Source organism: Silurus aristotelis, assembly GCF_946808225.1.
Source record: "Silurus aristotelis genome assembly, chromosome: 2".
NCBI classification, from domain to species: Eukaryota; Metazoa; Chordata; class Actinopteri; order Siluriformes; family Siluridae; genus Silurus; species Silurus aristotelis.
Genome location: NC_139575.1, coordinates 19586143 through 19658231, shown reverse-complemented (window position 1 = coordinate 19658231; position 72089 = coordinate 19586143). Strand labels below are relative to the sequence as shown.

Genomic DNA, 72089 nt, shown 5'->3' with positions numbered 1-72089 from the left:
AAAGGGCCAACAAGTGCCAAGCATCTCTCGGGGAACTCCTTCAAGACTGTTGGAAGACCATTTCAGGTGACTACCTCTTGAAGCTCATCAAGAGAATGCCAAGAGTGTGCAAAGCAGTAATCAAAACAAAAGGTGGCTACTTTGAAGAACCTAGAATATGACATTTTTCAGTTGTTTCACACTTTTTTGTTATGTATATAATTCCATATATAATTCCACATGTGTTCATTCATAGTTTTGATGCCTTCAGTGTGAATCTACAATTTTCATAGTCATGAAAATAAAGAAAACTCTTTGAATGAGAAGGTGTGTCCAAACTTTTAGTCTGTATATATATATATATATATATATATATATATATATATATATATATATATATATATATATATATATATATATACAGTGAGGAAAATAAGTATTTGAACACTCTGCTATTTTGCAAGTTCTCCCACTTAGAAATCATAAAGGGGTCTGAAATTGTCATCGTAGGTGCATGTCCACTGTGAGAGACATAATCTAAAAAATAAAATCCAGAAATCACAATATATGATTTTTAAACTATTTATTTGTATGATACAGCTGCAAATAAGTATTTGAACACCTGTCTATCAGCTAGAATTCTGACCCTCAAAGACTTGTTAGTCTGCCTTTAAAATGTCCACCTCCACTACAATTATTATCCTAAATTAGATGCACCTGTTTGAGGTCGTTAACTGCATAAAGACACCTGTCCACCCCATACAATCAGTAAGAATCCAACTACTAACATGGCCAAGACCAAAGAGCTGTCCAAAGACACTAGAGACAAAATTGTACCTCCACAAGGCTGGAAAGGGCTACGGGGAAATTGCCAAGCAGCTTGGTGAAAAAAGGTCCACTGTTGGAGCAATCATTAGAAAATGGAAGAAGCTAAACATGACTGTCAATCTCCCTCGGACTGGGGCTCAATGCAAGATCTCACCTCGTGGGGTCTCAATGATCCTAAGGAAGGTGAGAAATCAGCCCAGAACTACATGGGAGGAGCTGGTCAATGACCTGAAAAGAGCTGGGACCACTGTTTCCAAGGTTACTGTTGGTAATACACTAAGACGTCATGGTTTGAAATCATGCATGGCACAGAAGGTTCCCCTGCTTAAACCAGCACATGTCCAGGCACGTCTTAAGTTTGCCAATGACCATTTGGATGATCCAGAGGAGTCATGGGAGAAAGTCATGTGGTCAGATGAGACCAAAATAGAACTTTTGGGTCATAATTCCACTAAACGTGTTTGGAGGAAAAAGAATGATGAGTACCATCCCAAGAACACCATCCCTACTGTGAAGCATGGGGGTGGTAGCATCATGCTTTGGGGGTGTTTTTCTGCACATGGGACAGGGCGACTGCACTGTATTAAGGAGAGGATGACCGGGGCCATATATTCCGAGATTTTGGGGAAAAACCTCCTTCCCTCAGTTAGAGCATTGAAGATGGGTCGAGGCTGGGTCTTCCAACATGACAATGACCCGAAGCACACAGCCAGGATAACTAAGGAGTGGCTCTGTAAGAAGCATATCAAGGTTCTGGCGTGGCCTAGCCAGTCTCCAGACCTAAACCCAATAGAGAATCTTTGGAGGGAACTCAAACTCCGTGTTTCTCAGTGACAGGCTAGAAACCTGACTGATCTAGAGAAGATCTGTGTGGAGGAGTGGGCCAAAATCCCTCCTGCAGTGTGTGCAAACCTGGTGAAAAACTACAGAAAATACTACCTCTGTAATTGCAAACAAAGGCTCCTGTACCAAATATTAACACTGACTTTCTCAGGTGTTCAAATACTTATTTGCAGCTGTATCATACAAATAAATAGTTTAAAAATCATACATTGTGATTTCTGGATTTTTTTTTTAGATTATGTCTCTCACAGTGGACATGCACCTACGATGACAATTTCAGACCCCTCCATGATTTCTAAGTGGGAGAACTTGCAAAATAGCAGGGTGTTCAAATACTTATTTTCCTCACTGTATATATAATGTGTTTGTGTGTCAAAACTATGTCCAAAGTGTCAGTATTGTGTGTGAGCACCATTGTTATCTAGAACTGCCTTAATCCTACTCGGTATGGAATATCATACCCGTTTTCCAGAATTCACCATTTTGAAAAAATGAATCCTGAAAAAAGTTTTTAAAAAGAGGGCATCATGTTCTGCTTCAGAATGTCACAGTACATGTTGGAATTCATGTTTCCCTCAATGAACTGCAGCTCCCCTGTACCAGCAGCACTTATTCAGCCCCAGAAACACCTGTAGACTGACTGTAGACGAGACATAATATTCTTGGTTCTCCTCACCAGTGCATCGCCACACATACTGGACACCATCTAAACCAAACAGGTTTATCTTAGTCTCATCAGACCACAGGACATGGTTCCAGTAATTCATGCTCTTGGACAGGTTGTCTTCAGCAAACAGTTTGCGGACTTTCACGTGAGCCAGTTTCAGATGCTTCGTTCTGGGATGATGGTCATGCAAAATGACTTGTTGCAGTGTGTGGCATATGTTCTGAGCACTGACAAGTGAATCTTTTGCTTCTGCAACCTCTAAAGCAATGCTGGCAGCACTCATGGGTCTGTTTTTCAAAACCAGCTTCTGCACCTGAAACACAGCACGAGGACTCAACTTTTTTTGATTGACCCTTGCGAGCTCTTTTACTGAGTGAAACCAGTCTTGGAAAACCTCTGTATGACTCTGACCACTGTACTGTAACTGTTTCAGGGTAAAACCGATCTTCTTATAGCCTTGGCATCTTTGTGAAGAGCAACTGATCAAATCCTCAGAGTTCTTTGCCATGAGGTGCCATGTTGAACTTCCAGTGGTCAGTATGAGAGAATTGTACTCAAAGCACCAAATTTTCACTGCTCTCATACAAGATGCACACATTTGTAAGGTCCTGTCAAGCAAACCAAAACATGAACATGATGAATAGGACTGTGAATAGAATGTGGCTTTGCATTGTTACACGACATACGGCTGTTATCACTTAGCGTGTACTCACTTTTGTTGCCAGTTATGTAGACAATAATGGTTGTATGTTAAGTTATTTTTAGAGGACAGTAAATCTATACTGCTGTACAAGCTGCACATTGACTACTCTAAAATATATCAGAGTTTTATTTCTATAGTATTGTCCCTTGAGAAGATCTACTACAATGGTTGTTGAAATGTGAGGGGTGAACTCACTCAATAAATGGGTTAATAAGATTTGCAAATAATTGCATTCTGTTTTTATTTACATTTTACACAGCGTCTCAACTATTTTGGAATCGGGGGTTGCATGATTAACAGAATGATCAGAACAATAAGTCTATTAAAACAACACACTGGCTGTCGAAACATCAGCTTTAGCTTTTTTTATAACAAGATTATTTTTTTTCTTCATTTTTTTTAATTAAAAAGCCATAATAAATAAGGCTGTCACAATAAGGCTGTAATATTGTCCACATCTTATATTTAGAAGCTCCACTCACTCTCCACATTCAAATCATTTTTGAAAAAGATGACAGACATAAGTCTTAATAACCCTAATTTCTTTTACACAACGTTCGTATTATATATATCGTATATCTATCGTATAATAGATGTTTATTGTATGACTTCTGAAACACTAGATAAAAAAAAAAAGACATTTCAGATTTTCTCTTTAAATGAAATTCTAGAGGAAATTAGACAGGCACGTCATTAAAAAGCAGTATATTATGTAATACACCACTTTTCAGACAGGAAGGTGCACACAGGTGGATTATGTTCTGTGTAGGAGATGCAACCTGAAGGAGATTGTAGACTGTAAGGTGTTGGCGGGGGACAGTGTAGCTAGACAGCATCGGATGGTGGTCTGTAGGATGGTTTTGGAGGCGAAGAAGAAGAGGAGGAAAGTAAGGATTGAAAGAAGAATAAGATGGTGGAAACTGAAGGATGAAGAGTGTGGTGTGAGGTTCAGGGAAGAGGTCAGACAGGGGCTTGGTGGTGGTGAAGAGGTGCCGGATGATTGGGCAACTACTGCAGGAGTGATGAGGAAGGCAGCTAGAAAAGTACTTGGTGTGACATCTGGAAATAGAAAGCAAGACAAGGAGACGTGGTGGTGGAATGAGGAAGTGCAGGAGAGCATTAGGGGAAAGAGGTTGGCAAAACAGAAGTGGGATCGACAGAGTGATGAGAAAAGTAGGCAGGAGTACAAGGAGATGCGGCAGCAGGTAAAAAGGGATGTGGCGAAAGCCAAGGAAAAGGCATATGAGGAGCTGTATAAGAGGTTGGACACTAAGGAAGGAGAAAAGGATTTATACCGATTGGCCAGGCAGAGGGACCGAGCTGGGAAGGATGTACTGCAAGTTAGAGCAATAAAGGATGGAGAGGGAAATGTGTTGACTAGTGAGGAGAGTGTGTTGAGAAGATGGAGGGAGTATTTTGAGCAGCTGATGAATGAGGAAAATCAGAGAGAGAGAAGATTGGAGGATGTGGAGTTGGTGAAGCAGGATGTAGATAGGATTAGTAAGGAGGAAGTGAGAGCAGCGATTAAGAGGATGAAGAATGGAAAGTCGGTTGGACCAGATGACATACCGGTAGAAGCGTGGAGATGTTTAGGAGAGATGGCAGTGGAGTTTTTAACCAGATTGTTTAACAGAATTCTGGAAGGGGAGAGGATGCCTGAGGAATGGAGAAGGAGTGTGCTGGTACCGATCTTTAAGCATAAGGGAGATGTGCAGACCTGCAGTAACTACAGGGGAATTAAGTTGATCAGTCACACCATGAAGTTATGGGAAAGAGTAGTGGAAGCCAGGCTGAGAGAAGAGGTGAACATCTGTGAGCAACAGTATGGTTTCATGCCGAGGAAGAGCACCACAGATGCCTTATTTGCTTTGAGGATGTTGATGGAGAAGTATAGAGAAGGACAGAAGGAGCTGCATTGTGTATTTGTGGATTTAGAGAAAGCGTACGACAGGGTACCGAGAGAGGAGTTGTGGTATTGTATGAGGAAGTCAGGTGTGTCAGAGAAGTATGTGAGGGTGGTGCAGGACATGTATGAGGACAGTGTGACGGCAGTGAAGTGTGCAGTAGGTACGACAGACTGGTTCAGGGTGAAGGTTGGACTGCATCAAGGATCGGCCCTGAGCCCTTTCCTGTTTGCAGTGGTGATGGACAGGTTGACAGACGAGGTCAGACAGGAGTCTCCCTGGACTATGATGTTTGCAGATGATATTGTGATTTGTGGTGAGAGTAGAGAGCAGGTTGAGAAGAGCCTGGAGAGGTGGAGATATGCGCTTGAGAGAAGGGGAATGAAAGTCAGTAGGAGTAAGACAGAGTACATGTGTGTGAATGAGAGGGAGGGCAGTGGAGTGATGCGGTTGCAGGGAGAAGAGGTGGAGAAGGTGGAGGAGTTCAGGTACCTGGGGTCAACAGTGCAAAGTAATGGAGAGTGTGTTAGAGAAGTAAAGAAAAGAGTGCAGGCAGGGTGGAGTGGGTGGAGAAGAGTGACAGGAGTGATTTGTGATAGAAGAGTATCTGCAAGAATGAAAGGGAAAGTTTATAGGACTGTGGTGAGACCTGCGATGTTGTATGGATTAGAGACAGTGGCATTGAGTAAAAGACAGGAGGTGGAGCTGGAGGTAGCAGAGCTGAAAATGTTAAGGTTTTCGTTGGGAGTGACGAGGATGGACAAGATTAGAAATGAGTTTATTAGAGGGACAGCACATGTAGGATGTTTTGGTGACAAGGTGAGGGAGGCGAGATTGAGATGGTTTGGACATGTGCAGAGAAGGGACATGAATTATATTGGTAGAAAAATGCTGAAGATGAAGCCACCAGGTAGGAGGAAAAGAGGAAGGCCAAGGAGGAGGTACATGGATGTGGTGAGGGAAGACATGCAGGTAGTTGGTGTGAAAGAGGCAGATGTAGAGGACAGGGTGGTATGGAGACGGATGATCCGCTGTGGCGACCCCTAATGGGAGCAGCCGAAAGAAGAAGAAGAAGAAGAAAAACAATGGTGTGCATCAAAAAAAAAAAAAAAAAAACCTGAAAAAATTAAAGTCTCCAGATGAATTGCAGCAAAAATATTCAGTAAAAGCTAAATGTTATAAAATCTGCAGAAGGTTCGGGACACAAAATATTGACATACACTATACAGCCAAAAGTTTGTGGTCACCTGATCATAAGATTTATATGTGCTTTTTAAACATCTTATTCCACATTTATTGTTATAATAACCTCCACTCTTCTGGAAGATGTTCCATCAGATTTTGGATTGTGTTTATTGAGATTTGTGCTCGTTCAGCCACAAGGGTGTTCGTAAACTCAGGTACTGATGTAAGACTGCTGGGGTGCAGTCAGTGTTCCAATTCGACCTCCAAGGTTGAGAGGGGTTGAGGTCAGAACTCTATAGCAGACGACTTGAGATCTTCCCTCCAACCCATGTGCACCATATTTCCACGGAGTTGGCTTTTTGCACAGGGGCATTATTTGTGCACAAATTTATACATAAGAGATTTGTGTCGCCGATATCAAGTGAAGGGAAAATTACATTTTACCACACATCCAAAAACATCCTATACAATTGTGCGCCTCCAACTTTGTGCTAACAATAACAATCTTTTTTTCCCCCCTGTATTTAGAACCAAACCTTTGGTTTCTATATGATCAGTATTTTGGTATTTTCACAAGTACAAGTGAAACAAAGGATACAAAGGAACGTCTCTAGATATTATTAACTGTTAGACCGATGTTAGATTTTATTCTTGCGTATTCTTGTTTAAACAATAAACTGACAATTTTACAACTAATTATTGTGAAAAAAACTCACAAGATTTTTGGTTTGATTAAATATGGAAATGCCTAATTTCCAGGTCTGTTCTCTTCTAATGCATGTCAGCCACCAATCCAAAATGGTGAAAGCTGAGAAGTGGAACATCACAGCATTTCAGACTGTTGCTCATTCAATGTCATACGGCAGACATGCGTGATCAACTAGTGTCATTCCAATTGCTAGCCGACAGAGTGATACCATCCTTCCCAATAAGAAAGCAGAGCTAAATTATGATTGTCTGGACTCAAATAGCTATGACATTTTTGAGCTTAATGATTTCAACACAAATCGGGAACTCAGGATTTGTAGTCAAAAATGTTAATGAAAATGTATATGAAACAACCGTACTCTCATACTTTTCACATCAACATGAAATATCTGCAATCAAAAACTGCTGTCAAGGTGTTGTTTTTTTTGTTTGTTTTATCATGACATGATTAATCCCTATATCCAGGGATTCTTTTTTTTTTATATATATATATATATATATAGTGAGGAAAATAAGTATTTAAGCACACGGCTATTTTGCAAGTTCTCCCACTTAGAAATCATGGAGGGGTCTGAAATTGTCATCGTAGGTGCATGTCCACTGTGAGAGACATAATCTAAAAAAATAAATCCAGAAATCACAATATATGATTTTTAAACTATTTATTTGTATGATACAGCTGCAAATAAGTTTTTGAACACCTGTCTATCAGCTAGAATTCTGACCCTCAAAGACCTGTTAGTCTGCCTTTAAAATGTCCACCTCCACTACATTTATTATCCTAAATTAGATGCACCTGTTTGAGGTCGTTAGCTGCATAAAGACACCTGTCCACCCCATACAATCAGTAAGAATCCAACTACTAACATGGCCAAGACCAAAGAGCTGTCCAAAGACACTAGAGACAAAATTGTACACCTCCACAAGGCTGGAAAGGGCTACGGGGAAATTGCCAAGCAGCTTGGTGAAAAAAGGTCCACTGTTGGAGCAATCATTAGAAAATGGAAGAAGCTAAACATGACTGTCAGTCTCCCTCGGACTGGGGCTCAATGCAAGATCTCACCTCGTGGGGTCTTAATGATCCTAAGGAAGGTGAGAAATCAGCCCAGAACTACATGGGAGGAGCTGGTCAATGACATGAAAAGAGCTGGGACCACCGTTTCCAAGGTTACTGTTGGTAATACACTAAGACGTCATGGTTTGAAATCATGCATGGCACGGAAGGTTCCCCTGCTTAAACCAGCACATGTCCAGGCACGTCTTAAGTTTGCCAATGACCATTTGGATGATCCAAAAGAAAGAGAAAGTCATGTGGTCAGATGAGACCAAAATAGAACTTTTGGGTCATAATTCCACTAAACGTGTTTGGAGGAAGAAGAATGATGAGTACCATCCCAAGAACACCATCCCTACTGTGAAGCATGGGGGTGGTAGCATCATGCTTTGGGGGTGTTTTTCTGCACATGGGACAGCGCGACTGCACTGTATTAAGGAGAGGATGACCGGGGTCATGTATTGCGAGATTTTGGGTAACAACCTCCTTCCCTCAGTTAGAGCATTGAAGATGGGTCGAGGCTGGGTCTTCCAACATGACAATGACCCGAAGCACACAGCCAAGATAACCAAGGAGTGGCTCTGTAAGAAGCATATCAAGGTTCTGGCGTGGCCTAGCCAGTCTCCAGACCTAAACCCAATAGAGAATCTTTGGAGGGAGCTCAAACTCCATGTTTCTCAGCGACAGGCCAGAAACCTGACTGATCTAGAGAAGATCTGTGTGGAGGAGTGGGCCAAAATCTCTCCTGCAGTGTGTGCAAACCTGGTGAAAAACTACAGGAAACCTGTAATTGCGAACAAAGGCTACTGTACCAAAAATTAACATTGACTTTCTCAGGTGTTCAAATACTTATTTGCAGCTGTATCATACAAATAAATAGTTTAAAAATCATATATTGTAATTTCTGGATTTTTTTTTAGATTATGTCTCTCACAGTGGACATGCACCTACGATGACAATTTCAGACCCCTCCATGATTTCTAAGTGGGAGAACTTGCAAAATAGAAGGGTGTTCAAATACTTATTTTCCTCACTGTATATATATATATATATATATATATATATATATATATATATAAATACGTTTTTTAATACCTTCAAACAGGCTTCAAAACAAACTGCAGCATCCAGTTTAGTTCTCTCAGATAGCTAATAAAAAGAAGGGGTTTTAATCTCAGGCCTACTGTTTTCACAGGACCGGTGATCAATCTGAGCATTCTCTATGATTTGTTCTCTCTTTGGCATTAAATTGCTTCAGGGTGAACCCTCTGTATCCATGAAGGTCAGCATTTCTGCTTAGTTCAAGCTTTTTATCCTCCTCGGGATTCAGCATAGAGGACCATTATGGTTTTAATAATAGTCAAACAGAATCAAAGAGTCCTTCTGATCTGCTAGAAGGTGCAAAGATACCCAGTCGCTTAATGTCTCAGTAAAAGCAAAGAATACTAAGCAATAACAGTGTGACACTTTTAGCTTCGCACCCTCTCTCCCTTTTTCTCCCTCTTTGTAAAGCCTCTCCTTTCTCGGATTTTTATAGTTTTCACTATAACCTTGATAACAGCTTCTTTTGAGATCTTGCCTTTTTCTACAGCAGCATTAGTGGAGAGTGGAGAGTGCATTACTTCTTCACCTATATATATACACACAAATAGGTGACTCTTCCTGTTTATTTAATTGCATGGTCGTGTCAGGGTTCTAGATAGAGCTTAAAAAATGTTTAGTGCTTTTACATATTCTTCACCCGCCCCAATGTTGTGGTTCTCTTTTGGTGTAACCCTTTATAATGCAGTGCGGGCTCTGTTTTTATATCATATGGCAGTGCAGGTCTAGAGTGACTTTCAATGTCACAAATAGCCTGAGCCCCGTCAAGTGGCACTTAGAAAACAAGATGTGTAGCTGAAATGTTTATACAACCCCTGCGCGCGCACGCACGCACGCACGCACGCACGCACGCACGCACGCACGCACGCACGCACGCGCACACACACACACACACACACACACACACACACACACACACACACACACACACTCCTACACAGTGATTGGCATATAGTCACCCTGCCTGTGGGCACATGCCTTAAAGCAGTAAGCCATGAGCTTGGTGCACTCATTACTGCCATTCCCACACGCCTGCTTGTTCCACGGGATTTGCACATGCACATGTGGCAATATTTGCTATCTGCAGACAATACAGATTAAATTGAAGCTGGTTAGTAGAAGTTAAATAGGTGTGTTACTTGAGACACAACAGTATACCAATTCTGCATTGCTAAATGTAGAAAAACACCCACACTCACCTGTAGCTATACTTGAGTATTTACCACTACCTTCGTACTCGCTCGTTTCTATTTTCGCTCACTGCTTTCTCGTTTTCACTCTTTCTTTCACACTCTCGCTGCGTCCCCTCTCTCTAGGCTTATCTGATAGAGGGATGTAACGATAAGTCCTCCACTTCAGAGCTTTGCTCTCCCTCAGGCAGAAAGCGTTATCTGTAGTCTGCATGGTGAGAGAACGTGTGTAAGAGAGAAAGAGAGAGTGTGAGTGAGGGAGACAGAATTGTCCTTTTCATCAAGGGCCAATTCCACTGGCAGTAGTTCCCCAGCTATAGCCATGTGGCCACTCTAGTCCTTTTCCTTCATGTCCAAATTCATGGAACAAGCAGGTGTAGATTTCAGGAGGTTCCTTTCACAAGATCTTGTACTACATCTGTGCTAATCTCTGATGAGCTACACCTTCGTACCTTGATTAGCGTGGGCGGTGTTATATAGAAGTTGTGACCTCACTACACACCTCTGCTTCCCATACTGATCAAGTACCAGCATGAAGGTGCCATCACTGGCGCATACAGACCAGCTGTTTCCAGGAAACCGTTTTCTACATTCCCTGTTGGAATCCTTTGATGCTGTCAAGGGTTGGGTTTATTAAGATAAGAAATGAACGGTCATGACTGTAAAACCAACAAAAGACAGGAAGCGAGAGAAAAAGACAGGCTGAGAAGCTCAAGGCATCAGCATGCGGCACATGCATTTCCCGAGCACTTTCGAATCACTGTTCAACACTCTCCCACAATCACGCGCACGTGCAGCTGCTGTAATTTTCTGCAGTGGGAGATCAATAAAGCACATTGAGGGAAAAACGAGATCCCATTTTTTGACCCGTTACCTTCCAGCTGTCTTCGGCAATCAGACGCGCCACCGTTGCCATGACGACGCCTCGCGAAGGCCACCCTCTCGGAGCTGCATGAAAGACCTGCGCATTTACATTTATTTATTTGATTAATTTTTTTTCCCTCCAGCGTCTGAGATCTTCGTAAATCAGTCGAAAACATTAACTAAGCATCATTAACCGGCATGTGTTAATGTAGCTTAATTAGTTACACTGCAGTCCGTAAAGTAATTGGCCACACAGATCTTGTTGAATTTGGCTCCGTCCAGCAGACTGGATATGAAATCCGACTTGAAACGACGATCTCTTAAAAGTAAAGACTGTCAGAATCCTGGATGAAGCATATTAATTATGTCACCGTGCACTTACTCCGAGACGGTGCTGTGTAGATAAAATGATTTCCTAGCCAGCCTTCCGCTCATGCTGAGTTTAAGGGATATAATGAACGTGTTTGAGCTACTGTGAAAATGCCAAGATCATGCAGACAAATGGGGAAGAAGTCGTTGCAGAGGTGTAAATGTTCATTACAGAAGTCTAGTTTTGTATTATCAAAATCAATAGCAGCTCCCTGGAGGAAACTGAATAGAGTGCTGAAGGAAGTGAGAAAAAATATAATAGTAATTAAAAAATCAAATCAAATCTAAAATAAAATTGCCTTTTCAGTCAGAATATAATATACAGCCTGAGCTTTTCCATACAATTGTATGTTAATACCACTAACGTACAGCACCTTGTTTTGCCTCATTTTATTGAGCAGTATTCATGGTCAGGTCTGTGAAGGTGCCACGGCTTCCTCTCTACGGCACTTGGGAGAAGATGGAGGTACCGAGTAAGGGGTCTGAAAAGGCCAATTCCTCCCATTTATGACGGGGAGAGATTCAATCCTCCGTAGCAAAGCACAGCTTATTGGGGTCAAAAAACGGATCGGAGAAACTCTCACTGGCGGAAACACGGAACACAAAGAGAGATGTGTGCTTTAGAGAGAGAGAGAGCGAGAGAGAGAGAGAGAGAGAGAGAGAGAGAGAGAGGGGGGAGAAAGCAGCATTTAATAATAATGATAAAAAAAGAATGGGTGACTGTGAGAGCTGCACTTTCGAGGCTAAAGGTTATCGTACTTCCTCTGAACCCCACTCCTGACAATGCGCACACTCCGCTGTTACCATGGCAACATCCGGTGCACAATGACGAGAGGTGTCGAGGATTGTAGGAGCTACCTGAACATTCGTACACAAGAGAACATTTCTTAGACAGAGGAGAGACACAGAACTCAGAAATAGAATAGGAGAGTGAAAGAGGGGGAGAGAGATAGAGATAGAGAGAGCAACCAAGTGAGACGAAGAGAGTGTGTTTGAGAGGGAGAGAATGACAGAGCGAGAGACAGTGTAAGATGATAGTGTGTTCAAGGTTACTGCGGAACAGACCTTTGCGTGTTCATTAAGGATTCCAGAAGATAATTGGTTTTGGAGATGAGCTGTATAGAGAGAGAGAGGCAAGAAAAGTGCACAGCATGATCACACAAAACACTGTATGTGTGTGCAAATGCGTGTTATCGCTCTTCTTAGAATAAACGTAACAGTAATTGTCACATATATTAAATATATAGCAACATAAACATTAGGTATCTGACAAAATCTGCAGTCTGAATGTTTATTGAGAAACAAGATAGAGTCACTAAAATAGCAGAGGCTGAACGCTCAGACTGGAGTGATTGGTGGGGCAGATGTTTTATTGTGTGAGATATATGCCACTGTCAAGACAACTATATCAAATATAGCAAAATCAAAATCTCTGCAAACACGTGTACACACACACACACACACGCGCGTTTCACAACGAGAGAGGGAATTCTGTCACACGCGCACACATTTCTTTTAACATATATTGATATACAAAGGAATTGTTTGAAGGAATGCACACTCTTACTCTCATACGTGCACGTTAAAAACTATACTGTTGGATTCGAGTGGCGAGTTATGCAAGTTATCCCTTTTTTTTTTCCCCCCGCTCTCCTCTTCTTCCTCTTCCACTTCCTCTTCCTCATGCACGCCGTCTTTATAGCGTTCCTCTTCACGATCCGTGGTTGACCATTATGTTCTGTATGGGGAAGAGAGACAGAAAGTGTGAGAAAGAGAGACCGCGAATAAGAGAAAAAGAAGCCAGCTGTTTACATGCATCACTCGCTCTCGATGCATTCTTTTCTATAGCCTTTCGCTCAGAGACCTCATCTCTTTAAATAGCTATTGGATTCTACGCGAGGGGATTCACACCCACGCGCGCAATTTCTACGCTTGTAAACGTATTAAACTGCGCCGGTCTTAAATTCTTGATTCTGACTGGTCAGAAGGTGCTCATTTTCTATAATAGCACGGCTCCGTTGTGACGGCCGCAGGGCAAATCACAGGTTTGTAAGAATGTGCTCGCTATCGTTTCTATAGTAACAGCTAGTTCAGAGGGACTTGTATGGTGGACACTCCGCATGGAGCCTAATAATAAGTGGCTCTGAAAATGTGTTGTTTTTTTAACAACAAAAAAAAACAACAACATATAATTGTTTATATAGTGCAGTATTTTATTTATTTATTTTTTACAAGGAGACATTTATTTAACATTTTGGAAAAGACTTTCTAGTGGCAGAACATTGTAACCAGGGTACGGCTGTTTGTTTTTTGCTTGAAGTTTTTCAATATGTAAACATAAAATATAAAAAAAGACTGGTGTAGGCCATTTGCTATTCTTGATGAAACGAAAAATGTATCAATAAATGAATGAAATTCCCAATAAGCCCCTCCCCCTTTTGCACATTGTTCATTAATTTCTGATAACCGAATGCCTCTATATTTTATTACTTATTAAAGAAACACTGTCCTTGTATAATATAGTATGCGTGATGTATGAACTAGAATGGTGAAGTATGTTTTTCTATGAAAAGAATGTATCCAGCACTATAGGACATGGAGAGACAACATGATGCTGCAGTGAGCTGAGAGTTGCAGTTAAAGCCCTGGGGTAGCCAGTTTGATCTTGACTTTGTGTTAAAGTCTGTGCTAAGTTTGGCAAGTTCTCCCCGTTTACTATCCTCCGGGTTCTCCAGTTTGCAAAGATGCCAGTAGGTGATCTGGCTACACTACTGAGTGTGTGAGTGTGTGGCTAAAACTATTCAAACACCTGACCATCCGATCACATCCCTATCCCATTTTAACAATACTGGCTATAAGCATATAGAAAGCTATACCCATTCAACTACAGGAGCAGTCATGAGGTGGTGTTTAGTGAGGTGATGGTGTGGTGTCCAAATACTTTTGGACGCAATGTATTACCAGTAAGTTTAAAAGAACAAAAAAAGGTGAATAGGTTGGTTTATTGTTGTCAATAATAACTACAGGGTGAAAACCTAAAGCTACATCCAGAATGAATGTCTCCAAATAACAGAAGCCACAAGGTAATTTGTTTCAGAATCAAATTTGTTCTCAACTAAATGCTACATAATTGATTGATTAAATATACATTTTTGCTCCTTTTTATAAAACTAACAATAACAAAAAAAAGGTCCCTGTTTTCTCTCCAATTTGGTCACCTGCCAGCTCTCCATTATAAAATGACAGCTACCAACTGAGGAGGGTGAAGGCTGACACGTGCTTCCTCTGAGACGCGTCAAATCAGCCAACCGCATCTTTTTGAAGTGCTCTTCATGTTGCGTCACAGGGTAGCGTAATAGACTCGGATGAAAGCGCTATCCAGCCTCTTCGGCATATGTGATTGGCTAGTGTCACTTTGATTGGCAGGGAAAAGAGAGAGAATGGTATATCTCTCCTACCCAGAGAGCACAAACAATGTCTTGGCTGCTGGCTTTAAATAGCTGATTTACACCCAGTATAGTCCCATCCATATAGTCCACTTACATGCATGTTTTTTGGAGATGGAAGGAAATTGTAAAATCTGTGGGGGAAAAAACAACAGAAATCTCCACATGGAGAGAATTTTACATTTTCCCTTCACTTGAACTAGGAGACTCAAACCTGTACCTGCATGACAATGCCCCTTTTGCAGAAATCCAACTCCATGAAGAAATGGTTTAAATGGGTTGGACTGGAAGATCTTGAGTGACCTGAGATTAAGCTCTGACCTCAACACCTTTGTGATGAATTGGAACTCTGACTGCACCCCAAGACTTTTCAAATCTCCACAAGCACACTCCAAAATCTAGTGGAACATCTTCCCAGAAGGGTGGAGGTTATCCTAACTGCAAATGGGGACAAAACGGGGAATTGGGTTTTCAGAAAGCAGATACGAATAGGACAGGCGTCCACAAACCTGCATGAAGTGGCGATGCCACGGTGATTCTAAGCAGCAGGTTTGTTCCATATAAACTTTATTGATTACATTCTTTACACACGCTAATCCAGCAGGAATCGCGTGCCATCTTTTCTCAGCGTCATCTATTTTCATGACAACTATTTTTTTGTAATGGAGCACTGAGAAATGGTTCCAGACTAAGGTACCTTGTCAGAGAAAATAGCTAGAAGTGAAAGGGAAGGGAAGATACACTCTTGATTAAACGTATACTAATGGGAATTGGTGCTTTATCACATTTAGTGTGATAACCAAAATGTGATTTCTTTGAAGAGAAACCCCCCCCCCAAAAAAAACAGTAACACATCTAATCCTGCTGCCTGAGAGCAGTGTATGTGTATGTGTGTGTATGTGTGTGTGTGTGTGTGTGTGTGTGTGTGTGTGTGTGTGTGTGTGTGTGTGTTACTTATTGCCTGTCTAGAGGCTCTCTGCAGTAGCTACGGAGATGTCGAAGGCACGTTATCAGTAAGCAGCGCTGTGCTCGCATGTCATCCGTTCAGTGGGAGGGGTAATAATGCTGTGTTATAACGACACTGATCAAGCACTCCAATGGAGCGAGTGTGTGTGTGTGTGTGTGTGTGTGTGTGTGTGAGAGTGTGTGTTTGTCAGGAGGAGACAAAAAGTGAAAGACTGCAGGCACACTGTGAAAAAGACAGAAAATGCAAGCAGGTGTGTGTATTTTATTGTCTTCCTCATATCAGTGCCACTTTACCAGCCACCACCTCATCAGATTATTCTAAAAAAAATTTTTTTTTCCCCACCTTTCTCCTGCTGCAAGAAACCCTTCCCTCCTTCTGCATTGCTCAGTGGTGTGGTCCAGGTATTGGGATATTAAGGGCCAAAACCACAAGTGTCTATAGGACAAATCTGCATTTGCAGAACATCCGATACGTTCCTTAATGCAAATTTAATGACCACGTAATGACTATGCATCAGCTTCATAGTTGCCCTTTAGTTCCTAACACTTCAGAGATTTATTTCAAACACCTACAGCGCTAAAACGATTATTTCAGTCAAAATGAGTTCCGTGTAATTCATTATATCTGAAGGAATTGAAGGGAATACAAGACCTCTGTGAATAACCACATGACAGATTGGCTTCACAGTAGAACCCAGAAACGGTCATACCGAGGAAATTATCATATATTGTGCCTTAACAGGGTTTAAATTGCATCTAAACCTTTTTTGAATATAGCCGGACCATTCGCAAGGAAAGGTGCATCAACTTAATGCTTTTAAAGCTGCAATAATCATGTGGCTGAAAAGCTATAATCCTGCAATCAAACAGCCATTAAAAACGAGTTTAATGATTAAAGCGTCATCTACGGAAATAAAACACGAGAGGACAAATGAAACATTTAAAATGTTTGCTATAATATACAAAACAGACCGCCCAAAAAATTCCCATTACATTTACAATTGTTCAGTAATGTAGATTTTCTTTGCGTATGCCCACAGATGCCAATCTCACATAAACGTCCAAGCGCTGCTGGTTTACATTTATGGAAAACCGATGACAAAACAACTACATGGTGAAAGAGCAGCTGCTAAGCATAAAAAGAGATACATTTACCAGCAATGCAGCTGAACATTGCAGAGCATCAAATAGCACAAACACATACTAACTCCAACTCCTCGTCCTGTTAGATGGAATTTTTTTGCCCTAACAAGCAAACAGAATTACGATTTCAGACAGAAAAACAGCTTCTTTTGAATGACTTTCTTCCGAAACATTGATAAATAACCGGGTTGATATCATACGATATAATGATATAATACAAAGCCGAACAATAGAGGTAGTGATACCTTTCTTTGTACGTACATTTACACAAGGTCAGGAGAAGCTTGTTGAATACGAGCGTTTCAAATCTTTTCTGAAAGGTTACTTATCAGTAGTTAAGCATCAATATTGTATATCATATCCCCTAGCCCTAGACTCAACCATAGAGTCACAGCTGTTCATTCTGCTGTTTTTTTTTCCCTTAAAATATGTCCAAGTTCCTCTCTCTCTTGCTCCTTTTCTCCTCTCTAAAGTTCAGGCTCCTGTCTTTCGGATTCATGTGCGGTCTTTAACTGGTGTCATTGCGGTATAATGTCACTGGAACCGAATGAAGACGTCTACCTGACAGACAACTAGTCAACCGATTTGCTCCACATGTGCCTATGTGTCCCAACAAGCCTGCTCATTTTTAAAGGCCATTCCCACAATGCAAAGCAAACGGAGAATGCAAAAAAAAAAAAAAGAAGAACCCTGCAGTCAGAGAAGCAGAGAGGGCAAGAGTGAATGAGAGGGAGATCAAAAGACAGACAGCGGCAGACTGATAAAAGAAAGATGAACAAGTGAACAAAAATAAGGGACACTTTATTCGATTGACATTTCTTTTTGGTCCCGGGTTTTAAAATTAAACCGAGCACAACGGCAGCATCCTGGTATAAAACTGCACTATAGCAGCTCAGAGTGGAAAAGGCACAATGAAATACCCTTAAGACAAGGCAGGCACGGGGACGGGTGACAGCCCAGAAGAGATAATACAGTGAGATAATGTCACAGACTGTGTGCCTCATATGGACAGACTTAACATTTCCACAGCTTATAAAGAGGATGGCTTAAACAATGCCTGTCAGCCTCGCTAAATATATGAGTAAAATCACTAGGCAGGCACCCACACATATGCATGAAATATATGCCCAATATGCCAAGGGAAATGTCACGCACACATTACATTTCAATGTTTATGCTTCTGCTTGTCTTTTTTAGCACTGCTTCTCTTTTTATTGTGCTCACTCACTTAATGACACCTCTTCCTCTGTTTCCAAAAGGGGGGGTGGGGGGGGGGGGTATCTCAATAACAATAATGCCTGTGTGTCCGTAACTAGTCTCTTTTTGGCACCATTATTAGACCAGACTGAGTTGCAGAAGGGCAGCCAGTCTCTCTTTACTAATATCCAATGCTTCTTTAGTTGTTTAAGGGCTACTACTTTGGATGAAACCGCTAATGTCCTCTGACTCAATATAAAGGAGCATAGATTCTGCTTCACAGAGTCAGGATGTACAAAGATACTAAGAGTACAAACATAGTCTTAAATGACAAAATAAGAATAATGTACATATGTTTAAGCCTCTAAAGTACTCCTTAATGAACAAGTAGTTAGGAGTGCTCCAGAGGTGGCTCAGACTATTATTGGTAATAAGAGGACCTTCTGAGCTCGGTACTACAATTGATTGATAATGTAAAACTTAAAGACTTTCCTGGTTATGACAAATTGCTCATTTTTAATTACAGATTTAATTAGTAATGAAAAATCTCAGGCTATAAAAAAACATTAATACCGGCTGATTGAGGCAGAACTCTATTGGACGCTACATGTGGTCATCTAGCTGTTCTGTTCATTTTCTCTAATGAACAAGAAGAGCAAAAGCTCACCCCAAAATGGGTTTCCTGCTAACATTCAGAAGTCACTTCAATAGCAACACACGTGCTCCTGTTCAACAACGCAATTTTCTCAATGGCCAATCAGGTGGCAGAAGGGTATTTGAATTAAATCATGCAAGAGGTGGTATCAAAAATTCGAGACAAGTTTTGTAACACGGCAACAGATAGCAGCACACGGCTGCAAACACAGTCACAAGGAGCACCAACCTTCATAAATCAGTGTGCCAAAAGTCCTGTGTAAATCGTGAGCTGTGCAGCTGGTGCTATTCTGATCACGTGCATTACCGCATCTGCGAATTCATCATGGACAGCAAGTTAGAACAAAGCAAATGTGAAATTTTGCATGAAAATGGGCAAATCTTCCACAGAGACGTTTGGCATGTTTTGGAAAGTTTACAGCGATGCTGCAATGAGGTGTTTTGAATGGCACTCGCGCTTCAAGTGGGGAAGAACCTCACTGAAAGTCAACGAGAGATCAGGAAGACCTTTAACGAGCTCAACCCCCGTATAGATAGATACAGGTCAAGAGCTTCAAATCTAACAACAGAATAGGGGGAAATGTGACCCCAGTGACTGACCTCAGTAACACTGTTTGTGCCAAATGAGATGATTAGATTTTTGTTCCCTAGAGCTTATACAGGCTGGTGTGAAAAAAATACATTTAGGATATGCCTTGCTAATGAGGGCGGTTAGTGCAGAATGGACAGAATGGTTCGACCTGACAGGAAATCTACACCAATTTAAATCAAACTACTTTTTGCAAGTGTGCTAAGCAGAAAAGCATCCCAGGATTTGAGGTTCTATTTCTTCCAGCCAAAAACATGAATCCGAGACTACAATGTGCACAGAATCAGTGAAACGTTCCCACTGCTCAGGTACGAAGCAGAGAAACAGAAGGGTCATGGTTGTGCTGTAGCATTTCACCCTTTTGGCCCACGTTGCAAGAATAGTCTTTTAGATTTTGTACCACAATTTTCTTTTCATTTCTTTCAGCATAGGTTTGCATCCCCAACAGGGTTACATTCCATTAAATAAAAAATTAGGTGTCCTGCATCTGCATGCTAATCTGCAAGCAAATGTCTAAGGATGCCTGGATTACTTAAAAATCATGTCCGTTACTGGAGTTTCAGCGTTCTTCTGGGATTTGATGGGGGTTTCGACTGGTGTATGCAACTTGGCAGGAACTGACTTCAGTAATCGATTCCTTCCAAGGATGTATTTAATGCTGTATATAACAGTAATGGAGTGAGGTACATCAATTTGCAGCAATACCTTGGTGTTCTGGTCTCCCTTTAGTATTACATTCTGCTGTTTTATTCTCGTTTTAGCACTACACTCCAGTGTTGTGGCCTTTTCTTTTGACTACAAATCTAGTTTCCAGACTCTCAGCACTACAAACAGGGGTATTGGTCTCTCTATTATACAACATTTAAAAATCTTTGGTAGCTCTTTAGTATTACACTCTGGCATTTTGGTCCATCTTTAGCACTGTACTCTGGAAATTTGGTCTCTCTTCAGCATTACATTCTTATATTCTGGTTCTTCTTCTACGGTTTAATTTGTCTTCTGCATTACATTCCGATATTCTGGACCATTGTTGGCGCTATGCTACTTTTGGTCTTTCTGTACCACTGAATGATGGTTTTCTGTTTTTCTTAGATTCAATACTACACTAATGTTCTTGTCACTCTAACAGAATATGCAGCACATTCCTCTTTTTAACACTACATTCTGATGTTCTAGTCTGTCTTCAGCCCTTTACTCTAGTGTGTATTGAGCATTATCAATGGTGTTGGTTTCTCTTAAACCTCACAGTATGATATTCCAGTTTCTTTTTTAGAACTGAGCTCATTTGCAGTTTGGGAGCTGCTAAGTCTCTAAAGAGCAGGCTCTGGTAATTTGGGCCTTTATGTAAGATGGTCTGAGGACTTTATACAGCAGTGACTGTTTTCACGTCTGTTGAACGCTGGGACTGGACTGGACTGTGGTGATGTCTAGCTGACAGATGAGTGGTCAACTGATTTGTTCCAGATTAGCTGATGTTGTGGTTTCTGTCTAGGACTAGGATTTGATGTTCTGGTTTCTTTATACCATTGGGCTTTTTTTGCAGTATGGAAGGCTGCTGGCAGCCTACGCTGTCTAGTTGGCATCATGCCACACCACACGCCAGCATTAGAGCTCAAGGGCTCGACCGCTCACCCGCACACTCTTTGAGATGTGTGTAATAAGCGCGCAGACACGCACGCACACAGACACACATACATGCGTGCACACAGACGCACACACACACTCTGCCTTTAATGAAAGCTGTTGTTCCCTTTCGTTCTGCAAAATGCATGAGTGAGTCTGTATTAAAAGAAGCTTTGTGTTGTACACACAGATAAAAGGCTTTATGCATTGAACACACAGACACACGATAATACAAGCCACTGCATTTTAATATCCTGAGTGAAAATTAGCAAAACATGTTTCATGATGCTCAAATATCCTCTCACACAAAAATTATTTTTGCTTTAGCAGGATCACGCCACAGAGATAGAGGCACATTTCTTTCCTTTTGGAAAGAAACCAGTACAAACGTGTATTGGAATATTCCTCCTAACACGCATACATGTTCTGATTACTGCACCTACCTCCTTAACTGCAGAAACCAAACAAGAAATTTAGGGCTGTAATTTTATTATTTATTTTAATAAAAGCTTTTTTTTTTTATGTGTATAAATGAATAAATAAACAAACAAATAAATAAAACCTCCTAATGGGTTAGCTTTATAAAGTCCCCACAATAGAACTGTCAGATACAACTAAACTTTAGGGGACACACACACACACACACACACACACACACACACACACACACACACACACACACACACACACACACACACACACACACACACTCACCTTCTTGGCAGAGTTAATGCAGTTCATATATTCCTTTGCCAGGCTGGAGCAGTGCAGTGACTGATGTCTGTTCTCCTTAAAGCAGTTCAGCACCTGAGATTGCATCTCTGAACAAATGGGAATTGTATTCTTCGGTCTGAGAGAAAAAGCAAAAAAAAAAAAAAAAAAGAAAACCAATCAGGAAAATCTGCATATATGTTTTAGACTATGCCTACAAAGATAAATAACATTCTGTTCGACCCACCCAACAGAGAGTAGCGATGCAGTACTTGAGCCCCCAACATGGGCATAAACATAGTCATAGACTTAAGGCTTGTATCTATACTTGGACATGCTCATCCATGATTCAAATCTTGACTTGATTTAGACTTTATTTATTTTACAAAAACTTCAAACTACAGCCTGTTGCAACTCTCTAGCGCAGCCATAGTTGCTCTGCCTGTGTGGAAGGCTGGGGTTCTGAAAAACACAGAAACACATTAAGCATGCCCATATTAAATTCCTTTATTATGACAATGTACTTTTGTTTAAAGTTAGCAGTTTTGTGCCACTTTGACGCCCGTAGGGACATTCAGACACAATGGCTTTTAATAAGAGAAGAGCTTTCGACAATCTCAGAAATAAGTGATGATCATCCATTGTTTTTCACTTCCAGTTTTTTGCTTCCTGCACTTGAAAACAATAGAGACCGAGCGTATAGTGGAGATACAAGCTGGACTGCTTGTTCCAGAACACAGTGCAGTTCTTCTATATTCAACAGCATCCAAAATGTATCAAACAGTTTCTTGAGTGAAACGGATGTCACTGTGACCCACCTGATCCCACCTCTTGACTGGACTTATTTAAAATGGTTTAACTAAAATACTACCAGGTTTAGTGTGTCTATTCATCCTGCATATCAAAACTAAATGCACCCCAATACATCAAGAATTCGGAACACTGCTGCATTAAAAATTGAATTAACATTAAATATACACAGTCTTCCTCCTAGTGCCGACCCAAACACGCAGCATACACTGCCTTTAAGGCAGCACGTGTGCCTTTCCAGCATTTTCTGTGTCATACACAGCTTTTAGAATATTTCACAGAAACTGCATCCAGGTTTTAGAGCAGCTCAAAAGTCATATCACATCCAGTTCTTATAGCAGCTCAGGTGCATCATGTAGAACAGAATGGGGTCTCAATGATCCTAAGGAAGGTGAGAAATCAGCCCAGAACTACACAGGAGGGGCTGGTCAATGACCTTAAAAAGAGCTGGGACCACCGTTTCCAAGGTTACTGTTGGTGATACACTAAGACGTCATGGTTTGAAATCATGCATGGCACGGAAGGTTCCCCTGCTTAAACCAGCACATGTCCAGGCACGTCTTAAGTTTGCCAATGACCATTTGGATGATCCAGAGGAGTCATGTGAGAAAGTCATGTGGTCAGATGAGACCAAAATAGAACTTTTGGGTCATAATTCCAATAAACATGTTTGGAGGAAGAAGAATGATGTGGACCATGCCAAGAACACCATCCCTACTGTGAAGCATGGGGGTGGTAGCATCATTCTTTGGGGGTGTTTTTCTGCACATGGGACAGGGCGACTGCACTGTATTAAGGAGAGGATGACCGGGGCGGCCATGTATTGCGAGATTTTGGGGAACAACCTCCTTCCCTCAGTTAGAGCATTGAAGATGGGTCGAGGCTGGGTCTTCCAACATGACAATGACCCGAAGCACACAGCCAGGATAACCAAGGAGTGGCTCTGTAAGAAGCATATCAAGGTTCTGGCGTGGCCTAGCCAGTCTCCAGACCTAAACCCAATAGAGAATCTTTGGAGGGAGCTCAAACTCCGTGTTTCTCAGCGACAGGCTAGAAACCTGACTGATCTAAAGAAGATCTGTGTGGAGGAGTGGGCCAAAATCCCTCCTGCAGTGTGTGCAAACCTGGTGAAAAACTACAGGAAACGTTTGACCTCTGTAATTACAAACAAAATCTTTTTTTAGATTATGTCTCTCACAGTGGACATGCACCTACGATGACAATTTCAGACCCCTCCATGATTTCTAAGTGGGAGAACTTGCAAAATAGCAGGGTGTTCAAATACTTATTTTCCTCACTGTATCTATCTATCTCATACTCTGCTATACCACTACACATTTTTTCGATATTTTCGCTGTCCAAGTGCTGAAAGTGAGACAGCAGACGCCTGCTCGATTTGATAAATACGCCACTCATTCGCTACTGGCATCGAGCGACTTGATTAGAGTCTGAGCCAATACTACAGTCTTCCCATGACCAGCTGTGCCTTGACACAAGATAAGCAATGCCACACCCTGATGACGGGTGTCCTTCGTTATTCTTTCCCTCGAACCGAGTGGCTGGACGGTGGATGGAGAGATCAGCGTTGAAAGGGACAGAGTCTGACCAAAAAAAAAAAAACTGCAAAGAGAAAAGCAGGAAAGACAAAAGCTTGGACAAAGATGGAGAGACAGAGAGTAAAAATGATGGCCAGTGTGGAGGCTGAGTGGGGGAAAAACAAGAAAAGGGCGAAAAGCACTTTCATATCTGTGTGTGCATGTGCGAAATGGACAGCCCTGTCTGCTGTAATGAAGGTGCTGGTGCAAAGAGGGAGCAGAGTATGTGCAGCCTAATTGGCTTCAGTTATCCATCTCACTACTGACCAGGAAACTATTGTGCTACACACAAACACACACAGTTACAAATATAGAGAATTTTCAAGGAATGTCATAGCAACCATCACATTTAGAAAGTGTTCACTAGTTCTCAGTTTATCATCTTAGCTCGTTCTCAGTTTGACTGATTGCTACTTCAAATGCCATTTCAATCAAATGCCCTTTAATGTCGAGTGTGTGTGTGTGTGTGTGTGTGTGTGTGTGTGTGAGAGAGAGAGAGAGAAGAAGAAAGCAACACGATGGGGAAGGAGAGGAGAAAGATCCTCAGAGGAAATGCACTCAGAACTTCACTGAACATCTGGCTACACCAGACATTTATGTCAGTGTTAATTAAAATTCTCATCAAAGGGCATCGTCTTCATTTCTCGGCTCAGATGTACCTCGTGAATCATGAGTGTACGGCTTCTTAGTGCACTTATTATAGATTATAAGCATAAGGGTTCTTACTGGACTTGTTCTAGATTACACTTGTAAAGGTTCTTACCAGGGTCGTAATGACACAGCATACCATATAGTTTTGTTCATTCGTTTTGACACAACAATAGAACAATAGTATCGATCCGTACTTCCAATAGACGGCATAACAAAGTCGGCTATTCATCATAAAATAAAGCTTCGACCATATGAGGTGTTATAAAGGTTTTAAACTTACTCAAACACACACTCACACCTGTGAAAAAGATATAGAACACACACACTTGCATTGCATGAATTTTAGCTAAGAGCAGAAAAAAAAAAGCACCCCATGCTTCAAAAAAATACCCCCCTCCCCATGAGATTTACACCAACACGGCGGCCAGGGATGCATTTTTCCCCCCAATCGGCAAACTGGTCTAGTTCTGATACAACAAATCAGAAATGCATGCTTGAACAGAGCGTAGAAAAACCAAGGTATATCGTTAGCCAATAGTCTATCCAAAATATACAGTGTGCGGTAATTAACACGCCTAGCTTCTCAACGGCATTTTCTCAATCAGCTGTTGCTTTATTTAGTAAAGTTTGTTGACACACTTATTATAAGCATCAAGATTCTTATTTATTCCATTTTAGATTATAAGTGTAAAATCTTTTACTTAATATTGTCAGGATTTTAAGTATAAAAAAAGATAAGTTAAGGTAATTTTGGATTATACATTTAAATGTTATAAATGCTGGTATTTATGGATTATAAATATGAAGATAAAAAATTACGGTAATTTTGGATTATAAATATATAGATCATTAATTCTGGTAATTCAGGATTATTAATATTAAGATTATAAATGCTGGTAAATTCTGGATTATAAAATATATAGATCATAAATTCTGGCAATTCTGGATTATATACTTATAAAGTATAAAAACTGTTATTCATAGTATAACGTTTTTAAAGTATTTAAAGTATAACATTTGTGAGACCCATTATTCTATGTCAGTGTAATGTTTGCTTATTCTACACTAGGAGTATAAACATTGTGAATGCAGCTAAATGTTAAACTACAATTCAAATGAAATTTAATGAACACACTTAAAAAAAATGTTTGCCAATAAACCGACTTTAGATTAGTGGTTCCTATGCATATGTTTGGAATATTTTGGCAGCTACAACTGCTCTCTGCAAACTTGTTTAGTCTAATCAGATATTTAACAAGGCATGTCCAAGTTAACGTGTGTTTAACATAGGAACAAGGCTATGCCTGGAGCAGGTTCGGAAATAAGTGTAAAAGTTGTTGTTCCATTTACTCTTGGGAGCTTATAAGTGTAAGGGGTGTTAGCGCACTTACTTGATGTTGCTGCTAGCTTTAGCAGCTGCCTCGTTGTACATCTGGGCTGACTGCTGGTAGTAGTCTTTATTCTATCAGAGAGGAAAAGAAAACAATTGTACTTTTTTTTTATTTGCTGATCATACCTAGATGCTAGATCATCCATCTCCAATGCATAAAAGTTATGGTTGTTAATGTAACTTTTTGAAATGAGTTTAAGCACCAATGCCTCTCTGGTCTTGATGGCAGAGGAGGCCACGGTTAAATAAAGCCATTAAAGTGCATTTACACCTCCATCAGCTCATCAGTTTGGTGGAACAGACTTTGTGAGGCGCAGTTAAATTTTATTCAGTGAGACAAGCAGTGGCATTCAAACTGCAATTATTGAGAGAAAGGGTGAGACAAAGAGCGAGAGAGAACGAGACTGTGAGACAGTGTGAGAGAGTGTGTGTGTGTGTGTGTGTGTGTGTGTGTGTGTGTGTGTGTGTGTGTGTGTGAGAGAGGGGGATGAAGTGAGAGTGATGCAAAAAGAGAGAGAACAGGATTAACAGAGCAAGGTGGAGATGTGGAGAGCATGATTACAGCATCCCACCGGTTATTCAGAATCAATAGATTTACTGACTCCAAATGATCGTTATGTATCTTTAATTAAAGTGAATATATTAAGATGAGCGAGAACAAAAAATCTTAATGTATCACAGTTAATGGCACCCTTGCACTACATAAAAACCTTCTTCCGTCAACATAACAGCACTGAGTCTTCTCTTATAGTGTTTGCGGATGGGAGAAAACACAACAAGGAATCAGTGACTTGAATTCGGGATCTTGCTAAATCCCCCGGAACTCCAATTCTTCTCTGGTGTACTCTCGCCCCACATTTTTACAATGAGGTTCAGGCCAGGAAGCTGGAATGTCTTACATAACAGCTGCATTCTGTAGTCACTGAACCATTACTGTGGATTCTGAGGTTTTAGATCACCCTCTTGCCTGAAAAATCTACCCATGACCCAGCTGTAGCTTCTTTGCAGATACAGCTGAAACTTCGTTTTAAAATTCTCAGGTACTTCTATGATTACAGGAATCCTACATCATTACAGATCTTCCACCATACTTAACAATAGGGAGTAGGGTTCCTGTATAACCATTCTCCTTCTTACACCAAACCCACCTTTGGTGTCTGATTCCCCCCCCAAAAAAAAAAAAAAAAAATATATATATATAAATAAACCTCTCTGTCTTTGTACCATTTTGCTAAAACCTATCATTTTACTTTTGTGGTTGAATGAAAGAAAAAGCTTTCTTCTGGCATGCCTTCCAAACAGATTGTTGGCATGGAGGTGGCATCTAACTGGAGCATAATTGGAGGCTTGGTGACCCCAAAATGCTACCATCTTCTCTAAACCTCCAACTGTGTTCACTGCTGAAATGTCTGGATAGTGTTTTTTCCTATTTTCGGTGTGAGATTAAGCCAATTAACCACAAAGACATTTTTCATCAGAGATTTTTTTTCATCCAAGGTTACCAAGAGGGCCAATAAATCTGGAGAAGAATAAAAAAAAATAACACTACTACTACTACTAATAATAATAATAATAATAATAAAAAAAAGACAATGCTATATTATTTATAAAAATCTATTAATTTATACTCTATGCTCAAAATCGAGTTTGAAGTATCTCCCAAAAGTGAGTACATCCCTCACATCCCAGCAACCATTGTAGTAGATCTTCTTAAGGGAGTGATAAGAGCTGTATGTCGTGATGTAATCACAAGTAAGCAAGTACTCCCTTTTGAGATACTCTAATAGATATTATAAGCAGACATTTTGACATAAGAAGCTATAGTTATCGTCATTTAAAACAGACTTACATTTTTCATTTACAAAAGCTTTGCCATGACTTAGTCCCAAGCGGCATATAAAACAATTAGACTCAGTGTGCCAAAAATCATTTAGCGCAGTGGCATTAAAATCTCAATCTCGCTGGTAATCCCAAACGCGGGTTCAAGCGGCTGGGGCCGTTTCATTTGGCGGGATAATTACAGCCATTATTCCCAGTCGGAATAGGAGAGCGACGGACAGCATGGAATAAATTGCGTGAGAAAAGTGCTAGACTCCGAATCCATCATGCAAAATCTCGCCATTAAATTCCGACCACTCTCAACAAGAGAATGTTCATTTTAACATGTCATACTCACTGAGCTCCTGTAATCCTCCACTTTGACCTTTCAGTCTTGCAGAGAGGAAATATTGGGGGGGAATCTGCAGTATCTCTTTCTCTCTCTCTCTCTCTCTCTCTCTTCCCCATTTCAATCCTTCTTTCTCTTTACCCTGGTTTTCTCTACTGTGGCTTCAGTCTTTGAAATTAAAGTCGAAGCCTGCACCTTTGAAGCTGCTTATGTTTATGTATCCATTTTTCTGCATTCTCGAGACCTATTGTTGCGCACTGCTTGTGCATCTCTTTAATTAAACGTTGCATCGGTGGATATGAAGTGGTAAGGTCGGGTTCGAGGTACCTTCCCCCAAGCCTTCCACAATGTTTGTTTCGGATAAAATAGAATAAAATAATAATAAAAAAAAAAACATACAATGCTATTCATAAAAGTGGAATTAGGAATGAGAGCAAAGCGCTATCTTTGCCAGAGGCTTAGGGAATAAATGAATGGGCGATGGAGAGGAGCGCTGCGGATTTGGAGCTTAAGCTGAGGGTATGGATGGAGGTGGAGGGTTAGAGGGGTAGTCCTTCACTTCTCTTGCCCAGGTAAAGTCTCTCTTGCTGGGGTTTGGATATCATTGCGACAGCCTGTCGCCCAAAGCCTCCTTTCTCTTAAGATAAGCCGTTGAGGCTGTTTTGATTACCGCCGCTTACAAACGTGCAAGTACTTAAGAGTGCGCTTTCAAAATTGGTGACAAGTACATGAATGCATGGGCACACACACACTTATTTCATAAAACACCATGATGGCACAGGAAAGACCAGTAAGATTAAGAAAGTGTGTATGTATGCATGTATGTTATATATATATATATATATGTGTGTGTGTGTGTGTGTGTGTGTGTGTGTTCTATCCGCAGCTCACTCAGGATTACTCTCTATGGCAGAACTTAACAAAGAGAGTGCCAGATTAGTGTGTATGCTGAATCTTAAAAAGCCTGTGTTTGAGCTGTCGATCAAAACACTTTTTGCAAAAGCGCACACATACACAACTGTGCGGCGCACACGCGTCGACTGAGAGGAGATTAAAGGGCTCGCCTCAATAGAGCGAGGGATGGAAAGAGAGAGAAAATGAAAGACTTAAAAAAAAAAAAAAAAAAAAAAAAAAAAAAAAAAAAGAAAAAAAAAAAAAAAGAAAAAGTGCCTTTTCATATGTTTCTATTTGGTTGTGTAAGCAGGGGAGTGTATCAGAGTTCGCACCTGTATTATGTGTGCGTATGCATGCGTCTTCGTGTGTAACTATGACTGAGTGAATGTGCAAATGAGGGTTTGATAGTGGATAACAGAGTGTGTGTGTGTGTGTGTGTGTGTGTGTGTGTGTGAGAGAGCGAGCATGTGCTGCTACAGAATGCAGAGTGTGCTGAGGTAAATACTGTGTCCAGAGTCTCTCTGGCTCTAAGTGGACTCAAATTCAGAGAAAAGCTTCTGTCAAAATGTTATGTAGCTTCAAAAAAGCAATGAGTTATATGTGTGTATGGGGAAGAGAAGAGATGAAGCTTTCTGTAGTACTGTAGAGAATTGCACAGCAACTGATCACATCAAACTGTGATATAAAAGCACAAGTATCATAAAAACCAGTTCGGATTATCAGTCCAGTGTGTACCCTCTCCTGCAGAAAAGTAAGCGATTACACAAAAAAAAAGAAAGAAAAAAAGAAAAAAAGAATTCACACATTTCTCTTAACTACTATAATTTGATTTTGTATAGATATAGGATTAATAGCGCATTAGGAAAAAAAATGGATGAGCGTCTTGAATGGAAACTCCTGTCATTCTTTTACTTATTTAAACTCTCTCTCTCTCTCTCTCTCTCTCTCTCTCTCTCTCTCTCTCTCTCTCTCTCTCTCTCTCTCTCTCTCTCTCTCTCTCTCTCTCTCTCTCTCTCTCTCTCTCTCTCTCTCTCTCTCTCTCTCTCTCTCTCTCTCTCTCTCTATACTGCTAACTGTAGCGTTTAAACGGTTTATTCACATGCTACATGCCCAAAATGCTGCAGGTGATAAGGGAACAGTTATGAAGATGCAGAGAAATGAAGCAGAGAGAGAGAGAGAGGGGGGGGGGGGGGGGGGATAAAAAAGAAAGAAAGAAAGAAAAACGAAATAAAGCTGAAACAATTCCGCTACGCAAGTCAAAGCTCATTCACTGTGCAAATAGAGCGGCAGCCCTGGTGACTCGCAGCAGCCAATATCTCTGCTCCATTTCACTCTAGTGCTGCAAAACACACTTCGGGACAAGCTCGCGTTCCTCCGTCTCACAGGAATTAAGTGAAGGCTAACACTGACTACAATAAAATCCTACTCAATCAAAAACAATGAAATATATTACATTCACAGCGTAAAAAAAAAAAGAAAAAAAAAAGAAAGAAATACAGGAGCGGATATGTTGTTATACTATATTGCCTGGCAAGTCTCGTCAAAGAAGCCTGTCTACAAGCATCTTAAATTTTCTCTTTAAAACCAATATAAATAATTAAAAAAAAGGGCTGTATATGCATTAAAACCAGTAGTAATAGTAATGTTAGTTGTAATTGCAAAAATAACAGTAGAAGCAGCAGATTTTGTATAAGTATCAGTAGGAATACTAATAATAGTAGTAAACAAAGTAAAACCATTAGAAGTAATAGTTTAAAAAGCAGGAAAAGTATTGGCGGCACTACTAATACTAATACTAGTATGAAGAGCAGTAGTCAAAGTAATAAAAGTAGGACTAAAATCAGCAGCAGTAGAAAAAACAATTGCACAATGAAAGTAGTAGTAACACTAATTAGAGTAGTATTAGTAGGAATAGCAGGAGGAGTAGAAGTAATAGGAGTAAACGTACAGTGGTACCTTGACCTACGAGTTTAATTCGTTCCGTGGACGAGCTTGTATCTCAATTTGCTCACACATCAAATCAGTTTTCCATATTGAAAATACTTAAAATGGCATTAATCCGTTCCAACCCTCAAAACACCACCCTGTTTTTATGTTTCTTGTAATTAAATTAGGAAAATACATTTCTAAATAACTAATATTGTATAAAAACATTATAGAAAGAGTATGTAAAGATATAATAAGGTTTTATACAGTGTATTTACCTTGGCGATGAGACGACTTGAGCTAACGAAAACGCTGGAGGGGGGGGGGGGGTTGTGGGTGAGAGGCGATACGCGGGAAAACTCGATTTTTTGCTACTCTCTCCATCACTTCTGTACACTACGTATCCCTAAACTTTAAATTTTTTACTTTTTCTTCTTGGCTTATCTTAATTTTTGTCACAGTCTTCGCTTTCTGGCTTTGTTTCGCCATCTAGCAGCGTCGTCTCGGCTCGTACCTAAATTTTTGGCTCACGTAACAAAGCAAAAAAAAATCGACCGAGTGACCGCTCGTACCTCGGAAAACTGGTACATTAATGCATTTGTAGGTCAAGGTACCACTGTAGTACTAGGAGGAATAAAAGTAGTAGCAGTAGTAAATGTTGGAATAAGAATATAAAAAGTAGTAGTAGTAAGAATGTTAGTATAAAAGCAGAAGCAACACGAGTAGAAGTAAAAAGAAGTAATAATAGAAATAACGGGAGTAGTGACAGTAGCAGTAATACAGATAAAATATAAAAGAAGGAAGAGTAAAAGAAACACTAGGAGTAATAGAAGCAGTCCAAAGTAAGGGTAGGAGAAAACAAGGAAAAGTAGTAGTAGCAGTAGTAAAAACGAGATCAGAAGCAGTAAAAGTAATAGTAGAAAGAAGAGGGAAAACCGAGATAGGAGTAAATTTATGAGTAGCTTTACTAGTAGTAATAAAAGTAAAATCAATATTAACAAAAATAGCAGGTGTAGTATCAGTAGCAGTAATAAAACTAGTAGCAATAGAGGCAGAAGTCGAAGTAGGAGAAGTAAAAGTAGAACTAGAAGTAGTGATAGAAGTAGTTGCAGTTGTAATAGTAGGAGTAAAAGTATGAAGAGAAGTGGTAGTAATAAGAGAAAGAGTATATGCAGCAATTGAAGAAGCAACAATAAGCGTAATAGTAGTAAAAGGAATGATCATTGAAATAACAGAAGAAAAATCAGTAGCAGTAGTTGCAATAGTAAACGAATGAGTAATAACAGCAGTAATAAGTAGCAAGAAGTAATGGATAAAATGCCAGTAGGATTAAAAACAGTAGTTAAGATTATAAGTAGCATTATTAGTAGTAATAAAAGTAATACACCGTAACGACAGTTGTAATAGTAATAGTAAGCTGAGGACTAGTAGTGATAATAAAATAGAAGTTGTAGGAGAAGTAGGCATAAGAATAGTATTTATAATATAAATAGTAGTATAAATTCACTGCTAGTTTTGTGAAAGTCATTTTCTCTTGCTTTGCTCTTCTATCTCTCTATCTCAATACACCGGCATCAGAACGCAGTGAACAAACCGTCTCACACTGCATCTGTGTGAACAATACTCATACAGCTGTGCTCTCAGAAAGGGAACAGTCAGAACTCAGCTTTATATAATCTTTAACAGAGAATCACCTCATAAGTTGGCAGATAAGATAAGACATTTTTTTTGCAAGGATAGCCATAAGCTGAACTCCTCTCTGTTTTTCCAATGAAAAATTTTTCTTTGACATATTTGCAATGTATTATTGAGATTTGAGGAAATGGGGTCAAGTCTGTAGATTTTGTTGTGCTGAGATTAATATCAGCGAATCAGTCTGAAATGCATTTATCTGTATTTCTATATTTAAAAAAAAAAAAAAATAGGACCCTTCATGGAGGGTCAGTGGTTTGTTTTCAGATCCTCCAGCGTTTCCATCATCCATCTCCATACTTTCTTCACACATTTGTTGACAGTTATGTTCAACGGCATATCGAATGCCGAAGAGCATAAAGAAAAGAAAGCCGAGACTGCCAAGAATCACAGCAGCACAGGGCGCTTTATTACCAGAATTAGCAGTAAGCTTATGGTTTGCTATTTGTGGGTCTGCTGGTGTACAATGCTCATAAAGCTGTGTTATTTTGAAAGCTTTTTTCAAACACTATTTAGTTATAGTGATATGGGTCGTAATATTTTAAAAATCTTTAAAATTATTTATTAATTGCAGTGGGATGTACTTTGCATTAAAAATGGTAGGCCATGTTTACAGTAGAATTCATTTGTGCTGATTGCTGTCCTGATTATTATAAATACTAGCAATAAAGCATGTGAGGGAAAAAAAAACAAAAAGTAAAATCAGAATATTTCGGCACTTAAATGAAGCTACTGTGTTATTCACTAACTGGATTTTGTGCTCACCGGCCACAACAGAACGATGTACAGAATTTGTCTATTTGTCATCATACTTTTACTTTAAGTGTGTTGATCTGAAAACAGCCAAAATAAGCTTTCATCACTGGGGTATATTGCACCACGTTGCAGCAGTCTGTAGCATCTCATCGCATCTTTGTCACAGTTGTTTCAAGGGCAATGTGTAAACGCAAAGATGTTTCGCAAATCTAAACGAATGTCAAGCGATTGCGTTTTATATGCATCATAAACTGGACAATCAGTAAACGAACGCCTGGTTATGTCTGCGTTATACGCGCATGCGAGGAGCATGAGGCAGCGTTACCGGGGCAACAGCGAGGAGCTCGAGTCCAGTCCGGGTATTCATCTTTTTCAGCCATTTGATCACGCCTGTTGTGGTTTTTTTTTTTATAACAAGTTTTAAATGATCTCAGTGTTGGGAAAAAAAAAAAAGATGGCAAGAAGAATTTGTGACCGCAGTCAAGTTGCAGTAAACTCGCCTTTGATATTTGCCTGACATTCTGCAGCGGAGGAGCTTGTTGGAAATATCGGGCACACATTATTTATTAGTTCTTATTTCACCAACATTAAAAAACATTATCTGGGAATAGCTGCAAAAACAATATCTGTGGCCATTCCACCGAACAACATGCTCTTTTAAAAATCAAAGCTAATAGGATCAAATGTTTAACAGAAAGAGTATTTCTTCACACCTTGGAACTTCAGGATCGCTGGTTCAGTCTTGAGCTTAGGATACTATCTGTGTGGAGCTTCTGTGTTGCAGGTTTCCTCAGGATTCTCTGGTTTCCTCCATTTTTGGGGAAAAGGGAGGAAACTAGAGAATCCTGAAGAAATCTATGCCAACACAGAAGCTCCACACAGATAGTAACCTAAGCCCCTAGGTGTAAATGATGGACTCTTCCATTGTTTGTTGCTTTGTCTCAGGGCCGTACCCACACGTGGCTAGAATAGCACCAGCTCCCGAGGTACACAATGTCTTTTCGCTCCCTGACTTATGAAAGTCGGTGCTCCCTGTGACTGTGTCTGCAGCCTTTTGCTGTCATCTATTGCCATGTTACAAAACTAGTCTCGAAGTTTTTCAATACCACCTTGCCCCTGCTCCACGCTCATGTTCCTCAGATAGGCTTCTGACAGCGAGTGTGAACTTCTTGTGACTCAACTGATTGTGATACTGAAATTATCCATATAAAAAGGACCACAAACTCATTTAATCGAAAGAAATTTCGCTAATATTGACCTCAACTGGTTTATTCTCCTATAGTATATGATAACGTTTTTCCCACAGAACCTTTGCTGTGATTATTAATGGATTTTAAAGCTGCATGCAAACGTAGCTAGAGTCTGCCGTTTGTTTGCCAGCGTACCGGAGCGTGTGCGCTCACACACTACAAGTGTTTTAGAGAGGCGACTGTGTAAGTCGAAGTAACACCTACATCACTTTTTATTTTACATTCTCTAACTTGATTTCTTTTTTTTTTCCTGCTTTTCAACCGCTCCCTCCTGCTGCAGTTCTTTCTCTCGCTACAGGTTCAGAGTGGCATGAAAGACGTGGGTGTTGACAAAGTACATCTTCAGCTCAAGGTCAGGGCTTTTACTTTACACAGAGTCGCTGAAAGAGTGCTTTCGTAACCGCATCGACGCGGTGGCTTTCAGCTGCCGACTTATTAAACGCTATGCAGCCCTAATTTCTTGAAAGCACAACAGGAGTCATCGCTCGCCATCTCCGATTCCGCTCGTGCTTATTTGACGAGCGTGCTCTGTAAAGCAAGACTGATAAGCGCAGCACCTCAAAGTGGACCAAATTGGATTACGTCCACGGTGGATTTTGTTTTATTTTTTTTCAGAACTGAACATGTACAGATGCAGCCAAATAGAAAACAAACTGGTCAGGCCAGTATAAAAAGGTCTTCAAACACATTTCTCCTTTAGGGGGCACTGGTTTTGAGAATCTGTCCAGACAATTAGGGAAGCAATTAAATAAATGTTCTTTGACACACAAGCATGGAGGGCAAAATATAAGTAATACATAGCACATGTATGTAATATATTGCTCTGTTAGAAGAGGAGAAATATTCCTACACCTTTAGAAGACTCTAGAAATGTATACTTTGGTAGATTTACCTGCTCATATGTGCTCTTAATGTATACACTCAGATAAACCAGATATTTGTATTTTCCATTTTATCCCTGTTTGGGTGTCCACTTTAGACCCAGATTCCGGTTCTTGTCTGACAGGGAGAAGAACCTGTGTATTTAGAGTGCATACAGAGATGTTTTTCTCCTCACCGCAGTTGTAAATTGTGGTTATGAGTTACAGCAGCCAGCTTATGGTTGAAATCAAAAAGATGTTTCCAGCCACAGAGGAGGAAGTGCTTTGTATTTCGCACTAGCAATTCAGCCTTTCCTATTATACTCAATCCAGCTCGCCTGGAACAAACTACCATGCACATGGTCAAAGTAACTGACATCATATTTTCTCTATGCTGATGTTTAAGATGGATATGGATAACTGCATATATGAGCAGGTCTTCATTTTAACATGGTCGATGAGTCTACATTCCTCTACCCACAAAAGAATAAATGTGAAAAAAATAATTGATCAGCTATCATGCATTAAAAACCAGTGTGAACTCTTTGAACTTTGCAACCTTTTGCCACATTTCAGGCTTCAAACATAAAGATATGAAACTGTAATTTTTTGTGAAGAATCAACAAGTGGCACACAATCATGAATTGGAACGAAATTTATTGGATATTTCAAACTTTTTTAACAAATAAAAAACTAAAAAAATTGGGCGTGCAAAATTATTCAGCCCCTTTACTTTCAGTGCAGCAAACTCTCTCCAGAAGTTCAGTGAGGATCTCTGAATGATCCAATGTTGACCTAAATGACTAATGATGATAAATAGAATCCACCTGTGTGTAATCAAGTCTCCGTATAAATGCACCTGCACTGTGATCGTTTTAGAGGTCCGTTTAAAGCGCAGAGAGCATCATGAAGAACAAGGAACACACCAGGCAGGTCCGAGATACTGTTGTGGAGAAGTTTAAAGCCGGATTTGGATACAAAAAGATTTCCCAAGCTTTAAACATCCCAAGGAGCACTGTGCAAGCGATAATATTGAAATGAAAGGAGTATCAGACCACTGCAAATCTACCAAGACCTGGCTGTCCCTCTAAACTTTCAGCTCATACAAGGAGAAGACTGATCAGAGATGCAGCCAAGAGGCCCATGATCACTCTGGATGAACTGCAGAGATCTACAGCTGAGGTGGGAGACTCTGTCCATAGGACAACAATTAGTCGTATACTGCACAAATCTGGCCTTTATGGAAGAGTGGCAAGAAGAAAGCCATTACTTAAAGATATCCATAAAAAGAGTCGTTTAAAGTTTGCCACAAGCCACCTGGGAGACACACCAAACATGTGGAAGAAGGTGCTCTGGTCAGATGAAACCAAAATCGAACTTTTTGGCAACAATGCAAAACGTTATGTTTGGCGTAAAAGCAACACAGCTCATCACCCTGAACACACCATCCCCACTGTCAAACATGTTGGTGGCAGCATCATGGTTTGGGCCTGCTTTTCTTCAGCAGGGACAGGGAAGATGGTTAAAATTGATGGGAAGATGGATGGAGCCAAATACAGGACCATTCTGGAAGAAAACCTGATGGAGTCTGCAAAAGACCTGAGACTGGGACGGAGATTTGTCCTCCAACAAGACAATGATCCAAAACATAAAGCAAAATCTACAATGGAATGGTTCACAAATAAACATATCCAGGTGTTAGAATGGCCAAGTCAAAGTCCAGACCTGAATCCAATCGAGAATCTGTGGAAAGAATTGAAAACTGCTGTTCACAAATGCTCTCCATCCAACCTCACTGAGCTCAAGCTGTTTTGCAAGGAGAAATGGGCAAAAATTTCAGTCTCTCGATGTGCAAAACTGATAGACATACCCCAAGCGACTTACAGCTTTAATCGCAGCAAAAGGTGGCGCTACAAAGTATTAAATTAAGGGGGCTGAATAATTTTGCACGGCCAATTTTTCAGTTTTTTATTTGTTAAAAAAGTTTGAAATATCCAATAAATTTCGTTCCACTTCATGATTGTGTCCCACTTGTTGTTGATTCGTCACAAAAAATTACAGTTTTATATCTTTATGTTTGAAGCCTGAAATGTGGCAAAAGGTCGCAAAGTTCAAGGGGGCCGAATACTTTCGCAAGGCACTGTGTGTGTGTGTGTGTGTGTATATATATATATATATATATATATATATATATATATATATATATATATATATATATATATATATATACACACAGTGAGGAAAATAAGTATTTGAACACCCTGCTATTTTGCAAGTTCTCCCACTTAGAAATCATGGAGGGGTCTGAAATTGTCATCGTAGGTGCATGTCCACTGTGAGAGACATAATCTAAAAAAAAAAATCCAGAAATCACAATATATGATTTTTAATCTATTTATTTGTATGATACAGCTGCAAATAAGTATTTGAACACCTGTCTATCAGCTAGAATTCTGACCCTCAAAGACCTGTTAGTCTGCCTTTAAAATGTCCACCTCCACTACATTTATTATCCTAAATTAGATGCACCTGTTTAAGGTCGTTAGCTGCATAAAGACACCTGTCCACTCCATACAATCAGTAAGAATCCAACTACTAACATGGCCAAGACCAAAGAGCTGTCCAAAGACACTAGAGACAAAATTGTACACCTCCACAAGGCTGGAAAGGGCTACGGGGAAATTGCAAAGCAGCTTGGTGAAAAAAGGTCCACTGTTGGAGCAATTATTAGAAAATGGAAGAAGCTAAACATGACTGTCAGTCTCCCTCGGACTGGGGCTCAATGCAAGATCTCACCTCGTGGGGTCTCAATGATCCTAAGGAAGGTGAGAAATCAGCCCAGAACTACATGGGAGGAGCTGGTCAATGACATGAAAAGAGCTGGGACCACCGTTTCCAAGGTTACTGTTGGTAATACACGAAGACGTCATGGTTTGAAATCATGCATGGCACGGAAGGTTCCCCTGTTTAAACCAGCACAGGTTCAGGCACGTCTTAAGTTTGCCAATGACCATTTGGATGATCCAGAGGAGTCATGGGAGAAAGTCATGTGGTCAGATGAGACCAAAATAAAACTTTTGGATCATAATTCCACTAAACGTGTTTGGAAGAAGAAGAATGATGAGTACCATCCCAAGAACACCATCCCTACTGTGAAGCATGGGGGTGGTAGCATCATGCTTTGGGGGTGTTTTTCTGCACATGGGACAGGGCGACTGCACTGTATTAAGGAGAGGATGACCGGGGCCATGTATTGCGAGATTTTAGGGAACAACCTCCTTCCCTCAGTTAGAGCATTGAAGATGGGTCGAGGCTGGGTCTTCCAACATGACAATGACCCGAAGCACAAAGCCAGGATTACCAAGGAGTGGCTCTGTAAGAAGCATATCAAGGTTCTGGCGTGGCCTAGCCAGTCTCCAGACCTTAACCCAATAGAGAATCTTTGGAGGGAGCTCAAACTCCGTGTTTCTCAGCGACAGGCCAGAAACCTGACTGATCTAAAGAAGATCTGTGTGGAGGAGTGGGCCAAAATCCCTCCTGCAGTGTGTGCAAACCTGGTGAAAAACTACAGGAAACGTTTGACCTCTGTAATTGCAAACAAATGCTACTGTACCAAATATTAACATTGACTTTCTCAGGTGTTCAAATACTTATTTGCAGCTGTATCATACAAATAAATAGTTAAAAAAAAATCATACATTGTGATTTCTGGATTTTTTTTTTTTTAGATTATGTCTCTCACAGTGGACATGCACCTACGATGACAATTTCAGACCCCTCCATGATTTCTAAGTGGGAGAACTTGCAAAATAGCAGGGTGTTTAAATACTTATTTTCCCTCCCATATATATAGGATGTGGACACTAATGATCTGTTTCCAAAAATTCCTAATAAATAATATTGATTTATCATTATCTATTACCGAATTTTTTTGACCGAGTATTGGTGTAGCGTGACAATAACACTAGCCTACCTATTCCCTTTTCCACATATATAAAAACCAATGGTTTTTTTTGTTTTTAGATAAACCTAATCAATCACATTCAATGTTTTTGCTCGGTGGAAAAGGAGCAGACATGCATGCTAGGTCACGTGGACCTGTTTAGAGAATTACAGCATCTCTTTACAGCTAAAGAGAAAGGAAGACGACTATCGAACCCCATGACCGGGTTTATGAATGATTGCAAGCATTAAAGAGTCACACAGCCACTCAAATTCATGTTCTTTCTTAGCTTTTATATTATATATATATATATATATATATATATATATATATATATATATATATATATATATATATATATATATATATATATATATATATATATTAAATCTTGATTAATTACCTGCTTAACACAGCAGTCGGTGTTCATCTAATTTTCTGTTTAATTAATGCGATGAAGCGGTGAATTACCAAAGTAAGGAACTTCAACAGAGTTCAAATGCTAACCTCAATATACACCCCAATATAAAACAACAAGCAATGCCATGCTTTATTATTATTCATATTGCAGCAAATGGCAATACTTTTCATAGGTGAATACATCCCTGTATTTTCAGTGACATTATGACAATAGTATTGGGGCTCCTGACTTTCCAGCTATATGCGGCTCTTATCCAAACTGTTACCATGAATTTGTAGAATTGAATAGAACGCCTTTGGATGAGGAAGCATGAAGTTTCCTGTTCCAGCATGACCATGCCCCTGTGCACAAAGCCAGCTTTATGAAGATATGGTAGATCTTAAATGTGGCTTGCTATAGAGCTTTGAACTCAACTCCAATGAACGCCTTTGCGATAAACTGGAACAATGATTTTACTAACACCCTTGTAGCTGAATGAGCACAAATCTCCACGAACACACTCCAAAATCTAGTGAAAACTCATCCCAGAAAAGTTTATTAAGAGGTTATTCTGAGAGCAAATAGAGACTAAATGTGGAAAAGGATGTTCAAAAACCACATACGAATCTTATGGTCAGGTGTCCATAAACATTTTTGATCATTGTCATTTTACAGTTAAGTGATGTTAATTGCTTCTTATGTAAAGTGTTATACGAATAGAAAAGCACAAAGAAAGTGTGCACATTTCATTTAGTGCAATAAAAAAGCAACATAATGCATCAAATGTGCCACTGACTTTTTTTTAGTTTGTATGTAGCTTCATAGTTTTTCTTGCTATCTTGTGTGTAACCGGCTATTTTATCAGATAAATAGCCTGTCTCTGGACAAGCTTAAATCTCAAAGTAGCATCAGTAACAGCAAATGAACAATAAAATGATCTATGGCACTCCTACAATCTTCCCAGCACCAAATGTCACAGATAGACAGAACAAACTTATAGAAAAATCATCACTACGTGTTGTACTGCCAAATATAAGATGCTTTTGAATTATGATGTATGGGAAACAATGGCAATATATTTTTGAAAAATACAGTAATATTTTGTGATTAAAATATGTATGTACACTTTTTTTGTATTATGATTTTCAAATTAATTTGTTATTTATTTTGATTTCTTTTTACAAAAAAACAGCAAAATACTTTCGTTTAAAATTTTGTACTGAATCATTCTACGTTTAAATGCTAATAATTTCCTGTTATTTCTCCTCCATTTCCTGTTTGTTTTTGTTTCTTTTTAGATATAATAATAATAATAATAATAATAATAATAATAATAATAATAATCTTTATTTAAATATCGCACCTTTAAAAATCTCAAAGCAGTTTCCAAGCATAGAAGAAATAAAAATTTTGAATTTAAAGAATTTTATTAATAATAATAATAAAAAAATAGTACTAATAATAATAATCCTGATAAAAAAATAATAATAAAAAGAAAAAGAAAATAAGTAAATAAACATCACAGAATTCATCACAAAATAGAAGGAAGGATCACATAAAAGCTATCCTGAAAAAGTGAGTTTTATGAGCAGATTTAAAAAAAGTAAAAGGCTCGGCCTGTCTGATCTCAGTGGAGAGAGAATTGCACAGCGTTGGTGCATGTGAGGAAAAAGCCTGATCACCCATAGAGCATAAACGGGTAGGAGGAACAACTAAAAGACCTGAATCGGAGGAACGGAGATCTCGGCTTAGAATGTAGACAGTTAAAAGCTGTGTCAAATAATGAGGTGCTGTACCACGTAGAGCTTTATAGGTCAGTAGAAGAATTTCAAAATCAATCCGGAATCTGACAGCGAGACAATGCAATGACTCCAAAACTGGAGAAATATGCTCACCAGACCTGGGCTTAGTCAGAATCCTAGCAGCTGATTTTTGGACAACCAGTAATTTGTTTAACGTAGATTTATAAACCCCAACAAGCAAAGTATTACAGTAATCAATGCGTAAAAACTAAGGAATTGATCCAATTTTCAGCACCCGAAAAAGATAGCATGGGGCGCGGTCTTGCAATGTTTCTGAGACGATATTAATGAGATTTAAATTGACACGTTTATTAAATGTGTGTCATTTATTTATTTATTTTAAGAAACACTACTGGCAGTTTATTAGCTCACTGTAAAAAAATGTTTTCAGATATAGTGATAAGTTGCCCTTGGTGTATTCCAACCTCTTCTACATCATGCATTTAGAACAGGGAGGTTCAACCAGGAAGTTTAAAACTTGACTGCAAAATATTGATTATGTCATTCGTTTTATTAGGCGGGGACACGGAGGTTGAAAACACAAGAACATAAACATCCCCGTGGTCACTCTTTCATGACTCTGGGGCTCAAATAGCATCATTTATTTGACCTTTCCCTGAAATAATTCATAAAAAATAAATAACCGTGCTGAGAACTGATTACTGAAAGACTCGTGATTTTTTTGTGGACGTTGACCACAGGCCAGGTCACAGAGAGCAGTAGGGGAAAAAACAAAAAAACAAAAAGGCGGTCAGGTTTATTTTTCCAACAATATAAAGCAGCTGCTCTGTATTACCAAAAAATTAAATAATAATAATAAAACAGAAAGAAAAAGCGATAAGGGATTTCAATGACAGTTTGCCAGTTCAGGAGCCATTTATTAGCTGTTGACGGGTTGTTAGCTTGCCAGCTCAATCACACAAGGCTGCACTTGGTCGTTTCACACGTCTTTAGGACCATGTCTACAATGTGATGAAAGATTAAAGTGTAAAGCGAGCCATGACACATTTAATCTGATCACTCAAACCACTTTAGAAGATCTGAGATCCATTTGAGCCACAAAGTACAAATTGAGAGGGCGTTTGTCTACATATGGCAACCGAATCCCTTCTCAATGTGTACATTTGAATCGGATTTCTCCATAGAGCTCATACACCCTGGATATACCTGTATATGGCATACAAGACTACAAAAAGTGCAATGAATACACAAGAATAGCATTGTATGGAAGTAGTAACTTGTATACCTTCACTGATACTAAAGTTGGTAAAGAAACGATATAAAAAAATTGAAAAAGGGGAAAAGAAAAATAGTAACACTGGAGGATGGTGTTCGAATGTAATGAGCTAATTTGCATATTAATGCAAAATCTAATCAGCTTTCACATTTCTGTCTGTTTAACCATTCTGAGTGCAAGTGTAAAATCGCAGGGTTAAGATCAGGAGAGAATCAAGATCCTGGATTGTTTTAGTGCTCCACCACACCTATTCATTTCTATTAGCTTCAGCTGCGTCTCGGCGTAATGTATGCACGCTGTTAGACCGGCCCTTCCCAGCGAAGTCTTGACAATAATGCAGTGTGCAATTTCTAACCGTATCATTAGTGCGTTCCTTTCTTTGTTACCTTTTGTTTCCTTGTTTCTACTTATTGGAAAGCATTAGTAGTCTGGGGTACTGGTTTGTGACGCTCCTCCTGTTTATCATTTTAGCCTTCAAAGATGTAGACTGTGTTCAAAACACAAACGCTCACTGAATGCATATTTCGCCTCACATTTGTGACAATACTCGTACAAATACTCGTAATGAAAAGGCTCCTTTTGGGGTGGAAAAAAAAACACAAAACAAACAAATCCACCCCTTCTTGTAGAATGGTTACACCCCTGATCTGTCTGCTTTGTTTTTTTTACCTTGTTCTCCAAGAGCTGTAGTTGCTCTTTGTAGAATGCAGCCAGATGCTTTAGTTCAGCGTCTTTCCTCGCTAGCTGTTTGGCCTTGGAGAGACAGTGAGAGAAAGAGAGCGAGAAAGAGAAAACGAGAGAGAGCCAATGAGACGTAGATAAAGACACTTACAAGGTGTGTAATCTCGCTTCTGCTGACATTTCCCATTTAAACAGAGTTGTAGTCCATGGAGCTTCTCAGAATTCCAATGTGATCTCGTGCCCCGGCTCTAATTACTACCTCAAATTCCTGCATGCACCTTTCACTTCGCATGGCTTGCTGCAATGTTCTGCAATGTCACTCAGTCTGGACTTTTTGGAAATTAATACAACTTCCCCAACAAAATTTGGACAGATCAACTAGCAAAACAAATGTAGTGTGAAACAGGCTTGAGGGCTATTTTGAGGAAAGCGTGGGGGGTTGAATAGGATTTTTCTAGTGTAATAGGTGGGATGTTAGTGAGCATGTCTTGGTCACAGTTGATCTGAGGGCTCATGGAGTTTGGGCACGATTTATAAAAAAAAAAAAAAAAAAAAGAATCTCGGATCAGCACCGATACACAAATCGAACTGCGTGCATGCTCTGTGCGTTTATGTGGGGAGCTGCCAAACCTACATGGTGAGTAGCTGAAGTATGAAGGTAGCGGTACCTGAGAGAGAGAGAGAGAGAGAGACACAGACACAATGACTGAAGCTGCCTTTAAAAAGCCATTAAGCACACAAAGCGCTTTGCAGCATGCAAAAGGGAGAGCAGGGGGGGAGAGGAAGAGAAGAGAAATGATTAAAATGGATAACCCGAACATGGGCAGAAAAATACAATTCTACAGAGAGATAAAAGAGATAAAAGAGAGAGAGAGAGAGAGAGAGAGAGAGAGAGAGAGAGAGAGAGAGAGAGAGAGAGAGAAGGATGTTTGGAGAAGTAAAGCCATGCACCCAATAAGTGAGACAGAGTGAGTGCATAATTCTTGTCTGAGGGAAAATTAGAACAGGGGCCCAGGATGACGGGGCCAAATTAAATCCGATCTCCATTCTGCACTTCATTTCTCCTTTTTTTCCTTTATTCCCCCCACACCTCTCCCAATATTCACCCGTAAATTATGCAGTGGAAACGTGTGAAGACATTACACCTGTCCACTGGATAGCCACCTGTACAACTGGTGTGACTGTGACACAGAAACGAAATGACACACAATGGACAAGCTTTTAGAGGCCACACACACACACACACACACACACACACACACACACACACACACACACACACACACACACACACACACACACACACACTTAGCTTACAGATGCACACATAATTACATACAGTGTAATCATACTGCTCATTTTTCTTCATTCAGTTAGTGTTTGTTGGCAGGAAGGTTCCATTCACTCTACTACGCAGATGATGTGCAATTTTCTAGCTGAATAGCTCCAAAAGTGTTGTGATGGAGGTGTCATCTGTGTGTGTGTGTGTGTGTGTGTGTGTGTGTACACTTGCATTCTGTTATAATACACAATGAAAACACGCCATTTGAATAAAGAGAGAGAAAAGTAAGATTAACAGGGAGCAGCTTCTGCTTACCCAAGCGTTCAGCTCAGCTGGCTGCTGTGAAAAAGCAAGGGGGGGTGGGGTGGGGGGTAGATAAATGGGACGGAGGGATAATGAAGTGCAAAAGGACAACAAGAAAGAAAAGAGAAACAGAGACCAAAAGATGGGTGGGAAAGCAAAAGAAGGAAGGAGAAATTGCAAGAAAAGATGCAAAGGGTGGGAAGAAATAGAGGGAGGAAAAAAGAAAAAAAAAAAAGAAGACAACAGGACTTTAGGTTGGGTTTAAGTGCTAACGTGGCATTATTTTAGTAATATAGCTGCCGGGCTGTGTCAAAATTCAACATGGAGGAAATCAAAGAGTTAAATGGAGCGACAGAGTTATCGGTCATGATTAAAAGGGCAGATCCCGGGCTTTTCGCTGCTTTAATAAATAGCAGCGCATAATGTAATCTGCACGAGAGAGATTCTTCAGCAGACGCAGACCGGCTAGGCTTTTTTAAAAAAAAAAAAAAAGTAAAAGAAAAATCCCACAGCGATTCTAGTGAAAGGATTAGCAGTATTACAATATAACATTAAATCTAATAGCATTTGAGATTTCGGCACACAGATATGCAGCGAGTGCTACCTACACATTCGTTTCTTGGTGCTAAAGCCATATCAATACATAAGGGGGGGGGGGGGGGGGGATATTACCGTAACATATTACCAGAGATATTAGCGGCTGTATTAGAATATTGCTTAAGACTCTTGTTCGCCTCTATATACTGTAGCTCTGGATGTGTGCGCCTTTAAGACAGCTAGAGAAGTTCAGGAGAAAGAGTGTGAAAATGTACTGGATGAGACTATTGGTATCACAGCAGATGCGTTTTAGAGACAGAAAGAAGACAGCGACAGGAAAAGAGAACGAGAAGCTACCACAGGTTCAACATGCAGTCTGGAATATCTCTCAGAAGAGACAGAGAGATAGGAACAGAGAAAGAACCATGCAAGTTCTGATGCAATACAGAATTTTAATAGCATTGTAAAGTTTCTATAGAATCAAAACATTGAAATTACTTCGCCAATTGGTCTGTGCATCTCTCTCTCTCTTTCTCTCTCCCTCTCCCTCCCTGTGGAATTCCTGCAGTTGATAGGCAGCACGTTCGCAGTTCTCGGTCTCTTGCCTGGAGCGATCTCTCCCTCTCTGACTCACAGCTAACAAGTGAAGCAATGGCAAGCATGGCAAAATCCTTCTCTTTGCATGCATTTAAATCTCATCAACACCTTACCCCTTTGCTCGGTCTCTATTTTTCACTTTCCTGCTGTTTCTCTCTGCCTTTAAACCATTATTTCTTGGTCGGATTGCGTGTGTGGTTTAGGCCACTTGTTGTACGTGCCGCACGGAATCGCTGCTTTTAATGCCAGTCAAGAAGGTCATGACTTATACATTATATAAACAATGCAACTCTTGGACCCTAGGACTCTCTTTCCTTACTAACATAGGAGGCACCGAGAGCAAAACTGGAAGAAAAAATGAATAAATCAAATAGACATAAGTGGACAGGAACATTTTAGATTGAGATGAGCACAGGGAAATCTGTAAAAGATTCGCTTGGATACGTGTGCGAGAGAGAAAACGAAAAGAGAAAGATCGGGTTTAGACGCAAAGTGGTGCTACATTTCACTTTTAACAGAACCTAATAAAACACCAAGTCAAGTCAAGTTTATTTCTATAGCGCTTTTCACAACAGACATTGTCTCAAAGCAGCTTTACAGTCAAGATAAATGGTGTTTATTTATCCCTGATGAGCAGCCGTGGCAACAAAAAAAACCTTAGATGTTACGAGGAAGAAACCTTGAGAGGAACCAGACTCAAAAGGGGAACCCATCCTCATTTGGGTGACATCAAGAGTTTGATCATAAATCTTTGAACAATACAGAACACTGAAGAGACAGAGATCTAACATGAGCACTGAAGTGTAAGATTATAAGTAAAAGTTCGGGCTCCGGTAATAATTTCCTCAGTACCGTACATCCAAATCTTCTTCCTGCTTTTACATGTACAGTAGTGTTGTGGGGCTCCTGTTTGGAGATTTTATCCAAAATCCAGCATATAATATTAAAGTTCATTGTAAATATGGTAACCAAAATATCTTGAATCTAATGATTCATAGTATAAATTGTTTAATCTTTTGACTATAAGCAAAAAAAAAATGCTAGAACAAACCAGATCCAATTCTGTCATCAAGCTGCAGTCACATTTTCTTTTACTTTTCCCTTATTGTTCATTTTTGAAAAACAGGGATCAGTTTTGGGTCTATTCTGATTTTATTATTGATTACACCACAATGGGGTTCAAAGTTGCGATCTGATTATATTTAATACTTTGCATGATCTGATGTCCACTCGCTTGCATTAAGTGTCTATTTGAATAATTCAGTTCATTTGGTGGTAGCAAGCAGACGTCCACACAAATCCTACATCTAAACCATTTATGTCTAAAACATTACACTACCAAGTATTTCCTAATGACACACTGACAGATGAACAGAGGAAAAAATAACAAACCAAAAAGAAGCTATTAAAAATAAAATGATTTCAGACATTTGCTGTGACCTTGAACCTAATGAGACCATTTCCAAAATTGATGCAGTTCCTTTGCTGGTTATAACAGCAAATTCCAAACAGACTTCTGACCACTCATTCCAAAGCTCATACACTAATTAGGATCTTGGACTGATGCACAACCAACCTGTAAACATAATATCTCCATTATTTCTGGGGAAATGGCAGCTCAGTGGTTAAGATGTTGAACTCATGACCGATAGGATCAGATGTCCAAATCCCAATCCAAATCCCAATCCTTAAGCAAGTCCCTCAAGCCTCTGCTCAGTTCTATACATAAGGCAATAGTAAGTCACTCTGGATACAGGCGTCTACCAAATTCCATAAATGTAAATGTCACCTCCATGCAGCGAAAACTAATGCACAAGGTTCCGGTCTGTATATACACACACACACAATACACGTACCTCCATAGAAACACCTGAATTTGAATGCACTAATGGATTATATCTTATTGCAGATTGAAATTCTAAATTGTATCTTCCAGGTTTGTCAGGAAGAATGTGCAAGACGTGGTTGAGCCCGAGTTTAAACTTTACTAATGTTCTTTAGTTTATTCCCATCACACTCAGGCCACAGGGACTTTCCATTCCCAATACAAATCTCCAACAGATATCGAATTGTTAAGCAGGTATTATGGATTCAGACTTGTATCATTGAGTGGTAACAGTGAGTGTTTTTTTTTTTTTGTCATTAACCTGCTAATATACAAGTCCACAATTTGAAGAAAATTGTGATATTAGTTCTGCTTGATCTTTTTCACAGTAACGAGCGCTCTGATTGGACAGATCCTTCTTAACAGGAACATGATAGAAATCTCAGAATAAACAGCGTTGGAATTAGAATATACGGCAACATGAAATGCCTTTGTGTCCTTCAGTAAACAATCTCACCTGGATATTTGTACCCAGGAACTGCTTCTGCATTCAAGACTTTTCTCCTCATGCTGACTGACATTTAAGTATGTAATTGTAAAAGAGTAATGATTCATATTTCCACTATTCAGTGTTTCTCAGAAGATTGGGTGGGTTCCCTTTAAAGTCTGGATCCATCTCATGCTGCTGGAGGGAGTTGTTCCTCACTGGAGTAGATTTCTGTAAAGCTGCATTTTGACAGTCTATTGTTAAAAGTGGTCTACAAACAATATGTGGATTTAATAAAAAAATTATTTTGATCTATTGTGGTGGTACTGTGCCGCCTCTCGTTTTCTAAAACGAAAAATATGTCTAGAAACATATATAAACCTTTGATTTTCTAGTACAATCAGGTACCACTCTGGATGTCAGATCACCCTAAATGTAAAAAAAAAATGGAAAGACTACTGCTGCAGCCATTACTGGCTTTGACTACAGTCTCATGTCGAACATGTTCATACAATCGGTGCTTTCAAGTGACCAAAATAGTTAGCGAATAATAAACATGACCATGAAACTGCTGTACTGCAACCCTACAGCAGGCAGAAAGAGGTGGAAAGAGCACTGTCTGTGAGGACAGGTAAACAGAGTCAGCTCCCCTGTCGTGACAGCCTTGAATATCGCCGGTAACCATGACAACCTTAGAGAAAAATTTCAATGTTGTCTTTGTTGTCCCTGATCGATTGTTGTTCACAACTTTGTTGGATTCTGAATATTTGTATGGATTTAATGTTTTTTCCCCTTTTCTTTTTTTTAAGCAATTCAAGTTTCACAGCTTGATATGTCGTCAAAGGAAAAAAAAAAAAAAAAAAAACACGAGGTCCTTTTTGTTCCTTATCTGATTTAAAATCCAACAGTAAAGTTTGATGGTAAATATTAGTCAGTATAGCATTGTCATGCATAAGTCATGCATAAGTCAGAACTGGTGTCATGTACATTGTCTTATTCTGTCCCGATGTCCTGCCCCACCCAAAGTGAACCCTAGCGACTAAATATCACTGAAATCTTACAAGCTCTCCTGTAATTAGTTTCACGTGTTTACTCTCAGTAAAATGAAATCTCAAATCCAAACCCATGTAAATTCCAGCTGTATGATGGTTATACAGTTTTCCAGTTACAGACACTCCTTTAAAATGCCACCACTTGGAAGCTGCATGTGGAAAAATAATGTAATAAATAAAAGAAAAAAAGAAAAGAAGCAAATGCTTCTGCTGCCATCTAGTGGTAAGAAAAACGACAGAGACACACCCAGGCCGAAGGAAGGCCATGCAACAGGAACGCAGGCAATTTGATCAGTCTTTGAGTTTATCCCAAAGTTTCTCCATTACAGCCGGTCGTGAGCGGAAATGTCGCGGTAGCAGATAATATGACTGCACGAGCTTCAGCTCTGCTACAGATGTAAACATTAACTAGTATTGACAGCGCCGTCTGTGGACCAGCGAGCTAATATAATCAACGGCCGCGAATAGCCTCATTACAATCCTGCGCCATTATGGCGGACGAACTCAAGGATGAGAAGAAATGTCCTGCACTCAATAACCATTACGCTCACTTAAAACACAAGGCAGAGAACAACAGCATGAAGCAAATCAATTTTCTGTGGGCAGAGAAACACAGATGTGTACACACAGACAGACAGACAGACAGACAGACAACTAAAAGGAAAAAAAAATGGCAAAGAATAAAAGCAATGCGATCTCAGCTGACCATTTTGGAGGATGTTCCTGTATATTTTTAACTTGGCTCAAAAGAAAGCGAGCTGTGCGTGTGCATGCGTATCGGTCGTACCAAGTTCTGCACGTTCTTCTGCTCCTCTTTGGTTCTGGCTCTTTCTTGGAGTACAGCAGGGTTCACATCCTCTCCCACAGACTCTTTCTCTCTGCGGGTGATACGTGCCAACTCCTCCCTCAGCAGAGCCTGCTCCAGCTCGAACCTGCAGCCCACACACACACCCACACCCACACCCACACCCACACACAAATAATTCCTTTATTACAGAGTAAAATTCTACCCGGGATATTGGCGCACCTTCAGGGAACTAATCAGGAAATTTCCAGACATGTTTGACCACCTGGTTCAGCCAACTGGATACCATCACTTTTATTTGGTCTACTCTCGACATGACCCATGCCATTCCATATAATTTAGATACCATATCAATGCTCTGGAACATTACATAATGAGCATAGTGAGATTAACCCCAAAACTGTATATTATGGCTAAACAGCATTTGCGTGCTTGTCTGCCCTCTGTTTGCTAATTGTTTACTGCTTGGCCTCTGTATTGCGTGAGTCTCTGTTAGAGGACTTCTGGGACACATTACTAACTAGAAGTGAGATCCATGAGGCTGTTTTTTTCTTTCCTTCTTTAGAGAGAGAGAGAGAGAGAGAGAGAGAGAGAGAGAGAGAGAGAGAGGGATGCTGTTGCAGGATTTCAGAAAGCGGAGCACGTTTCAAATACGAGTCAGTCATTTCCCACTAGGGACTCCATAAAATGCGGAGACAGGATTTACTGCATTAAGGTTAGGTCCAAACTTTTAAACAGCCAGAGTCCACAGAGAAATTATTCTCCACATCTCTTACATCCATTATGTTAGATTAACGAACCCTGACCATACATAGTGCTCGTCAGGTTCTATACAATACCTAACAACCTAACAGGCAGAATAGTAGGGATTCTTGAACTCATGATCTTCCAACAACTTTGTGAATGTTTACACAGCTGGGCCAATTACCAGTCTGTTCCTTATTTATTTTTCATCCGTCCTAAGCACACAAGTGTATAAAATGTCTTCGTATGTTGTAGCAGTACAATGTTCTTTTACTAAACATAAGAGACCCAAACCTGCTCCAGGTGGACAATGCCTTGAACACAGCATGAACTCCCTGAGGAAATGTTCTATCAGTGATGGTGTAGAAAAACTCGAATGTCCTCAAGAGACCTGATCACCACACCGAACACCTTTGGGATGAACTGTGAGCCAAGAAGATCAGACTGACCCCTCACTGATGCTCTTAGCCTGGCCAAATAGACAAATTCCTATTGGAAAACTCTAGTGGAAAGCCTTCCCAAAACAATATAGAGATCATTATAATGGCAAAAGGCTACTATACACAGATCAGACATAACATTATGACCATCTGCCTAATCTTGTGTTGGTCCCCCTTTTGCTGCCAAAACAGTTCTAATCCATCGAGCATTACCAGCATTAACTTCTTCAGCAGTTTGAGCTACAGGAGCTCATCTGTCAGATCAGCCTTCGCTCCCCATGTGCATCATTGAGCTTTGGCTGCCCACGACCCTGTCGCCGGTTTACCACTGTTCCTTCCTTGGACTACTTTTGATAGACACTGACCACTGCAGACCGGAAACATCCCACAGGAGCTGCAGTTATGGAGATGCTCTGACCCAGTCATCTAGACATCACAATTTGGCCCTTGTTAAATTCACTCAAATCCTTACACTTGCCCATTTTTCCTGCTTCTAACATCAACTTTGAGGGCAAAATAATTACTTGCTGCATAATAAACACCACTAACTAACAGGTGCCATAATGAAGAGATAATCAGTGTTATTCATTCACCAGTCATAATGGTATATGTCATGCCTGATCGGTGTATGTAGAATAGGATGTTTGACCAGCTCGTATAGGTGTGATTAAGTGTCCACATACTTGTGGCTATGTAATGTATCTGGTTATCCCCAAAGGTGAAACGAGGGGAGGGGGTATGTTCCTAATGATTTCACAGTTCCGCAGAAGCATAGAGGACATTTTGACAGCTTCAATCCGAAATGATTCAAAAGTAAATAATTTCCTTTTTTATTTTTTATATATATATATATATATGTATATATATATACACAGTACAGACCAAAAGTTTGGACACACCTTCTTATTCAAAGAGTTTTCTTTATTTTCATGACTATGAAAATTGTAGAGTCACACTGAAGGCATCAAGGGCTATTTGACCAAGAAGGAGAGTGATGGCGTGCTGCGCCAGATGACCTGGCCTCCACAGTCACCGGACCTGAACCCAATCGAGATGGTTTAGGGGTGAGCTGGACCGCAGAGTGAAGGCAAAAGGGCCAACAAGTGCCAAGCATCTCTCGGGGAACTCCTTCAAGACTGTTGGAAGACCATTTCAGGTGACTACCTCTTGAAGCTCATCAAGAGAATGCCAAGAGTGTGCAAAGCAGTAATCAAAGCAAAAGGTGGCTACTTTGAAGAACCTACAATATGACATTTTTCAGTTGTTTTACACTTTTTTGTTATGTATATAATTCCATATATAATTCCACATGTGTTCATTCATAGTTTTGATGCCTTCAGTGTGAATCTACAATTTTCATAGTCATGAAAATAAAGAAAACTCTTTGAATGAGAAGGTGTGTCCAAACCTTTGGTCTGTACTGTATGTATGTATATATATATATATATATATATATATATACACATACACACACACACACACACACACACACACACACATATACATATATATATATATATATATATATATATATATATATATATATATATATATATATATATATATATATACACATGGATTTTATATAACCAGTAAAAGCATCCTTTCCTGCACAAAATTCAGTCCCAGACACATGCAAGTTGTCCAAGACCACCACACACTTGCATCAATCGCCAGAAAGTTAAAGTATTGGGGGTTTTTTTAGCTCGGAAACAGAAAATGTGCAAGAGAGAAAAAAAAAGGCCTGATTTTTGCTTAAGTTAACATGACCTGAATCAATTATCTGATAATGACTTGAGAAGACACGCTGACAGCACTGCATAACAGCTATGAGAGTCAACGGCTGGCAACCGAGGCGCGCCATTTTTTCCGCACCAGGGAATATCGGTGTCGAGTAGCAAACTGGAGCAGAAAATGAAAAATATAATGGCATTTATTTTATGAGAAAGTAAGGCATGCCTGGAAGATTTTAATATGATCCAGGAATTATCTATATAAGTTGCTAGATGTGGTCACGTCTACAACACAACCCATAACCATTGCATATTACCTTTAACCAAACCAAACATTCCTTAGACCACTTCAGCCCAGTCCAGAGCCTGTTCATGCTTCGAACACTACGCACGCACGCACGCACGCACGCACCCACCCACCCACCCACCCACACACACCAAGGCCACTCTTGGGGCAGGTAAATATTACTGACCGTTTTCTTAGCTCCTCTGGCATCTCAGCTGAAGAATGTCCACCTGCAGCTATAAAACATGTCATTAGAGCATTACATTTATAAAAAGAAAAGAAAAAATAAAGCCTCATAGAAGCACAGCAACTTTTTATCACAGATGATTTATGAGAACGGGGATACAGAAAAGTTTCTCAAGACAGAACATCATTTAGACAGGTTTGTGAACCAGAGATTGCATTTATGGTCACAGGTGAGGTGGTGCTGCATACCTCCGTCAGGCTTCCGACTCTCTGGTTTTGGGGGCCGAGGTGTTTCAGAAGACTGATTCGCCTCACGCATCCTTTGACGAACATCTTCAGACAACTGGAGAAAAACAAATGCGAGCACACGCACACGCACACACGCGCCCACACGCACACACACACAAAATCACACCACTGGCTTTTAGTCTAGTCCATGTGAGAACTGCAGCTCTCCTGCAGATTCAATTACTGAGCCCCAGTAGCTCTCACCCTTTGGCACTTCCAATTTTAATCTAGTAAACTGATTGATGAAAAATACTAAAACAATCTATTACATGATGGAATGAGGCTCGTGTTCATTTCATCTCGCATTTAATATTCATTCGTCTTCAGTAAACGCTCTATACTGGGCAGGGTGTGCGTCAAGTGTGAAGCCTATCACGAGAGTCACTGGGCTTGATGTGGAAAATATACGCCAGTCCATCGCTGCCCATACACATACACACACACATATTCACATTTAGGAGTAATTTAGCAAAGCTAATCCAGCTACTGATTTGTGGGAGAAGAAATACCCACTGCACCACCCTGTCAGCTTTTTCACCTTACACTTGCACTTAGTGTCATAATTCTCTAATTTACCTCTTAAGTTTTCATTTGATGGTTTGTGTTTCAATAGTAGATCACCATCCTGAGTTTTTTCACTACTTGGGTTGGGCTATTGCGTCAAAGCTGCAGGATTCTTGATCTGATCCTGAGCAATAATGTCATGCAGAGTTTTGCACTTTCTACCCTAACTATCTTCACATGGGTTTTTTCCAGCTTCCTCCTAAAAATATGCTGGCAGGTGGACTGGCTACTCACTTACAGTACTTCTATGTGTGAATAACACAAATCGGCTCATTTTTAAAGATCGGCAAAAAAAAAGGGGGGAGGCTACAAATATAATTTGCAGAAATGATTAGAAAGAAAAGTTAGTGAGGAAACGCTCTTATACATGCGTGTATGTTGATGAGAGTTTAAACGTTCTTCCGCTCCTCCGCTAGCCATTGTTGTTGATTGATTAAAATGTCCCCATCACATGAACGCATGACTGCTCTGTGTAGTTACGAAATTACTACACTTCCCTCTCTCGTTCAGATGCGCTTAGTGAAAGTATATTTCGCTTGTTGTTTTTCATTTTTAATCAACTGGGGATTTTATAGCATTCGTTTGCTTCCGTCATGTTTTTTCTTTAATAAATCAGCATATTTTTTTTTTTATAATTTATTATATATTTAATTACAGTGTTAAAATGGAAAATAAAAATATATCACTAGCTTCCTGCAGCTGCCTGCTTCAGATTTAAAACACTAATGCATGCCTGCAAAACCACAAAAAGGTCCAGCACCCCTCTACCCCACAGCTCTTATCTCACCCTGTACTGCACCATTCTCTCTCTGATACTCCTGCACTGTTCGACTGGTCCAATCATCTCTCAGGGTACAAAGACGACATGCAACAAGATTCTAAGACACCCATGTGGTATAAACTCCAGCTTAATGTCTGAACAGCTGAGGCTCTAATAGTCTTCAAACAATGACTATAGTATACTATAGACCAGGGGTCACCAACACGGTGCCCGCTGGCACCGGGTCGCCCGCAAGGACCACATGAGTCGCCCACGGGCCTTTTCTAAAAAGATCCCACCATAGCAGCAGTGAGCTGCATCTAATTTTTTTTGTTGCTATTCTTTTTTTAAAATCACATTTGCATTGGTGTGAATTTGAAATGACAATATTAAAATATAGATGACTAGATATAAATGAATATCATTAATTATTAATAATAAATAATCGGTACCCAAGAAGTAGCTCACAGTTTCAAAAGGTTGGTGACCCCTGCTATAGACTATAGTATTCTTAGACTTTTTCCTAATTAGGGTTGAAAAACTTTCCATGGGAAATTCATCTAGGGAAGTATGGGAATGTTCCAATTTGGAAACTTACCAGGAATTTTACAAGAATTTATAGTAATTCATGAAAAATTGGGGGGAAATATCCATAAAAGGTATCATATACAAACATAAATCTAAACATTTAGTTTGGTCATAAGCTGACATGCATACCAACTAATACAGATGTTATAAATGATTTCATTCAAACAATGATTTGATTTAATTATTAGTAGAATTTGGTTTCTCAATTGCTTACACACAGCAGATGAGATCAGATTAGATTCGATTCAACTTTACTGTCATAGTGCAATTTACAAGAACAGGTCCAATGGACAGTGGTAAGCATCTAATCAGAAGTGCAAAAGTGGCCTATTTACTATAAATAGCAGTGTGATAAATAAGGGTATGGGGTCCATGTGTACAGGGGTGAGATTCTCTCCTTTCATATGAATCTTTTCCTCGGCCCTCGCTGTTTTTTCCCCGTCCCTCTATTTTTTAATTCTGCAGCATCTTCAGTTTTACCTGTCCAGAGCACTCCAGAGTTTAGCGGGTGGTGCGTCAGTAATAATGGTCCGTGAGGAAACATAGTGCTCCCTGAGCAGTCAAATGGACTAAACAAAGCTTCAATTCAGTGATGCATTTTTGTATTTGAATTATTCTTGGAATCGTTTCAGCACTACTTCTCACTGATATTTTCAGTCATTTATTTGCCAAATAAGTTAAACTTCTAAAAGCAAACAACCGAATCAACTCATCACTAATGTTAGCGAAATCAAAGGAATCTTAGCTGTACGTTTTCTTGTCTGTTTCTTGGTAACACGATCATCTAGAGTGTGAAATGACTGGTGCAAAGTCATAAAGATTCTTAAATAACAATCCCATAAATGATCTCACACCAACACCAACTTGAATAGTTTTTTTTACAGAGGTGCTGAGAATGCAACAAGCGTGACAAGCGCGTTTCCTGTATAAAGATATTTGAATAAAGATGATGTCATTTCGCTGGGGTTTACATGCAGTCACCAATTACACTTTAAGCTGTTGTTTTAATAATGTTGATAAAGCCACTGTTTCACCGAATTACAGCATTTTCACTTTGTCTCCAGCAGGACGTGCCGGCCATTAATCACTGACTCGATTCTTTTAATCTCTCTATGTAGGTCTCTCCAAAAATCTATTTGATAGATTAGTTGGTGAATAAATGCTTGCAGGAAGACCCGAGCAAACACAAGAGAAAGTCTGTGTCACGCCAGCGCTTGTTCAATCGTATTTGCTACACGGGGAATTTGAGAATCAATTTTCAGACCGTCTTGCTCGCTTATAGTTGTTGTTTTTTTTAATGGATCTGTACAAAAATGCGTTACAGAAAGCCCTTAAAAAAAACAGCTCATATTCTCTCTCGGGTGCTCAAATGACAGCCCACTGCAGCGGCATGTTTCAGAAACGAATCAAAACAAGCGGATACCGAATTTCTGTTGCAAAATCCCACTCTGACAGAGTGACAGAATGAGGCTGTGCAGTTAGTGTGGATTATTATGCAGCTCACGGTGTACACTTGCTTTTAATTAGTGTCAATGTTAACGAGAGATTCTTCTACTTTCCTCTTTTTCATATTGTTTTGATTTATTCAAATCACTCATTTTACATACATACAGAGGTGGTCTGGTAAGTATTTAGACCCGCTACATTTTTTTTTCTTCCAATTTTGTTCTGTTGCAGCCTGATACTAACACCCCCCACAAAGTGAAAAGAGAATTTGAGAAGGGTCTGTAATTTTAATGAAAAAAAAAAAACAGGTACAGACCTCAAATATCGTACATATATTTGTATAATAAATATATAGATGCCTGTTATTTTTTCTGATCATTGCTGAGACGTTTCTACACCTTGACTGAACTCTACCTGTGAAAAACTTTATGGATTGGACATGATTTGGAAAGGCACACACACTTCTCTGTACAAGATCTCACAGCTGGTGATGCGTGATGTCAAAGGAACTGCCTGCAGAGCTCAGAGACAGGATTGTCTGAAGATTCCCAAGAGCAAAGTGGCCTCCATAATTTTCAAACAGAAAAACTGTGGCAGAACCAGGACTCTTCAAAGAGCCGGTCCCTTTGGGATGAATTGTAACACCGACTGCACCCCAGGCATCAGTACCTGACTATCAACAGCCTGAAAATTTTTACAACTGTAGATGCTGATTTCTTTCTTATATATATATATATATATATATAAAAATATACACTCACAGGCCACTTTATTAGGTACACCTTACTAGTACCGGGTTGGACCCCCTTTTGCCTTCAGAACTGCCTTAATCCATCATGGCATAGATTCAACAAGGTACTGAGCATTTCTCAGAGATTTTGGTCCATATTGACATGATAGCATCACGCAGTTGCTGCACATCCATGATCCACCACATCCCAAAGGTGCTCTATTGGATTGAGATCTGGTGAATGTGGAGGCCATTTGAGTACAGTGAACTCATTGTCATGTTCAAGAAACCAGTCTGAGATGATTCACGCTTTATGACATGGCGCGTTATCCTGCTGGAAGTAGCCATCAGAAGATGGGCACACTGTGGTCATAAAGGGATGGACATGGTCAGCAACAATACTCAGGTAGGCTGTGGCATTGACACGATGCTCAATTGGTACTAATGGGCCCAAAGTGTGCCAGGAAAATATCCCCCACACCATTGCCCCACCACCACCAGCCTGAACCGTTGATACAAGGCAGGATGGATCCATGCGCTCATGTTGTTGACGCCAAATTCTGACCCTACCATCCGAATGTCGCAGCAGAAATCGAAAATCATCAGACCAGGCAACGTTTTTCCAATCTTCTCTTGTCCAATTTTGCTGCGCCTGTGCGAATTGTAGCCTCAGTTTCCTGTTCTTAGCTGTCAGGAGTGGCACCCGGTGTGGTCTTCTGCTGCTGTAGCCCATCCGCCTCAAGGTTCGACGTGCTGTGCATTCAGAGATGCTTTTCTGCATACCTCGGTTGTAACGAGTGGTTATTTGAGTTACTGTTGCCTTTCTATCAGCTCGAACCAGTCTGGCCATTCTCCTCTAACCTCTGGCATCAACAAGGCATTTGACATTGATAGTGTGTTAAGAACATCTAGTGCCGTTTACAATAATTTTAAATTTATATTTAATAATTATATATATATATATATATTAATACAAAACTAATTGAAAATGTTGTTACCTCTGCTGCCATGTAATTGGCTGATTAGAAATTTGCGTTAACGAGCAGTTGGACAGGTGTACCTAATAAAATAGCCGGTGGGTGGGTGGGTGGGTGGATGGATGGATGGATGGATGGATGGATGGATGGATGGATGGATGGATGGATGGATGGATGGATGGATGGATGGATGGATGGATGGATGGATGGATAGATAGATAGATAGATAGATAGATAGATAGATAGATAGATAGATAGGAAGACCAAACACACACCACTCTTTACCCTCCTTCAATCTAGAAAGGGATACAGAATTAGGTCCACACACAAACACAAAATTACTTATCTGTGTGTACTGAACTGTTACCGAACTGAAACTCAATCACGCACTCAATTCAATTCATATACAGTATCTCACAAAAGTAAGTACACCACTCACATTTCAGCAACTATTGCAAAAGATCTTCTCAAGGGACAATACTATAGAAATGAAACGCTAATATATTTAGAGTAGTCAATGTGCAGCTTGTACAGCAGTACAGATTTACTGTCCTCTGAAAATAAATCAATATACAGCCATTATAGTTTGCCAAAATAGCTGGCAACAAAAGTGAGTAAATCCTAAGTGATAACTGTATTTCATTTTTAGCCTATTCATCATGTTCATGTTTTTGTCTGCTTGACAGGACCATACAAATTTGTGTATCCCACATTAAAATAGTTAGAATTTGGTGCTTTAAGTGCAATTCTCACTTAGTGACCACCATAGTGAGCACCTCATAGCAAATGACTTTTGAGAATTTCAACTGTTGCTCTCCACAAAATGGCTCGAGCTATAAGAAGAGTTCATAATCATGTTCATAAACAGAAACTCAGCAGACAGAATCTCAGGATTGGATTTAAGAAACAGATACTATGCTAAGCACCATGCCACCATTCTGCCTCATCATATGAAAGCTAACTAAACATTTACTGTAGTAATAACTGTAAAGCAAAAACAAAAATCAATAAGTGAGCTGGTAGCTCTGTGGTTAGGGCTCTGAGTTCAAGCCCCAGCACCACCAAGCTGCAACTGTAGGGCCCTTGAGTAATGCACTCAATCCACTCTGCTCCAGGGGCGCTGTATAGTGGTCGATCCTACACTCTGACCCCAGCATCCGAACAAGCTGGGATATGCAAATAAAAAAAATGTGACTGTACTGTTATGTATATGCTGCAAATAAAAACAACCTCTTTCTCTTAAAATAGAGAAAGGGAACCAGCAAGGTATGCAAGTCTAGGAAAAACATGCATTCAGGCCCAGCTGAATACAGCTTCAAGCTGAGATGTGATTGGACCGTGTACCTTCTGGTCATTCAGTTTGAATTTGTTTAAAAAAAGAAACTAAAAAATGAAAAAAGGCCATCGTTTTTTATTTCATCGACAAACCTATGGAAAAACAAGTCATTTCTACATTTCCCAGTTTCGTCATGGATGCGCCGAAAAGAAAATCAAAGGGAAACGAAAAACAGAAAAACGATTGATTTTTCATGTCTAATTGCAGAACTTCGTAAGCAATACATCACAGCACTTTCAGCCAGGCCAGCAGCTTCAGATCAGTAGTGGGTGGAGCTTATACAGTCTATAAAGCAGTGTTCAGCACAAAATCTTCTTTAAGTTCTTGCTGTAAACCCCACTGTTTTCCCTTATCCATGCACCAAGTGCTCTGATATTTCTACCATCATATTAAGGTGATCCATTCTGACCAACACAACTGATCCTCCAGCTATCTAGCCACTCATTTTGGCATGTTTCCCTGGTTGCATAAAAAGTTAGCTTCCTGCATCATAAATTATTTTTCATATTTTATTTTCCATGCATCCACAAAGAAATAAGAAATTGACTAATTTTTTTACAGTTTGGTTGTGGAGTTAAAAAAAAAAATCTGATTCTTTCTAAAATTAAAATTGAATGACTAGAAGGTACAAGGACATTGGACAGCAATTGCATTTCAGTGTGAAATGATTGCAACACAGTGATGAAAACGAAATTAGATATCCCTAAAGTACGCTGACTTTTGACACAAAGCAATACCTTAATTGTTCATTAATGGGGAAAGAGCGAGCTTCTGATTACATTATTATTATTTTTTTTAATGGAATATAAAGTGGTGCAGAATTTCAGTGTCCCTGGTTATTCTCCCATCAATGATCGAAAGCAACACATCTGTGTATTACATTTCCCTTCCTAATGTATATGCTCTTCATCTCAGGCACCAGTTCACCTCCACAGACTCCACTTCTGTCCTCCTCTGTCCATACACAAACCTTCAGTCATCAGCAATGTGTAAAACTAGTATAAAAACACCATATTTAGCATTTGTATCTAGTTTTCAGTTATGTAAAGGCTCCGTTATTCACAGCCAGGTATCGCCACCGCCATCTTGAAAAGGGCAAATGTTGTTGTTGTTTTTTTTTTTTTTTTATCTCACTCAACGAACTATTTTTGTATCTGTACACTATCCAGCATTTGTATGTTTTGTTTTCCGGCATACAAAAGAGAACAACTTCAAATAAATGCTATATATATATATATATATATATATATATATATATATATATATATATATATATATATATATATATATATATATTAAAAAAACTTAAACCCGAGTAGACCCGTGTCCTTTCAGTGACTTAGGCTCGCCATTGATTCTATAACCCTTCCAACATGGCGGACGCGTTAGACGTAATATAGCAGCTAGCATGCACTCGGTTTTATTATTATTGGTAGGATAAATCAGTTTTGCAATAATAAAAGTAAAAAAAAAAAAAGACCGGGTGCGGGTTTGTGCCGTATAGAAAGCTCACTCGGCACGTCTTAAGCTAATGCCCGTGCTGCACGCTATGCTAAAAACATTATGGTGAGGAGAGCAGAGCCATCAGCCATATTAGTGAGGGCAAGAGCCTCACACTGACAGCAGCTAGCATAGGAAATGTCTTTAAACTGAATAGCAGAAACAAAAAGGCATCAACTCCTGCGTTCACCTTAATTCCTTGCAAAACAGTAACGTTGTCCTCTTCGTTCAGCCCATATGATACTTTCCTGCCCGTGCTTTCTGTGCCTCCCATGTCCTGTAAGAGAAATAGTCGGCTCTACTGTAATGATATCAGGCCGCTGCTCTAACAGTAGGGGTCACTTTGCTCTCCACTCCCACAGGCGGATTATATTATTACTAACCAATAGAGTGGCTTCCCCGGGGTCACGTGATGCGGCATAGAAAAATATAGTATATCCTGTCCCTTTCTTCTTCTCGGATCCACCTGACTCCTCTGGATGGATTTCTCTTCAGCTGGTGTGAGGAAGAAACATTGAGAGGAACCAGACTCTAAATTGGATTCAGTTTGAGTTGAGCTGAAGATGCTTCCTCATAAACAGCCTAAAGATCCATGAAGTTTTTCAACAGATGTCTACAAAATAATCAGTTCACATAGAGACTAGGGTACACATTACATATACACTTTAAGGGGTTTGTTTTAAACCTACCACTACTCGTCTGTTTGCTTCTGTAGATTTCTTCTAAATGAACCAAAACAAGTTATCTACACATTTAAATGTGATATTTTAAGGGAAAAAAAGACTCTAGATGTAAATCATTAACTAATAACTGGGGATGTTCTGTGGCGATATGCTTTTGTTATATTGTTAATCCTATTCATCTGCAATGCCTTGTGTCAATATTATGCAAATTATTCATTCATTCATTCATTTTCTCCCGCTTATCCGTAATTCGGGTCGCGGGGGCAGCAGTCTAAGCAGGCCCCCGCCTTCGACTGCTGCCCAATCCTCACAGCACCATTCCTTACGGTCCCTCCTGCAGGTGGTGAGCCCACGGGAAGTTATGCAAATTAGTGCATTTTAATTATTTAACACCTGATTTGCATTTCTCTGTGGCGATCCTGATGACATTATTAATTTTAGTGTATTCAGATTTAGAGGTCGACCGATGATGATATTTATACATCAGAGCAGCCAATGGCCGATATATGATGCCGATTTTTTTTCCACCTTCATCTAATTAAATCTAACAGTTCATTAATAGGGCATACAAAAAATTGCTTAAATTATACATTTATTGAACACCATTAAAATCTCCAATCAGTGCACTTGTTAGCAGGTTTTGGACCTCTGTCTACCTGTGCACTAAACTACAGATGTGTACAGATGCTCGATAACAAGACAGTTCCAAACGTTATTCTCATTTCCCTGTTTGGATGCCGAATACAGACTACTGCCCCCTGCTGATATTAAAGAGTTATGTACTCACGCATGCGCAGAACGTACACGTACGGTTTGCTCTGTCAGATGCACATGCCTAATAATCAGCCTAATTTGCAGCACAATCGGGTGATGCCGATTAATTTAAAAATGGCAAAATAATCAGCCCGATCAATCGTTTTTCGTTTCTCCATTAAGTTAGCCTGAATGCCCATGTTATATTGCCTTAGCTTAGCGTTAGCTTGCTTATTACATGTATCTCATGAGTGTTGCCAAGACAAATTAACAATTTGCTTATTGGTGTAAATTCGGGGCACATGTTGTTTAGTCATTTATTCATCACCACTCACGTCCACACCAAAACAAACACAAGTGAAAGGGAGTGGAGCTTCACAACCTGCCTGTTATGTGCCGATCGGCGCGAGCTACGCTGCTGTGCTGTGCTGCGCCTGCGCGGAAACGCGGAGGGAGAAAGGCAACGAAACTCGATAGTGTCTCAACATTTACCGACACGAACTGATATCTAGATTTTCGATTTGTTTGACAGGGAATGCTGTGCGCAAACAGAAACACAAACATATATACATATATTTGTTTATTAAAATAAAAAAAACTTTCCCAGCACTTTCTCTTAAGAAACAAATAGGGCAGGTGCTCAAGCCCGCTTTAATGTCTGTGTGTACACGTGCCTGCATATAAATTCATATTTTACACCCTCTTTATCTCTGTAAAGTTGTTTTAGGACAATGTTCAAGTGCAAATTGAATTTTATTGAATTGTAAGAGGCAAGATGTCGCTTAAACGCAGAGGTGGCAAACGTACACACATCCTTCACACAAGTAGAAGTACAGATATTCATGTTTTAAAAGACTCTGGTGAAAGCTAAATTACTAACTACACTTTTTCACTAAAGAGAAAGTAAAGACGTTTGGGCTCTCAATGTACTTAAGTAAAAAGCAGCCACTACTTCTACCTGTTTTAGTGTCATGCTGGTAACTGGACCTCACATCATATATTATTATATTAATACAAATTTTTTTTTTTTTAATTAGGTTGCCTAATGAATGTATGCAGGCTGAACAACCACCATAAAGAACACAAGCAAAGAAAAGATGTTGATCAGGAATGTCTCTGTTCTCAGTCATGTTTACATCACTGACTCCCTCTGTCTCATCCACATTAACCCCAGACTTCTTGTTGCCTTCTGCTTGTTGTTAGATTTGTAAAATAGCCTACATCCATGGTGTGTGAGAGCCAGGAAATGATACACCAGTAGTAGATTGAAAAAGCTGCACAATGACTAAAAACTGTGAGCAATTAGAAGAAAAAATATTGATCACTTCACAAAATTGATTCAAACTAAAGTAACGAGTCTGGTTTGAAAATGTAAGAAGTAGAAAGTACAGATATTAGTGTAAAAAATGTAATAGGTGAAAGTAAAAAGGTGTGAAGTTCTGATACAAGAAAAATCTACTTAAGTACATTAACAGTAAGTATGTGTACTTCATCACTTCCCATCTCTGCTTAAACGGTCTATAACAGAGGGGCCTTATTCTTACGAGGAGCCAAAAATTTGATTAAAAACTTGATTAAGGGCTGTTGCATACATTGTCTATCGTCTGCCATACTTTCAGACAGCTGAATAATGTTTTGTTTTATAATGCTGACATTGTATTCTTTCAAAACAGCAGATGATTTCTTCCTGTCTGTGTGTCACCGCCTCGATTTCTCCATAAGTAGCTGTTGGTTGAGTGTCACAAAGCAGCATGCTATACCTGCAAGTATGTATGGTATGGAGCCAAATCAAATAAACAATTTGGAGATAAATATATCACAATATATTTTTTGGCATCTACATTAGATTATTTGCAGATTAGAAATGTGTATATGTGGATTATCTGCATGCACAATAGCACCACCAAATATTAGTGAATTGCATATAGTAATAGTATAAAGAAGGGGGTCTGGAGGTGATTTCTATTTTTGTCTACACTGTTGATTCCTGCACACTGTCAGGTGACTATGTTATATTAATGCAATACACTGATCAGCCATAACATTAAAATCATGGAACAGTAATGAACAGGTGAACAGTATTAGTTTGCTTGCAGCCGTGGCACCTGGATATATTAGGCTGCAAGTGAACGGTCAGTTTTCTAAGTGGTTGTGTTGAATGCAGAAAAAACGAGCAAAGCTCTAACTGACAGAGTTGTGATGGCATAATCAGTGAGAGCATCTCAGAAAAAAATGTCTTGACGGGTGTACTGTAATGCATTGGTTAGTACCTACCAAAAAGTGGTCAGAGGAAAAGCTGGCAATGAACCAGTCAGGGTTATGGGCAGCCAAGGCTTATAATAATGTGTGTTTGGAGCAAAGGCTATCCCATCTTATTTCATTGCACAGAAGAGTTACTGTTACTAGTTAAAAGAGTCCATGCTGGTTATGACACAGAGGTATCAGAACAGAAAGTGCATCCCAGCTTCAAAAGCATGTAAACGCAGTGTGTAGGTGAGCATAAGAACCGAACCATGGAGCAGAGGAAGAAGGTGGCCTGGTCTTATGAATTACATTTCCTTTCAAAACCTACCCAAGAAAGAGTTGGCACATGATCGCACTACAGGGAAAAAGGCAAACCTAATTATTACCTGTAAATGTTTCTGGGATTTCAGTCCTATCCAAATCCGTCATGTCGGTTTTTGGCAGACTACGTGAGCACGTCTGGGAGGATTGCACTGCTTTTTACTCTGTATCAATTACAAGTTGGTGGCGTAGGAAAAGAATAAGAAAATCCAGAAAACTCTTACACTTTTCTTTTGTCTCCCTCTGAAACCAAACCAAAGCCAAGAACTGGCTGAGTTTAAAACAGAATATTACGCCAAATCTTTGGGCAGATGGTCTACAAGAAGAGAAAAAACACATTTGGTTCCTCTCCAATCAGTTATAAACAAGAAACGGAGGCTACATTTAAGTGGAGGCCGTGTAAAAATAAAGCCCAAAATATGTATTTATTTTTACTTATTTATTTTCTTTCAATTGGCCAGCTGCACATAGGGTGTTAAAATTTTGACATCATTTTCAGTTCACCAGAGTTGTAAAGAGATGCTATCTGTGTTACCATAGTGTTTCTGTAAGCCTGAACCAGACCGGCCATACAAATCTGATCTCATCAAAACATTTTTGCCTGAAGAACTGTCACTCACTGGGTGTTTTATTGTTGCTGTTGTTTTCACAGAATTATTTCGTCAAATCAACAGATGGTTCTTCATGAAAATACAATAAGATCCGATGCCTTAAACCTGCTGCTACATGATTGGTTGATTGAATAATGACAAGAATATACACAAGAATGGGGCGTGCATCTGGAAAGGACAACACTCAAAAAGTAAATGATAGAACCAGGGCAAAAACAACATGTTTGGTATTCAGAGGGTCATCCTTATGACTTTTATGAGACCTCGAACTATAATGTAGTGCTCAGCCCATAACAGTTTCATTTTCAAGCTATAGACAAACATTAGATATTAGCCTCCCATTTAATATCACCTTCCCTGCAACAACTGGACACTGCATAAGATTTATAGATTCAATATAAAACCCTATCTACAGTAAAACCAAATCAAGCATGACGAGAAACAAACAGTTGCTTCTGAAAAAACAAGTTTATGCTGCATTTTTGTACAGGTTGTAACCAAAGGTGAAATGCACCGAAGCACACAGAAGATTGTGCACTGCACCTTTTTTTAAATGTTTCCATCAGGTTTTGTTCAAAACAGACCTGGAAATGAATGTTCAGATTGTAAAAGGGTTAGGACACAGGAACAAGGTTTAATGACTAACCGCAGTCACTATCTTACAAAACCAGCGTTTGGATGTAGGATGCCATTAGGTGCAACGTGCACTGCCGCAGTAAACAGGCTACAGGCAGGAAAACATACAACAGCTTTTGCAACTTTGTACAGAAAATGGAAAAATAACCTTTTTATGAATACTGGATCACAGCAATGTTGTGAAAATATTACAGTTCACTAAATGTCATATGCTATGTAGTATTACTGTGTGCTGGCCTTCTAGAGAGATCTATAGATAAACTGGTATTTTTGTTTTAAAATCGTTTCGTGTTAAAACGAGTTCTTTAAGTGTACTGTTATACTAAAGTCTTATCACCTGCTTCTATTAATGCAGTAGTGTGCAGTGCTCCAATGAAAGAAATTCACAGCTCCAAAAAAACAAAACACAAACGGAAAAATCTACAAACTCTGGCCAGCTTTCATTCGATTCGCATTAGAGATCTGAGACTGCCATCACCTTTATTTAATCCATCCACATTAAGATATAACATATGCATGTTGTGTATGTTAGAAGCCTCTGGCATGTTCCAGTGATTTCACTGTTAAACACAAAAGGTTCCAAATAATTAAATATACTAGTTTTGGTCAATAAAGCTCAGCACTGTGTATAGAAATAGTGTGATGGACCGTAAAAACGCTGCTTGTATGCTGCTTGATTAGTTTCTCAAATAGATTGATAATGGAAAAGGGTAAAAAAATATATATATAACTAGCATAATCACTAAAATAAGTAAAAATACAAATGAACACAGAAGCATTGGATCCAAGCACAGGTCAGCACAATATATCTGAACTTATCTATTTCGATTATTTAAAAAAAAATCAGTATTTCACAATACCCGTTCTGCAGCTCGTCATTCAGTGAATTGTGTCAGAGCTTAATAACAGCCAAGCCTTTTGTGCGTGGGACTATTCTTTCAGTAATACTCTAGGTACTGCAAAAGCCACATGCCTGCATAACACACTGGTACTACAACTGAAAGTGTACAGGAGTATTTAAAAAGCACTTTAAAAAAAAAAACTCAACTGAGCACAGACAAACTTATACTGATTTGTCATGCAGGCCGAGCTCAAATCCAAAGCCTATTCATTGCGTTAAAGGGAATGCAGTTCGTCAGGTGAGGGTCAGTCATTAATTGGTCAAATAATATAACAGGCCAGAGTTTTTTAGTTTTCCAGTCACTTCTGTTCCCTCCTCTAGGCATTGATGACCCTCCATCGTTCACTGTCAATGCTGTTGATACTGTGTCCGGTTCCATAGGGGCCAGACACCACATCATCCAGATAAGCACCTGAAGTGTCTATCTGTGTGCTTGAGTAGGAACTGTGTTCCAGGTCCTTCCTGCTGCCCAGACCAGCGGAGGATGTGTGAGGCAGATGCACATCAGGCTCGTCCGGCTCATCTATCTGAGACTTGTAGGAGAACAAGATCTTTGGCTCCGAGCTATTCAGGGCAGACATTGAGAAGGAAAATGGGAGAGAGAAAAAAATATACAGGAGTATGTATGTATTTTATATATATATATATATATATATATATATATATATATATATATATATATATATATATATATATATATATATATACAGTGGGTACGGAAAGTATTCAGACCCCCTTAAATTTTTCACTTTTTGTTATATTGCAGCCATTTGCTAAAATCATTTAAGTTCATTTCTTTTCCTCATGAATGTACACATAGCACCCCATACTGACAGAAAAACACAGAATTGTTGACCTTTTTGCAGATTTATTAAAAAAGAAAAACTGAAATATCACATGGTCCTAAGTATTCAGACCCTTTGCTGTGACACTCAAATATTTAACTCAGGTGCTCTCCATTTCTTCTGATCATCCTTGAGATGGTTCTATACCTTCATTTGAGTCCAGAAATTTTTGATTATACTGATTGGACTTGATTGGGAAAGCCACACACCTGTTTATATAAGACCTTACAGATCACAATGCATGTCAGAGCAAATGAGAATCATTAAGGTCAAAGGAACTGCCTGAAGAGCTCAGAGACAGAATTGTGGCAAGGCACAGATCTGGCCAAGGTTCCAAAAATTTTTTTGCTGCACTTAAGGTTCCTAAGAGCACAGTGGCCTCCATAATCCTCAAATGGAAGATGTTTGGGACAACCAGAACCATTCCTAGAGCTGGCCGTCCGGCCAAACTGAGCTATCGGGGGAGAAGAGCCTTGGTGAGAGAGGTAAAGAAGAACCCAAAGATCACTGTGGCTGAGCTCCAGAGATGCAGTCGGGAGATGGGAGAAAGTTGTAGAAAGTCAACCATCACTGCAGCCCTTCACCAGTGGGGCTTTATAGCAGAGTGGCCCGACGGAAGCCTCTCCTCAGTGCAGGACACATGAAAACCCGCATGGAGTTCTCCAAGATGGTGAGAAATAAGATTCTCTGGTCTGATGAGACCAAGATAGAACTTTTTGGCCTTAATTCTAAGCGGTATGTGTGGAGAAAACCAGGCACTGCTCATCACCTGTCCAGTATAGTCTCAACAATGAAGCATGGTGGTGGCAGCATCATGCTGTGGGGGTGTTTTTCAGCTGCAGGGACAGGACGACTGGTTGCAATCAAGGGAAAGATGAATGCGGCCAAGCACAGGGATATCCTGGACGAAAACCTTCTCCAGAGTGCTCTGGACCTCAGACTGGGCTGAAGGTTTACCTTCCAACAAGACAATGACCCTAAGCACACAGCTAAAATAACGATGGAGTGGCTTCACAACAACTCCGTGACTGTTCTTGAATGGCCCAGCCAGAGCCCTGACTTAAACCCAATTGAGCATCTCTGGAGAGACCTAAAAATAGCTGTCCACCAACGTTTACCGTCCAACTTGACAGAACTGGAAAAGATCTGCAAGGAGGAATGGCAGAGGATCCCTGAATCCAGGTGTGAAAAACTTGTTGCAGCCTTCCCAAAAAGACTCATGGCTGTATTAGATCAAAAGGGGGCTTCTACTAAATACTGAGCAAAGGGTCTGAATACTTAGGACCATGTGATATTTCAGTTTTTCTTTTTTAATAAATCTGCAACAGTGTCAACAATTCTGTGTTTTTCTGTCAATATGGGGTGCTGTGTGTACATTCATGAGGAAAAGAAATGAACTTAAATGATTTTAGCAAATGGCTGCAAAATAAAAAAGAGTGAAAAATTTAAGGGGGTCTGAATACTTTCCGTACCCACTGTATATATAGGGGTATAACGGTACACATATGTGTGCCGAAATGTTTCGGGACAGAGCTTTTGGTTTGGTACACATGAAATCCAAGTTTCCTCAGGAACGTATAAAGGTTTAGTCTCCTTGCACGTTGAGATTTTTTTTTTTTTACTTCACAACATACACAACACTGCCAGGGGCATTTAAAAAAAAAAAAAAAAAAAAAAAAAAGAAAGACACTACAGTTAGTGTAGTGTCACTGCGGCTACTCACTCCATACCGGAAATACGATTTGTTTTTCATACGCATGAAAATGCTAAAAAATCAATAGCACTATCAGCTAACCAGGCAGTGGCTAGCGGCTCATGCTAGCGCTATAAATTTATGATTTAAGATTTTTAGTTGTCACACACATAGTTATAGGCAGGATACAACTTGCAGTGAAATAAAATACTCTCTTATACTATCCTATACTAGCATAGTCCTGACTATTCTGCATAACGAGGGACAGAATGAATGAAGGATGGAAGGTTAAAGTCTGCTGAAATAAGTAGAACAGTGAAGTAGATCATATCTTTAGAAAATCAAATATTTAAATATAAAACACAGACTTACATACACATCTGTATTACCCAAATGGGTTATAACAAATGTTAACTATTTCATTCAATTTTTCCCCCGTTTTTTTTTTTTTATTATTAAATTCAGACAAATTTAACTTGTTCTATTTTTAAACAAATTTTATAAAATATTATTTGAAATATTATTCAATTAATCAGGCACTATATATATATATATATATATATATATATATATATATATATATATATATATAAATAAAGTATTCAAATGTTGATCACAAATATTATAAATTAATTAAATTAAACTGTGTTAATAAAAAAATTACAAGCAATTTTATGTTTTGCGTTTCTTCCCCCTAAACATTAATCGAACCAAAACCGTGACTTACGTACCGAACCGTGAATTTTGTGTACCGTTACACCCCTAACAACACTCCTGGAGATATTTTAAAAAATTAAATAAATAAATCATGATATTTAAATCTGATACAATACTTTAAAATAGCAATCAATAAATTATTAATAAAATAATCGGCAAACTAAGCCAGGAAAATGTTTTTAGAATCATCATCAGAATCCTTTATTGATCCCACTGGGAAATTGTTTGGTTCCAGTTGCTCACAGTAAAAGATTAAAGTAAAGAAAATAAAGTAAAATTAAAATAAGAAATATAAATAAATATACACATTAAGGCAGACCTGGGCAAACTACGGCCCGCGGGCCACATCCGGCCCTTTGTACGTCCCTGTCCGGCCCGCGTGAGGCCAATCAGAAATTACAGGGATGCACCGAAAAGTAGGCCACCGAAAATTTTCGGCCG

General features: G+C 39.6%; 2 protein-coding genes across 5 annotated transcripts in view; both read right to left on the bottom strand.

Annotated features, from left to right (window-relative positions):
• Positions 1 to 12744: 12744 nt before the first annotated feature.
• On the bottom strand, positions 12745 to 62615 carry chchd6b (coiled-coil-helix-coiled-coil-helix domain containing 6b). Of its 4 annotated transcripts, none has more exons than XM_083528401.1 (9): positions 62435 to 62615; positions 54305 to 54398; positions 54057 to 54105; positions 50649 to 50793; positions 45376 to 45399; positions 43767 to 43850; positions 26172 to 26242; positions 21728 to 21863; positions 12745 to 13133 (listed from the first exon to the last, which is right to left on the bottom strand). In XM_083528401.1, exons 1-9 carry the CDS (start codon positions 62516 to 62518, stop codon positions 13107 to 13109), a joined length of 714 nt encoding a protein of 237 aa, XP_083384527.1. In that variant the 5' UTR covers positions 62519 to 62615; the 3' UTR covers positions 12745 to 13106. The 4 variants fall into 4 exon arrangements, with proteins under 4 accessions (XP_083384527.1, XP_083384528.1, XP_083384529.1 ...); XM_083528402.1 differs by having other exon boundaries at positions 45376 to 45396; XM_083528403.1 differs by lacking the exon at positions 45376 to 45399 and having other exon boundaries at positions 62435 to 62614.
• Positions 62616 to 67305: 4690 nt separating this feature from the next.
• The window catches only part of tpra1 (transmembrane protein, adipocyte asscociated 1), a 12244-nt gene continuing 7460 nt past the window's right edge, over positions 67306 to 72089 (bottom strand). The window contains exon 11 of the mRNA XM_083528330.1: positions 67306 to 68957. Within this exon, the coding sequence (XP_083384456.1) occupies positions 68711 to 68957 (247 nt within the window). The 3' untranslated portion in view covers positions 67306 to 68710. The remainder of the gene's footprint in view (positions 68958 to 72089) is intronic.

Bases quoted from the DNA above. Each gene is read 5' to 3' on its own strand.
- chchd6b (XM_083528401.1), bottom strand. From the start codon at position 62,518: ATGGGAGGCACAGAAAGCACGGGCAGGAAAGTATCATATGGGCTGAAC. The intron at 26,243-43,766 runs GTAAAAAAAACA...CCTCTCTGATAG, and splicing joins TACAGCTCTTGGAGAACAAG to AATAAAGACTACTACCAGCA. The intron at 21,864-26,171 runs GTAAGTGCGCTA...TTTTTCTCTCAG, and splicing joins AAAGCTAGCAGCAACATCAA to ACCGAAGAATACAATTCCCA.